The following is a 72,089-nucleotide window of genomic DNA, read 5'->3' as shown; positions in this document are numbered from 1 at the left end:
ATTATGATTCAAATCTTGCTTATCAAAGTTATAATTTACTAGCAAGTTACGCTTGTTATTATTGTTGATAGATTAAGTATTCTCATTAACCAAATTAACTTGATTGGGATTTTCACACCTATGTAAAATCCTTATTGTTGGTGGGATTACTTGGCCTAAATTATTTCCACAATTTAATTTGCCAAAAGTTGGAAGAACATACCATGTGTTGACACCTAAATTTTGACGATCTAGTTATTTATTTATTTATTACATAAGAAATAGAGATTAATTTTTAACCCCTAAAAAAATTATTATTAATTAATTAATTGCATAGCATATAATTTTAAGTGCATTTATTTTAATTTACATTTGCATTGGATTGGTGACGGATGGGTTTGATTTGGTGGTTCGAGCTTTAAATTGACAAGTTGGACTAAGCCCACGGCGAGCAAATTGGCCCAAGCCCATTTTTTATGATTGAAGATTATCTCATGAAAAATAGAGATTTGAAATCTTTCCAAGATATGATGGAATTTTGTTGGATAGGGCAGATATGACAAAAGAATATTGCGTTTGGAAAAGAAATCTTTGTGAATATGGATTTGGAAAAATTAAAACCCTAACCCGTGGCTTATAAATAGGTTAAACGCATAGGGTTTAGGGGGCCACACACACAATAGAAATACATGGCCACATTGAGGGTTTTTTCCAGGTCGAGGGGCTTTTTCTCAAGATTTAGGTCAAAGAGATTTCAACACAAAAGAAGAAGAAAAGCTTTCCTCAGAGTTTGTTTTTTTTCTCGAAGTCAGAAGGAAAAAAGAATAGAAGGGGTTCAGTTCTTTGGGGGAAGGAAAAGTGGGCATAAGACTTTTCCTTTCTGCTGACAACAGAGAGAATGAGAGAGATAGGTGAGAGAGGGACCAAAAAAACAAAAACAAAAAACAAAAAACAAAAAGTCATCATGCATATGTCATGTAAAATAATGACATTATTTGTACGTCATTGCATATTATGATAAAATTGCATGTTTCATTTTAAGTTTAAATTGATTTTTAGATAGATTGCATCTTAGGTTAGAGATTGCTAAGTTAAGATAATATCTTAGTTTAAATTAGGGTTTAGCCTGACCTAATTCTTAATACAAGTTGGATAGAATCTTAATCAAGCTAGATAATTTTTGCAATTTTCTAATTTCGAAATTTCATGGAAAATACAAAAAAATTGTCTTAGAATAAATCAATTTCATTCTTTAGGATAGATTGCATTTTATTTATTTCATGTAGTTTAAGTCATATTACCATGTCATATTATTTCATGTTAGATTATTAGCATGCATTGCATATTACATAATTTTCATTAAATAAGTGAAACAAAAACAAAAATTGCGTGTTAATTAGATATCATATTTAGAACTGTCGATGTGAATTCTGATATAACATTGTAGATACTTTCGTTGCTTTGAGGTAAGTTTTTAAATCTATTCACTATTTATCTAGGTGTTAAATTGGTGGTTTACGCACCCGCATGATCGCCTCACATGTTGGGGAAATAGATTTAAAATCAATTCAAGCTGCTTGCAAAATAAATAAATAAATAAAAGAATGGTACCGAAAGGGCATTAGAGAAATCTAGTATAATTAAGTCCCCAAACCCAAAGTCTCTAACTTGTAGGAGTAAAATAATTCTCCCGTTATTTTACTTAGGTGTCTAATCGACCTACCATAAACTGATTAGTGGCTACTCCTAGATAAATTCATTTAAAAAAACTTGAACCTAAGTCGCGAATTGGTATAGGCTTGGGAGAGCCCGAGTTGATTTTAGACTTAGTAATCCATTAGCCTGATTTTAGGTAGTGCACCCGAAAATTTTGGTTGCATCACCATGCAAACGTTGTATTCGGTTGGATTGATATGAACTGTTTCGATGTCCCAACCTTGGAGATGATACCATTGATCATATTAACAATCATCGACCTGATCACATCTGATATATGTCTCATTATGTGATTCATCATCTCATTCTACTATTCTTGTATAGCCGCCAAAGTGGGGTTTGGTCCTAACTTTTTTGCTTGCTTGCTGCTCTGTAAGTTGCCGCAGGATTTTGACATTGCCCCCTTGGCTTGGCTTCAGTGTTGTTGGAGCGGTTAAGGTATCGAACTAGATAGCCCTATCGGTTGTTACCTGAAGCATGACAAGACTCTGAATGATCCCTTACTCTCGGCCTTGTTAGTCCTATGCTAAAGCATGATTAGACTTTGAATGATTCCTTACTCTTCAACATTGTTAATCCTATAGGCCTAACTAGCCAATGGCCATAAATGTTCCATCAAAGTATGGGGGCTTGCTTAGAGCTTGTGATTCACTTAGACAATCACCAAAGTTAACCATAAATGAATATATTTATGCACAAAAATAATACACATCAAATGACAAGCAACGAAACTTTAATACCAATTGTTGAGGCTAACTAAGTCGCCTAGAGAGAGTGAATAGGTTGTTTTAACAAAACTTGAAGATTACGTGGAATTTAACAATCAAACTTGGAAATCAAGAGAAGTGAATAATAACAAGATCTGGTGAAGATGATGTGCAACAAGACAGATAAAAGCTATTCAAAAAATGGCACACAGTAAAAGATTGTGGTTCTGTTTTATCACCAAGTTTATGTCCACTCTTTAGACTAACAACTACAACTTGGGCTAGAATGCTTACAATTAGGAAGCACCAATCCTATTAGATGATAGATCACATTATTAGGACTCAAGTAATAATGTCACACTTTTACATTAACCTTATCACGATTACAACGCAACAAGAACACTACAGCAGAAATCTCAACACTATTTGATCAAAATACAACGATGAACACTTTTGGCTTGTTCTATATTTTCGTCCAACTCTTTTTGGCTTCAACGATCTTCTCTTATATAGACATCTCCAATCTTTCTGTTGGAGATGGTCCCGAGAAGCAAAGAGTTGTTAGGATTCTTTGTAAGCTGCTATTTTGAAGCTAGACTTTGCGATCTGCTTGTTTTGAAGCTAGACTTCGCATACAATCTTTTTCTGTAACATTAGCAAGATTTCCCAAAATAAGTTATGTCCTTGTTGTCACATCGCCGGTTATTGTTTGCAATTTTGACAAAATCTATTTTCAGTTCTCTAACGATTTTATTATTTTGCCACATTGTCCAAATTGACAACGACTATATTTTCATCCTTAGATGAACGTTACTCTAGCATCATCAGTGACTTTGTATTCTCAATTTTGATAGTAAATATCATCATTTGAGCATATTATCACCAATCAATTGATGCTATTTGCAGATAGGCTTTATCAGGGCAAAAGAACGGCCCAAATGCCAAAACTTGGCACGAATGGACACTTAAGTACCAAAAGTTAGGAAAGTAACATTTAAGTGCTATTTTTTTTTTTTTTTTTTTTAAACAGGATACTTGAGTACCACTTCCGGGGAACTCTGCCGGAAATCCTACGTAGCAATTTTTTTTTTTTTATTAATCTTGCTCGCTTACATGGTTTGCAGAGAGTTGACTCAACAAAGAAACGCAAAAACGATGTAGTTTTGGCGTGGATTTGAATTTTAATATAAAAATTAATTAAATTAAATTTAAAATGAAATTTAAAAAAAGGAGAAAGGAAGAAGATGAAGAGTTGGAGGCGGCTAGGACTTAGCCCTCGCCGCCGCTACCTCCCTACTGTCACTGGGAAGGGTCGATGACGGTGGAGGGAAGGGTCGATGACGGTGGAGGGGAGGGTCTAGGGACAATGACCTTAGCCAACCGGTAGCAAGGGCTCGGCGAGGGCCTGCAAGCCCTCGCCCAAATCTGGGACAAGGGTTGCGGCCCTCCCCTAAATTTGGCGAACCCCAGCCAATAGAGGCTTTTGGCCTGGCCAAGCGAGGGCTGGCAACCCTTGTCGAATCCGGGGAGGGCCACGACCCTTGCCCCAGATCTGGACAAGGGCTCACAACCCCTCTCCGTTGGTCAGCCGAGGTCGCCAAGCCCTGGTGGGGATGGCAAGGGTTGAGCCATTAACGCCTCCAACTATTCATCTTCTTCCTTCCTCTCTCTCTCTCTCTCTCTCTCTCTCTCTCTCTCTCTCTCTCTCTATATATATATATATATATAATTTCATTTAAATTTAATTTAAATAATTTTTATTTTAATTATTTATCCACATTAGCAACAAAACGATGTTGTTTTATACTTGTCTAGCCGAAAAATCACCACGTCATTTTGGCCAGATTTTCTCACCATTGACACTTAGCTAATCCATTTTGCTTCAATTTTGGCACTTAAGTGTCACTTTTCTAGCTTTTGGCACTTAAGTATCCCATATGCCAAGCTTTGACACTCTAGGTGTTCAGCACTCACTTTATAAGAGTGGTTGCGATATCTTTTCCAATGAAATTACTAAGCAAATCAACTCGCAGAGATCACATGATGAGAAGCTAATGATCATGGATTCACCAAATTCTTATGAGCACAACGTCATATTTAATTTGTCCATATCTCATTAAGATCTTCATCGTCCTGGCTAGTTCAACCTAAGCTTTACGGTAATCATTGATATCACTGCAGTCCTTTAGAAATCATCACAAACATATGGATAGTTTTAGGGTAGATAGATTCCAAACCTGGAACCTAGAACCTATCCTATAGGGACCAGTTCCCAATTTTTGGAACGTGAAACCTACCTTGTAGACCCTAGAATCGGCCATGTGGATCCAGTCTAGTTCCACTACCTAAGAACTAACCAACTATTTCTTTTTTTATGTTTCATTTCGTTTATTCCTCAAAAGACAAATTTTAGTCAAACGTTCCCTAATTTACAATGGAGACAAATATGAATTACATCAAAATAGTAGAATAACAAAACAACGAGAAGTACGGTGCAAAACAAACAAAAATATAAAGCAATTGGGAAGTGTCCAACCCATCCTTTAGTTAAGCAAAATGAAAGTTAAAGCAATAACAGAAATTTTCATTTGCCAAAAGTAACAATCCATAAAAGATGAAAACTATACGACATCCTCAGCTATGTTATTATGGAGTGTTAAAGATCATCAATGACTTGAAAAAATTGAATTTTTGGAAGGAGGTGAAGATCATACAAGGCATGTCCCAAAAAGTTCGCCCATTGTGTTGGCATTCACCAAGTTGGAGACAAATTGGATGCCGCTAGAAGCTGCAAAGCACACCATTCAATTGAGGAAACGATTGTGACTTTTGGTATTATAGGACAATTAAGCACCATCCTGAAAATACAACTTCCTTTAAACAAGTATGAAAAGCGCAAGTTAAGGATGAGCGGTTTCAAGGTGGGTAGGTGCCGAATCTAAAACCTGGAACCTACTATGTTTGGACTAGTTCTCAGTTTTTCAAACCTAGAATTTACCTCGTACACACTAAAATTGGACCAAAACTGGCCATATAGGGTCAATTCAATCTGGTGCTAGGGTCTACCTTGGCATGGTGCTCACCCCTAGGGATCTTGGACTTGTATTTTGTAGTGATTATATGACCAATGTCTAATTAGAGCGATTAGATCATATTTTCTCTCCATAGACAGAAAAGAATATTGATGATCCGATAGATAAAAGATCCAGAGCATGATGCCATGAAAAAAGGCAGTACTAGCTTAACCCAATTTATTGACCAGTTCGATCAAATTGAATCCCTTGAATATCATAATCCTCCGGTTCTATTAGCTTGCGAAGTCAATTAAATTGGTCATCAAACTATTGAACATTATATCATAATATTTTAGACTTTATATTCATTTTGTGCAGAACACTAAGGATTCGTCATATCAGTTGGTGAGAATAATCCAATATTTAGATCTGGAATTGAAATTTTAGCCTGCTTCTTGGAGACTTGACAATCAGATGGGTTAGTTTGTGTTTGTTGGTCGTACTGATCCATGACGCAACTCGACGACAATCAATTGACAATCAGGTTGGGTCATCAGTAACACTTTTGAACAAAGCCTATGATATTGAACGAGGCAAATACAAATAAAGATTAATTTGCAACGTTTTTTCTCATGCGCTGTCTCTATCACTCTTTTCACACACGGGGACTAAAATTGAGCCATTTGGCCACTAGTCCCCATTCTCTGGCCTCATTTGGTTTAGCTTTTTTCAAGGGACCTAAAAAGTAAGAGGTGTTGCAAGTGTTTTGGAACCCCATTGGCCAAATACTAGCATTGAGACAATTGAAAGCCCAAGGCAGGTCCTCACCTGCTTTGGGCTTTCAGCATTTTAGGGATATAAGTTTTGGCGCTATTCACGTTCACTGTTCATCTGCCTGATTTGCTCGTGTGTCCCCAGTGACCACCACCTAGGGTCGCGACCCAAGATGTCTCCAGAGGTCACCCAACCTAGGCGACATTGCCTAGGTTGCGAGACCCCTACATTCCTAAGGTCGCACGATCTAAGGTAGCCTCTCTAAGCGAGACTGTCCAGTGGCTAGAACCTCAGGCAATCTCCCCTGAGGTTGGGTGACTTCAAGCAAGGCTGTCTAACAGCGGCTAAGCTCTACTGAAAATAATTTTGAGACTTACTTAAAAAAATTAGTAGAAACTCTATACAAATATAGTTTTTACCAAACGACATTTGAATTAAAGTTATTTTTCAATGCATTTTAAAATTACAATTTATCAAATAATATAATATTTTGAAAAACTCATTTAACTCAAATATATATTTTTGTAAAGTTATTTTCTCAAAACGAATCAAACGGGCCCCGTTATAACGTTGAAGAAATCAAAGCTTTTTTACCAGAATCCGTGCAGTGGATCTATAAAGAAAAAAAGGCCGTGATCCAGTCGGCACATGGACCAAGTGAATCCATGTGCCACGCATGGAATCATTGTTGCTCAGCTTTTTAGGACAAAGATGCCCAGGTTGCGTAAGTTTAAATCATTATCGTCTTAGTTGGAATTCGCACTTTCGACTTATTTCCAAGTCAACCTAGTCAGCATCGGCTACTTTGGCTGTCTTTACACAAACGCAAAGCATTTTTCTCCCAACTCCCGACTTCTTTCCTATATAATAATGATTCATCAAAAACAATGTTACCTCGTCCCGATAGAACACGTAGAAAATTAATCGAAAAGAAGATAACACTATTTCTCGTATAAAAGGATAGCTACCCCAAACTCATTCTTGAATGATGTACCAGATCATTTCTTTAATCTTAGAATTAATATCGCAAGTGTTGCTATACTTCTGAAAAATGGGAATGAAGAATCACCACACGTTTGTCATAACCTTTTCTTCTTTAATTTTAGTATTTCTAACTAGTGTTATACTTTTGGATTAATATTACGAAAAAATTATAAATTAGTATAATTATGATAAATTTATCACAAAATAATTTTGTGACCATAAAAACCCTCAAACTGGTATATATATGACAAACTCTCTGTCAGTTTCCGTTCAATTGAATTAATAGTTTGAAAAACCACAAATTACTACTCCTCTAATAAACTGAGGGTAAAACACAAAACTAACATATCCGTCAATTATCATGTATTATTCAATTTAATAATTTAACATTAAAATTAAATGAAAACTAATGGATAGTAAATTTGTCTCACACACACACACACACACACATATAAGTTTGAGGTTTTTCGCAGTATAAATCTTATACTTACACACACACACATATAAGTTTGAGGTTTTTCGCGGTATAAATCTTATACTTTTAGTCTTGTCTTATCCTGAAGCATACAAACATCCAATTCAATAATATACTAGTAGCATAACTGTGCTTTGCACGGCAGTGAATTTGTTTATCCATATAAAATTAGAATCAGCATTATTCATTAGATTGTATCCTAGTTCATATGAATGTTCCCCTATAACGCAAAATTAAGGTGGGTTTTATTGTTCATATTTTATATTAATTTAAAATATAATGTAAAATATAATCACTCTTTAATAGTTAGGAAATTCCTAATTGTGCTTGTTGTATGACAGGTGGATATTTTACATGTAGCCAAGTAGTCATTGATATATTGAAAGAAAATATGAAAATTCATGAAAAAAAATTCTAAGGAAATAGATAATAGGAAAGGTCACAAAAAAAAAAATTTAGCAATTGCTAATTGGCAACATTGAAGCTTATTTCTTTTGCATGAACAAAACTCATGATATTGAACAGCACAGATCCAAGTTGGAAGCAAAAATAATAGAGTGCAATAGAGATATTGCTTGCAAGGAGAACCCTCGATCCCATGCAATCTAGACTCCAGTGTATCGCTTTTAGAGGCAATCTCTAACAAAGAGTTTGTTGTTGTATATTTTAATAGATATCCTTATTTAGCGCCTATCATGCACTAGTCGATATTTTCATACATTAACGCTCCGTTCGTTTCACGAAAATAATTTTCGGGAAAACGTTTTCCGAATTTTTCAAAGTGTCCGTTTCACGGAAAATGAATTAGTCAAGGAAAATGTTTTCCATCATTGAAAAAACAACCTTTAAAAGTGAGGAAAATGTTCTTCATTTTTCAAAAATGAAAACATTTTCCATAACTTCTTTCACCTTACTTCTTTTCACCCACACATTTTTGTTTTATTTTTATGCTTTCTTTTTCTTTTTTTCTTTTTTATTTTTTTTTGAAAAATCGAGTTATTTATTTTTTTCCTTTTCTTTTATTTTTCTTTCTTTTCTTTTCATCTTCTTCCTTGGCCTTGGCCGATCGCCCACCACGGCGGCGGCCGGCGATCGCCCGCATAAGCCAACTCGAGCCTCGCCCAGCCGGCGAGGCTTTGCCTAGCCCAGGCGGTGAGGCTCTACCTAGCTCGATTTGGGAAGCCGAGCTTGCCCGAGCTCGGTGAGGTCGGGCCTCGCCAAATTGGGCGAGGCGGAGCGTCGCCGGCTTGGGGGGCGGAGCTTGAGCCTTGCCAAATCCAAAGCAAGGCCGGGCGGGGCTCGGGCCTTGCCCGAGCTTGCCAAAGGTTCGCCGGGCTCTAGCGAGTCGCGAGCTCCCGAATCTAGCGACGAGCTTGGGCTCCCGATCTAGGCAAGCTCGAGCTCCGCCGCCAGATTCAGCGAGCTCGTGGCTCGCCAAAGCCCGGCAAACCTCTAGCGAGCTCGAGCGAGATCGGCCAAGCCTCGAGCTCGTCGGATCTAGCGACCGCATCTTGGTCCGCCGCTAGGTAGCTAGGCATTGTTAGGCCTGCGGCGGTGGAGGAAGGAGGAGGAAGGAGGAAGGAAAAGAAAAAGGAAAAAAGAAAAAAAGAAAGAAAGAAAAATATTAAATAATAAAAATTTTGATTTTTAAAAATATAAATAATTAAAATTTTCATTTAAAAAATATAAAAAATAAAACTAATTTTTTTGGTCAATTAAAAATATTAAAATTCAATTTTTGATAATTTTTCTAAATAATTAAATTAGCTAATGAACGGTGGAAAATATTTTCCACTCAAAGTTTCGCTTTTAGCAGAATATCGAAAATATAGTCATTTTCTAAAAACTGATTTTTTAAAAATATTTTTTGAAAACGTGATATTTTTCGTAAAACGAACATACCATAGTTGACAGGTTTGCGTTAAAATACAAGGAGAAGTTGCTGCCAATGTGACTCCGACAATCACCTACTCCCACTTTTGATATCTTAATAAATTAATTGTGGTGGTTGACAGCTTGTGGATCAAATACAAGGAAAAGTAGCTTCCAATGTGACTCTGACAATCACCTACTCCCACTTTCGATATCTTAATAAATTAATTGTGGTGGTTGACAGCTTGTGGATCAAATACAAGGAAAAGTAGCTTCCAATGTGACTCTGACAAACAATCACCTACTCCCACTTTTGATATCTTAATAAATTAATTGTGATGGTTGACAGCTTGTGCATCAAATACAAGGAAGAGTAGCTTCCAATGTGACTCTGACAATCACCTACTCCCACTTTCAATATCTTAATAAATAATTGTGGTGGTTGACAGCTTGTGGATCAAATACAAGGAAAAGTAGCTTGCAATGTGACTCTAACAATCACCTACTCCCACTTTCGATATCCTAATAAATTAATTGTGGTAGTGGATAGCTTGTTAATTAAATTCGAGGACAAGGTGCTTCCCATCCTACTCCCATAATCACCTAGACCCACTTTCTACAATCTTTTTCAAACTTTTGCCTGAAACTATAATTTTTATGTAATTGACAAAATATAGTTGACGTACAAAAATACAGTATATTACAAACAAAATACTAAACGTGTTTCGCAATTGTGCTGAAATAAAAATTGCATCATCAGTTTATGTTAATTCAGCATCTTTGAAGTTATATATGTACTTCCAAACTTATGACATAATAAGACAATGATTTTTTTTTTTTCATTCGGTATGTAGATTACCAAATTTCGATAAGTAGAGCGTCAAACTATTTTAACCATGTCTTGTATAATAGAAAAAGTCTGTTTGAAAGATTAAAGAAAGAAATCATGCTCAATATATATACATCGATCTCATTGATACCACATTAAGTATATTTTAATGAGAAGTTACAACAAATTACCAAACATTTCTCGATTGAAACAATAAAATAATGAATTCATTGGGTATCTGAATTTCACATACCTTGCCTTCACTAGATGAGCCAACAAGGAGCACTATCATTAGATATAAAACTTGGTATGTCAATCACGTAGTAGATTACACGTGAGCATTTGAATAAATACAAATAACGTGTGACAAAAAATTACATCATCTTTTGGCCATTGACAAGTTTTGCAGGGACTCGAAAAAGTGCGTTTTGCTTCTGGGAAACCCCATAAAGCTCGCTTATGGGCCAACTTGTCAGATGTAGAATTCCCTTTGGGCTTTATCCTCTAAAAAATATATATGTGGAAGCCCAAGCTAGTTGCTTTCAGAAATATCAGCAGCCGAGATAAATGGCAGGAGAGAAAATCATGCAGGAAGAGACCTACTATTCCCATACATTGATCTAATTGTATATCCTATGTAAACAAACGAGCAAGTGATAATCCTAAATTTAACCAGCATCATAAATCTTTGAGCAGTGTGAAATCTAAGTCCGATACTTCTTATCTTATCATATGGAATCCTAAACCTTTTCAAGTAAATGTAATATAATCTTCTCTTTTCAATTTTCTAACTCTCTCTGCGTCTTTCTCTGTTCCTGTGACCTGCACTTTGTTTGGAGATGAAATATGAGCCGAAAAAAGTAGTTACTTCATTTTTACATCCTATTTTATTTTCCCAAATAGAAGGAAGATTTCCCTCTGGGTTATCATGACCCTTCACTTCTTTTCGCTTTGATCAATCCGAATGCACTCCAAGTCAAATTTTTTGAGTTGTTTCGAAGAAGTTTGCGCTTTATTTGCATCTTTAGAGAAAATTCTAGGATGACAATAAAAAGAGGCTTCGAACTTGGCTACATCCTGCACAAAAAGAAGATTTCTGGCACCTCAGTCTCCAGCCACAGAATCTCCATTAGGCATGTTTGCACGAAGTTTGTCTTATGATTGGGCCAACAGGCCGCCCACATGGCACCTAACAAAGTTATCATTAAAAGCCCAGATCGTCTAAGCTTAATTTGCTTTTGAAACCCACATTTCAAGGGTCTTTCAGGCCAAGGCTCCACAGGTAGTACTTTTCCAAACTCCCTCCAATTATATCTATGAGTGGTGAGTTACAAACGTGAGAATCACCCATAATTAATTATGATTAAATTCGCATGTAAGTGATATTTATAATTTGTGGCCCATCAATAAAATGTAGGGTTAGACATGAGCTGATACCATGCCCACTAAAGAGGTTTAGGAGTAGTCCAAGACATCCCTAATGAGCCCACCTGATTCATAACCAACCTTGAATTTTGATAAGCACTCTCAATTCTTTCGGTTCATATGAGGAAACCCTTCTTTCTTTATAAGGGAAAAAAAATTTAAGCTGTGAGGTGGTAAAGTTATTCTATCTAAATCTGGGATGACATTGTATTTTCAATATGTATTTTGAAAATTCAAACTGCTGCTATCGCCCCAAATTTATGAGTCAAATTAAGCAAGTTGCCTAAGGTCTACGTGCTCGATAAATTAACTGGGACGTAGATGCATACTTATAATGATTTGGGATACTTAATATTCACACTAAACTACTGGCAATAAGTACCATCGCAACTTACATAATTGCTAATTGTATTATTTGACGTTAGGATTTTTAATTAAGACAATAATAAATGTCAACTCCCGAGTTAGGTGTTTTGACCCCGCAGCATTTGTTATTGGGTTATGCGAAAAAGAAGGGACGTTATTATATCTTTATATAGAGCTTGTTACTATATATTCATATAGAATTTTTTTCATTCTATACCCGTCATGCAATTGCTAATATTTTACCACGTTTAAATTGGTGGGTTGCCTTTGCTCTCTCGATATGTAGAGTTCTTCTTCTACCTTGATGGTAGTTTCGCTCATCCAACCCTAACATCACCGTTTGTTTCCCACCATTTTACCTCCCTTCGCTCTTTCGATTGCCCGCTTATCCACCTGTATCTTCGGGTTTTCGCTCCCCTGTTTCTAATGAAGTGGTAATGGAATTCGCCATTCTCGATTGCCCTACTTCCTCATCTTCCCCCCTCTGCAATTCATGCCCTACAACACCCACCCGTATTATCCGTACCCAATCCCCTGGTTTTTTACTGAATTGGTTTTCACGACTGCTGCATGAAGTCAATTGCCTTGCTGAACCTTCTCTTTCGCCAATAGCAACTATCTCATTGGGTGTACCTAGCTCATCTGCATGTAGAATTCTCCTCCTTCTCCGAGCTTTCTGTGTTTTGCCCTAGTGTTTGAGCTCATGGACTCCCAAGACTAGGAGGGTGATTTGCGACTTGTTGCCCTCTGCACCAGGTTGGGTTGCTCTGGTTTGAACATGAAATTGAAATTTGGGACGACATGCCGCCACTGGAAAAACTAGGAGAGTGCAAGCTGATATTAATAGGTAAAATACTCTCCAATCCCCCTATTAACTTCCAAGCTTTTCAAAATACCTTGAGGCGAGCTTAGCGCACAAATCAAGTTGAGATCTCCCAACTTGAAGCCAGTCTATATGTTGCTAAATTCAAGACTGAAGGAGAGAAATAGAGGGTATTAGATGGTGGTCCTTGGCTTTTCTATAGTCACTTGGTAATTTTTAAGCCTTGGATACCAAATACCCCACTACATTGTTATGATTTTTCAACTTGTGCATTCTGGGTGCAAATATTTGGTCTACCATTGGAATGGTGCTCATAACATATGATATGTAAAGCTGTTAAACATGTTGGGAGAGTGCTAGAGGTCAAACTTGAAACAAAAGAGGGCACAACCCTTAGAGCTGGCAGAGCAAGGGTAGAAATCAATTTACAGGAGCCATGGAAAATAGGGCATTTGATTTGAATAGATAGGAAAACCATATGGCTTGATTTTCGCTATGAACGGCTCTCACATTTCTGTTACTCCTGCGGCAAGCTTGGCCATTATGCTATGTATTGCAAGGATTTTCCTTTTGACGAAGCAAAAATGGCAGGCAGAGAAAAGATGGCTTACGGCCAATGGTTGCATGCGGAAGTAAAGAAACATAGTCCGTATTGGCTGACCTTTTATGAGGCATAGGACAAATCTGAAGAGGTGATACCAGAAACTCCCCCCTCCTCGACCCATCTGGTCCATGCGCTACCTCCTGGCAATGATATCGATACCGGAATTCTGCAGAGACAAGTAATGCATCGCATCAACCCTACTGTCGCCCCTATCCAGCAACACCAGCATGATAGCATGCTACCAGGGACTTCATCTACAAGTGCACTGATCCCTGTACTTGCAAAGATGAAAGGTATTCAGAATGTGCTACATCCTAGCAATGATATGGACACTAAAAGTCTAAAGAGACCAGCAATGCCTCTCATCAATCCTACTGTTGAACCAATCCAATAACACCATCACGACGACATGCTACCAAGGACTTCATCTACAAGTGAGCTGATCCCTATACCTGCAGAGACGAGGGCCATTCGAGATCAAGCAATGGGAATCCCTAATACCAAAAAGCTGAAGAATAGAAGAATCTTTACAAAAGGCATTGCAAAGAAAATGAAACGATATAACTCAAATGAGTTGTGAACTCACATAACGGAGGGCCTAGATGACACTCAACTAACGGAAACACCCATTTTTTTCGGCAAAAGAGGCAGGCAAATGGGCTGTGGTGGCTTGCCTGAAAAAGCCACCAAGTGACAAATGAAGCTACTCAATTGGAACTGTCAAGATTTGGGCTCTCCCCTAACAGTTCAAGCCCTAAAGGCCCTTGCGGCTAAAGAAAAGCCCGACTTGGTTTTTTTGATGGAGACAAAGAATCAAGAGGTAGTGCTTACACGACTTTAGCATCATCTAAAATTTCCGGAGTCTCATGTGTTGAACCCTATTGGCTTGGCTAGAGGGATGGCAGTGTTTTGGCATGATCATATTTCTCTACAGGTGGAATGATCTACTTCGCACCTTTTTGATATGATATGCATGGATGCCAGTTGTGGCATACCTTGCGTCTTTCCTGTAACCATGCCCTAGCGGTGTATCAGCTACGCCAACTCTTATGGACAAAATTTTGACAAATTGCATATTCTAATAGCTTACCATGGGTTTGTGTTGGTGACTTCAATGAAATCATCTATCATTGGGAGAAAGTGGGTAAACGGTCAGCTGAACCTCCTAAAATGCATTCTTTCCGTGAACTCTTACATGGTTGCTCTCTTATGGATATGGATAGTAAGGATTGTGCATTTACGTGGATGAATAATCGTGAGGGTGATGACTTTGTGAAAGAAAGGCTGGATAGAGTGTTGTGCACTATGGATTGGCATCTCACTTTCCCTGAAGCTGAGGTTTTTGCATTGCCTGCATTGGGTTCTGATCATAGCCCTTTATTGTTAACCACTGAAGCTTTACCCGGCCGGCGATATAAGACCTTTATTTTCAAAGCGTTATGATTATAGGACCAGGAGTGCCGTGAAGTCATTGCCGAGTCATGGACTTCAGCACAGGTAACAGGTTATGCCCTACCACATAAGTTAAAGGCTGTATCTTTGGCTCTAGCTCAATGGAGTCACTTAAAGTTTTCTAAGGCCCATGTTCAAATATCAGCTTTACAACACCAACTCCAGACTCACATCAATCAACCACATAGCTCGTATGATAAACAGACAACTACTAAACTAAAGGCGGAAATCCAGCAATTATGGCAGTAAGAGGAACAATATTGGGTGATGCGCTCCCGGATTAATTGGCTAAGCTAGGGAGATAAAAACACTAATTTTTTCCATGCGACTACCATTCAGAAGCGACAACGAAATAGAATAAGTATACTGCAGGACCACAATCAAAGATGGGTGAGAGACGACAGGTGTTTGAAGGGGATGACGATGGACTTCTTTTCGAGCCTCTACAGATCAGTGGGACATCGTGACTATGGGCCCATTTTAGATCAATGCCCATGTGTTGTCACGGCAGAAATGAACACTCTATTAACAAATGCGGTCACTCAAGAGGAGGTCCATAGAGCAACTTTCTAGTTGGGGCCGAATAAGGCCCCAGGACTAGATGGTTTGAATGGATTTTTTTTATCAAACCCACTGGGATATATTATAGGATGAGCTTTTCCTCTCGATGCAGGATTTCTTTCAATCAGGAGTGTTGCCCACCGATCTTGATAGGACCATTATTTCTCTAATTCCAAAAGTACCACACCCAGAATGTCTGGACTAATACCGCCCTATTAGTCTATGCAATTATGCCTACAAGATTATATCCAAGGTGCTCGCCAATCGTCTAAAACCCTGGCGACCTAATCTAATATCCATGGAACAATGCGCCTTTGTGAGTGGCCGTCAAATCCAAGACAACATCTTAATCGTCCAAGAGGTGCATCATCATCTAAAGACTAGGAAAAGCAAAAGGAATTTTTGAGTTGTCTTAAAGATGGACATGCAAAAGGAGTATGACCAGGTGGAATGGGATTTTCTTAAAGATTATCTCCTCAAGTTAGGGTTCCATACTACTTAGGTGCAGTGGGTGATGCAGTGTATTACGACGGTCACTCTCAGCATTAAATTTGATGGAGAACAATTACCTTATTTCCATCCGACTCGTGGCCTTAGACAAGGAGATCATCTCTCTCCTTACTTATTAATTCTAATGGCGAATGTCTTATCCACTCTTATACATCAAGCCATTGACATGGGAAACATCAAGGGCATCCAGCTGAACAGGTGGTGTCTTATTCTTTCTCATTTATTCTTTGCAATTGACACCATATTTTTCTTAGATGGTAAACTCCAGGAATGTCAAAATCTCGCAAATATACTGAATCAATACTATCTAGCAACGAGACAAGCTGTTAATCGGAATAAATTCGGAATATTCTTCAGTAGAGATTGCCCTCTTAGCCTATAGGAAAACTTAGCGAGGGAATTTCGAATCCTTGTGCTAGATAGGACGGGTAAATATCTGGTTATCCCATCTGATCGAGGATGATCAAAACGAGACATGTTTGCTTGGATTCTGGGGAGAGTGAATGCAAAATTGGAAGGATGGAAAGAAAATCTAGTATCAAAAAGCGGCAAGGAGATTCTAATTAAGACTATTGTATAGGCGATCCAACCGTATGCAATGTCCATTTTTAAAATTCCTATGTCACTTTGCAAATCCATTAAAAAGAAGATTGCTTGATTCGATGGCAGAATGATTGTTGTAAGGCAGGTATTCACTGGAAACAATGGGAAGTGCTAAAAAGCAGGAAGGAAAAGGGTGGCCTAGGCTTTCGTGATCTCATTGATTTCAACAAAGCCTTGCTTGGAAAACAGGCATGGTGTTTAATCCAACAACCATTATTACTATGGAGCACACTCTTCAAATGTCTTTATTTTCACTCACAGGATTTCATATATGTGGATAGAGGTGCTTGACCATCTTGGGGTTGGCAGAGCTTACTGTTAGGGCGGGATTCAATCTTACCAAAACTTCAATGGTTGGTTGGTGATGGTAAAAGGATAAGAATTTGTGAAGATAGATGGCTACCCAAAGGGATCCTAGGTGGACTTGTTGCTCGGGATGAACCTGTGATGGTGGCTGACCTTCTATACTCGGAATACAAAACCTGGAATGCTAACCTACTACACAGGTATTTGATGCTCAAACTATACAAGAAATCCTTAACATTCCGGTCAGACCTACTTATGCAGATGATCAACTACTTTGGACAGATACAAAATAAGGTCAATATACTGTGAAAAGTGATTACTATGCTTGTGACATCCTAGATTTCGATTCTGTTTCCTATTGAATGAATCGGGCATTTCATTGATGTGCCAAGAGGTTATTCTCAGAGCTGATCACTCTCAAGATAACTAGATTACCTGGGGAAGCCATTAAGGATTTTAAGGCAAATAGACTTGAGAATTCGATCAGGAATCGGCTTCTCGACTGCGCTCATCTTTAGAGGCCAATATGGCACAATATAAAATCGATTCGAAATCAGAGATAGGCTGGTTCGACTGAGATGTGTCGCTAATCGTGGGTGACACCATTAAATTGGAAAATTCTCGTTGATCGACACTAGACTGATTTTCCTATCGTTTTGGAACATTGTGTCCGTATTTGAATCGTCAAGATTTTCATGACAACCGAGAGTCGCTAATGAGTCAAGTGGGTTCATAGTAGCTCGAAGAAAATCGACCATTGGTCAATTGCACTAAAAATGCCTGAAATTTACTTGGTAGTTTAGGTCACGCTAAAAATGCGCCGAATGGAAATTAATTGCCAATTCAAGTCCTATTTCAAAAATTGAAAAGTCTATTATATCACAGGTCATTTTAGGAACATCAACTCATCTTTTGAGGAATTTTTAGAGATTTCGAGATTTTTGCGGAAAATCGATTCGGGCATTGCGGAAAGTTAACGGTAATTCGGATTGGCCAATTTGAAGGGATTTTTGGCATCGGGTGTGAGTGAATTGGTGAATGAAAGTTGTTTGGATTTTTTCTACATTCAAATTGAACCTCAACCGAATTTGTTTGTTCGAAAATCGGATTTCGAAGAAAAATGATTAAAATTTGGAATTGAAGAAAATAGCCGTTTTGTTGCCCAAGATTTATTGTTCGAGGGAAGTTTTGCGCAAGAAAGCAAGTGGGGATCAAGTGCTTCAGCATGAGAATTTTTGGGGATCAAATTGACTAAACAAAATCAAGTGGGATAAGGATTTTGGATTATAGAAAATCCTTTTAACTTTTCTTTATTTCTTCCTTATTTCTCTTCCGCCCCCCCAACTCACTCACGCGAACTCTCTCTCTCGTGCGGAGCCACCCCACCGACGGCTTCCTCTGCCGTTTTCCACTTTGCTTCCTTTTCTCCTTGACTTTTCAAGCCTTATCTCTCTCTCACTCATTACTCTCTTGATGACATCCCCATTCTTTTCTCTCTTTCTCTCTCCCTCTGCTTTCTTTCTCTTTGTTTTGGCTTCGACGAGCACCCACCCCCACGGTCTTCGCCCCTTTTTTCTTTCATTTTTCCTGGATTGGGCCGCCGATAGCTTGAACGATTGGCTTCTGGTTTTGTTCTTTATTCCCATCCTCCAAAGTCCCCGCAACAGCAGCCTGTTGAAGCCACGCAAATCAGCCAACAGCCAAGGAAAAACCAGCAGCCCGTGAGGCTTTGCGAGCCAAGTTTCAGGCTCGATTTGTGCCCCGTTGGTGTCGCCGCTTTGAGAAGAATCGAGCCTTGTCGCGTCCCCGTCAAATTGATCCGAACAGATCGTTAATCCGGTGACTTTAGCTCACTAAACCCTACTTAGTTTGCTAATTATATTTAAGGGTTGATTAGTGTTAATTAAGCATGATTAGGAGGTTATATTAGTTTAAATCAAGTAAATTAGTGACTTAACGATGCATGTTAGGTGATTAGACATAATCATTAGCTAGTAGATATGTGCTAGTATTTATTGAATGGGTCTCGAAATTTTCCAGGTCTGTCTCGGCTTCCAATTGGGCGATTCGGGGCTAAGTTGGATTTTTAGTATTTATTTAATTTTTCGAATTTATTTAATTAATTAATTATTTTCTGGAAATTAGACTAGGATGGTCGACGACGGAAATTTCATGCTAATTGCAGTGGTGCAGTCCATTTATTTATTTGAGCTCTACATTGTGTTGAATTGAATTGATTGTGCAATTTGAGAAAGTATTCCTAAATTGATTGAAATTGAGTAATTGATTGGTAGATGGTCGGGTATGGGTATATAGCGTCAGTAATGCTTCGATGGGCTATAAAGTGGAGAAAGTTGTGAGAATGAATTAATTATACTCTTGGCTAAGATCAATCAGGTACGTTAACATTGTGCAAAAATTAAGTGAGTTGATGAGTATGTGGGGATTATCTCAAAATTTATCAATGTTGGTGTTCAATTAGAAATTGACTGTGAGAGGTTGTGAATTGAACCTCGAAGCCACCGAAGTATGGTTGTGCTAGTTGGGCCGAGATTTGCCACCGAATTTGGAGTCGGTCGTGCCCATTGGGCTGTAATTTGCCACCTGATATAGGTCGCGCCCGTTGGACCGTAAATTGCCACCCGATAGAGGTCGTCCCATTGGGCTGTAAATTGCCACATGATAGGGGTCGCGTCTAATAAGGCCGTAATCTACCACCTATGAATAGTCGCGCCCTTTGGGCCATAATTTGCCACCTAAAGATAGGTCGTGTCATTTGGACCGTAATTTGTAGCCAAGAAATTTGGTAGACTATGCTCGTTGAGCCGTGAGTAAGATTTGAGACTGAATAAGTGAGACGACCACGGAATGGTCGGGTTGACATGTAATCGACTAGGTTGATTGATCGAGGTATCGATTCGTGTGATGTGATTCGGTGCCTATTTGAACTGTGCTAATGTGCAAGTGGAATCTAAGGCCAAGGTAAGCCCTCTGTCTCGTGATGTGCTTAGGCAGCCATAGTGTATTGGTTTACTAATCGGGTTTTAGAGAATAGAACTCGTTGAGACGTATTATCATCCCGGTTGTGAAACAACATTTCAAGACCCTGATGAGGAACCTGAGAAGAAAGAACTCGAAGAGGAGTACCTAGAGAAGAACCCCGATGATGATCTAGAGTAGGATCGTGATGAGGATTGAGACTCAACTCCTGTCTGATAACTTTTGCTATGGAACTTGTTGAGTAGAAACTGACCTTTTAGTATGGTTTGTATATGTATATATATGACTGAGTTGTTATATATGTACATAAGGATGTTGGTTTTCAGGTTCAAGTTTTTAGTCCTACTTGTCTATCACATTACTTTATTGTCTAGGGATTCTTATTATATGCTTCCACATGCACATATTAAATGAAAGGGTCGGCAATGCATCATGAGATATCGCTACTAATTGACCAGGTGAGGGATGGATATGCGTTTAAGGATCAAGGCGTGACAATGCTATTAGAAATACAGCATTCAGCAACAACCACGACAGAGCCTCGTCTTCCTATCAAACCCCAGCATCCCTATGGCGAAGTATCTGGAAACTTAACCTAGCACCCAAAATTCGTACCTTTCTTTGGGCTCTCATCACAATGCACTGCCCACTAAAGATAATCTATTTCAGAGATGCGAGTTTGTATGTAATCTATGCTCTTCTCAAACACCAAAGACACTGGAACATCTTTTTCTATTGTGTCTGTGGACATCAAGAATCTGGTCACACCCTCAAATTCATATTCGAATATCACCTCGAGCAGTACAACGAATGGATGCATGGCTTGCAGAAAGGGTTGAACAACAGCAAATCTCACCTGACTTGGAGGCTATTGCCTCACTCCCGTGGCAAATTTGGATGGCACGTAATAATTTCATATTCCACTGACAGTGTCCTAATCCAACACATGTTGTGGATGTCGCCTTGCCCAGGTTCGAATCGCTCAGCACTCCAATCGAACCTTAGCTCGAACAAGGCGACATCAACCCACTCCTGAACACCTGTGGCGGCCTCCAGATCCTGGCATCCTGAAGATAAATATAGATGGGGCTTATAAGCTAGCAAGTACTCATGGTACAATGGCGTGCATATGGTGCAATCACACTGGAAAACTGATTGATGGTTTTACCAGAGATTTGCTAGCTTCTTCGGCCTTGCAGGTAGAGATCCAGGCGCTTAATCTCACTCTCCACCATTTGCTGCAGCACGGCAAATCTCTTGATCCACTCTTGATTGAATCTGACTACCTCGTGATGGTTCAAGTTGTGCACGATCCTAGCTCGACGCCATGGGAGGTTCGAGCACTATTTGCTGAAGCTGCCGCACTGCTCCCTTGCTTCTCTGATCTGCACGTTAGGCATTGCAGGCGTGAAGCCAATTTTGTAGCTGATTAGGCTGCTAAGGCCCATAGTAGTGGCACTCTACTTCCTAACTGGGTCGTTTTCCCTCCCCCTTTTTTGTTAGATCTTGCATACTCGGACGCTATTGCTACGGGTTGTTCTGTTCTTTCCACTTGAATGATATTTCTCTTTTGGCCAAAAAAAAAAAAAAATTGATGGGTTTACATTGAAAGGGCTCCCCCTTTAGCTTGACATTGAAAGTTATAGTCTTCACACATTACGTTATTCAATTCACCCAAATTTCCACAAAACTTAAAACATGTTTCAGGAAATTCCACTCTAGCCCATCATAGGCTTTCTTGATGTCAAGTTTTAGGATACCCTAGGCATTCTTCTCCTTTTTCTTCTCTTTAAACTTCATTTATTTCATGAAAAAAATTTCCGTAAAAATAGTTTTTACATTTTCCAGCGTTAGAATCATTTAAGAATATAAGTTAATGGAAAATGTTTTCAAAGTTAACGTAAACCTATACTTAGATTCAGGAAAATGATTTCATTTTTACAAAATCATAAATCATTTCAAAAATATAACTAGATATTAGCAATTTGACCAAAAATTCTGCGTTTAGGCAATAGAACCCTAAAGCTTATCCCCATTCTCTAGCATCCCACGATTGGGTCCCTAACGCCTGAGCTTGAATCCATTGAGGCCTAGCCCAAGACCTAGTGCCCATGCTCGGATCCCTCACACCTAGGCTTAGGCCCCCACTACCAATGCTTGGGTCCTTGACACCTGGGCCTAGGTCTTAAAGACTAGGGTCCCTGGCCTAGCCTTGATGGACTTGAGTTCAAATGCCGAGGACCCAAGATTGATTGTCGAGGACTAGGCACGAGCACCAACATCCCTAGGCCAACTTCGATGGACCAAGGCTTGAGTGTTGGGGATTCCAGCCCGAGCACAAGGTACCCAGGGTCCCATGCTTAGCCTTAATGTACCAGGCCCAACCTCTATGGCCCAAATCAAGGTGCCAAGAAGTTGTGCACGAGCACCTCTAGATTTTGGGTTATGTGGACACGAGATCAATGCCAACGCTCTTGCTTAGGACCTACGTGGTCTTGCCCAGGTTGAGGTCCATCAAGGCTTGACCCATGTATCTTGGTGCTCATGCTTATAATTGGCCATACTATTGCCATCCATAATAGAAGGGTTCTCTGGTTGGCCATGCGCAAGTCCCTAAAGCCCAAATAGTTTATGTTTATTTAGGAAAATCAAATTAGATTTTATTTTCCAAACGAAGAAGATATTTTCTAGTTCTTTTTCAGACTTCAGTCAAATACCAAAAAATATTACAATTTTCATGAAAAATAACTTTTCGGAAAACATTTTTTGGGAATGTAGCATTTTCTGTGAAATAAAGCTATCTTGTATTTGTTTTTCTTGCACAAAGGCACTTTGCTCGGGCATAATCATTTCAAGAAGTCCTTTTAGCCAACGCTTTTGCAATAACTTTGTGTGCAAAACTGGATAGGCCTGCAGGACGATATAGACCAAGGTTTTCAGGGGTAGGGACTTTAGGAATCAGAGTAATTTGCCTTCTGTTTAACAGAGGATTGAGGGTCCCTGATTCAAAGGACTACAGAACTTCCTTGAAAACATCCTTCGGTACCACATCCCAATCCTATCTATGAAACAGAGCATTCATTTCATCAGGCCCAGGTGCTTTAAGGGATACCAATTCAAAAAAAGCCTATTTCACTTCTTCTAAGTTGACCGCTTGAGTTAGGGAGCTATTCATGCCCTCAGTCACAAAAATAGGACACTGATCAATTCCTGGAAGGAAATTGCAACATCCTACCGAAGTGTATAACTCCTAAACTACTGCAGTGTCATTTGTTCGATCTGCTGGGGTTCTCTACACCGTCATAAGGAGTCTTGAGAATAGAGAATCTGTTTTGCTGTCCTCTTTGAATGGTAGTCGCATGGAAGAGTTTTGTTTTTTATTTCCCCTATGCAACATATTAATTTGAGCCCTCGTACCCTAATACATTTCCTCTCAGCGACACAGTTTCTCTACTAAGATTCAAGGTAAGCTTCTCTGTCACTATCATGCGTGGCTCCGTTGCTATTTATCAGTTGCTATAACTCAGAACTCAGGGCTATTACTGGTCGTCTTGCATTAGAGAATTTTGTTTTACTCCAGCTAGCTAATATCTCTTAGACATGTTCTGCTATTACAAAATTTTCTGCAGCAATAGCCGGAATTTTAGGCTTCACAAATGATTTTCTGACAATCTTCTGGATTAACTATATCCGGTAACAGAACTAGTGTTAATACAGGCTACACGTAACAAAGTCTCCTATAAATGCACTTAGAATAATTACTGATCATGATGATGCTTTTAGTAATTGCAGATAATGAACCATACTTGGATTATGAATAATAGGTAATGCTTTTCAGAAACGTGTAGAAATAGAAACCCAGCAGAATAAGTACACAAGGGAAAAAAAGAAAGGACAAGAAGCAAACAATAAGGAAAGAGTATCTGCCAAAATCATTTGTTTTTAAGTGCAATAAATTTAGCTAACATTAATATGCTATAAGAGTGTCTAAGTTTTTGTAAACATGTTGACCGATGAAGTCCGTCTTCAGTGTCACTCCCCCTCTATTGGAAAGACAATGCTATGGAGAGCAAAGCACTTTCACACCCAACCATGATTTCTCATGACGAGGAACAACCGGCCTTCTTGACGGCCGAGACATCGTCCCTGTTCCCGACGTTGATGGTCTGTCCCTTTGGCAGTGCTGCAGGGTCGTCGCCGACATCGAGAGCTTTCCTGCTCACCACACGGTAGATCTGAGTCAACACTTCCGTGAAGGCATTTTCGACATTGAGCGCCTCCAATGCAGATGTCTCCATAAAGAAGGTGTGCTCTTGCTCGGCGAACGCTTTGGCATCATCGAGGGAGACGGCACGGAGATGGCGCAGGTCCGCCTTGTTCCCGACGAGCATGATCACGATGTTGGCCTCCGTGTGGTCTCTGAGTTCCTTTAGCCACCTCTCCACATTCTCGAACGTGACATGCCGAGTGATATCATAGACTAGTAAAGCACCCACTGCGCCTCGATAATACGCACTTGTGATCGCACGGTATCTATGTTAAACACAACAGATTATCAGAAAAATATTACAGCCTAAAAAGATCAGATATAATTAAGAACAAAACATGAACAACTTCCTATTCACAAGCAGGCCTCTACTCGCTGTAGTGTTACATTAGCCAGTAATGATCTTTACCAAACACACAAACTCTAACTCATTCCCAACGCTGGCAATTAAACTGCCTTCTTATTCAATTATCACGACAACTTGTATTAGCATGTTTCTTTGTTCGTGTAAATCCATGCCAGTTCAGAATTGCAATCCAACTCTTTAAATGATTTATTGGGGAAGAAGCAAGTTTGAATAACCGCAATTGGCGGCACGCAAATGTAGCAAGCGAGTTGGCCGTTGTGACAGAACTTCTTGCACGCGACTTGCAAACAACAATGCTAGTGTAAACTTTTTTTCCCCGACCATAATAAACTTGCTTCATAGATTTTGGATCCCGCAACAAAAAATCTTTCATCAAGTGTTATATTTTGGTTTTTATTGAAGAAGACTTAGATTCTGTATTGGTTTTGGATAGAGAGAATCAAATGCGAACAAGATTATATACTTTATAATCTTGCGATTAAAGAAGTCGCTGGCCTGTCGCACATTCGATACCAATGATAATCAACCTTGAAACTAATTAATGATATTATTGAGACCCACTTTACATAATAATGAAAGCCCATTAAAATTAAAGTAGTCTATACAATATTGAAGACACTTCAACAATGCTAGGCTCAAGTAAGATGTCTAACAAAACACCACTTTATACTAAGTTCAAGGACACAACGTTGAGATTTAATCAATAACGTTGAGTAGTGGTGAACACCCAGTAAGCCACGGTCTGAGATAGATATGAGAACACAACGTTGGAATCTCATCAACGACACTGGACAGTGGTGACAACACCTAGTACACACTGCTCTTGGATGTGTATATGGATACGATGTTGGAATCTAATTGACGATGTTGAACCGAAGCAATGCCTAATGAACACCGTCTCTAGATGAGGATAAGGACACAATGCCGGAATCTAATCAATGACGCTAGATAATGGGTTAGCATTGGAATCTCATGACAGCACTTCTCAAGATTTAGACACTCGCTGGAATTAAATCTACGACAAAAATCTTAAGTTATAGCTAGTCTAAGACTAAGTAAAGATAAAGGCGATGTAAAGTAATTTTGTGTGTTGTTTGGGGGATTCTCTGTTAGGTGGCTTGTGGTACTTATAGATTAATTTGGTCACCATCAGTAGTTGGTTACTTCCGCCTCAAGAGTCACTCCACGTTTCAAGCTAAGCCGTCTTATCCATACTCATTCGACAACTGTCATGACTTGCCCGGCAAGTATTAACCGCTCCTCCTTTGAGTTTGGCATCTCTTAACCTTTTCCTGTCTATTTTCATAGCCAAGGTTGCGTGTTCCTCATTGATCTTCGGCTTTGACACGTGGTGCTCTATCGCTTCATCGTGATATTTCTTGTTTTGATCTGTCCAAACTCAGCCCAGAAATCCTCAAAAATCTTTAATTATCTTCATGGGCTGGGCCAATGTAAATTACAGCCCATTTATGGTTGTGATGATTGTTTCAAGATTTTCTATCCCTCGTTCCTTACACGTGCCCGCAAAGGTATATTTAGGTGTCAACAAAATTTAATCATTCACTAATTCTTGGCATATGTTAGTTTGCATATGAAAACCGGTCATATACAAATTCTCATCTCTGCGCATACACGAATCAAGGTGGGTCATTACATTCAAACATTGTCAATCTTATCTACTACACATCCACACGAATCGGCCATAAACCATGTAATAGCGCTGGTCAACAAGTTAAAGGTGGAAGGAAAAATGTTGACTTAGTCAACGGAACAAGGAAAAGTGGACGCTAAGTTTAAAAGGAAATGGAGAGCTCGCTCTCGAGAAAAAGAAAAGGAAAGAGAGAAAAAGAGGGAGAGGGAAAGAAAGAAGGGAAGAGGAGGAAAGAGGAAAAGAGAGAGCGCTTTGCGCGAACATGTTAAAACTCTAGATTTCGTAACTGATAAACCGGGACAAGTATAAGAAAAGCAGCTGGTAGATTTTTAAGACAAGATAGCAGTACACATTTTGGGAAACCTACTATGATTAGTGAAGCCATTGCAAGAGCAATCGATACTGGCAAAGAACCTCAGAGCGACTCTCAAACAGCTAGCTAATTATCCTATTGAAGACCGTACAATATATAAGGAGCAGTGAAGAGAATTGGCTGTAAGAATAAAATACGTGAAATACTATTATTGTCTTCTAAGCTATAAATCATTGGTCCTTATCTATAAACATCTTGGTATTTGGTTTGACACTATAATAACTTTTAGTCAAGTGTATAAAAGTAAGTTTTGTGTTCTTGCATCCCAATAATATGATCTATTAAGTGAAGAGACCTACACTAGCTAATTGTAACTAGCACTGCCAATTATTAGTGGAATCTAGTCACTAATAAGGCCATTAGTCTAAGAGTAGATGTAGGCCTGGTCATAAGTCAATTCACTATACGTCTATGTGTGATCCGTTTATTCTAGATTAATTTACTTACTAGCATCACAAATACCACGTTCTCTAAAACACCATCTTGAGTGTTGATTAGTTGATATGCCACAAAAAATTTTAATCCTTCGACACTCAACCTATTCAACCCCCCCTTCTCTATTGTATAGTTAGCCTCAACATATGGACGTTATAGTAATATTTGAGATTTCATTCTCATCATGTGCAGAACACTAATGATTAGTCATATCCTTGGTGATTAATCCTATATTTGAGTGCCGAATTCAAGTTTTAGCTTGCTTCTTATAGACTCGACAGTCCGATCAGAGTAGGTTGTGTGTTTTGGTCAATATGGATCTACGTCGTAAATATATTATTTTGAACAGATCAAAATTTGATCAACCCATACTCGAGCTATTCAAACCGGTTAAATCTAGTGGTCTTGCTAAGGACTTTTCTTAATTAGTATTGTTGATTGTGTTAAAACACAAGAAAACCAGAAAATGATTCTTGTACAACTAGTGTCCACCCATGAAACAAAATCTTTCTACATCCTACGAACTGTTCTCATTCGTTGAAGAGTCTGCGAACTTGGTCCTTGAAGGAAAAATAAAGGAACGCTTCATGTACCCAAGGTGTCATACCCGTTCGAGAAACATTTACGCGATGATTTCTCAAAGCGAACCCTAGCCTGAAGCATCCCGGAACGACAACCATCTTGAAGCAAAGAACTCAAATAGTTCACCACCCGGTAAACCCAATGGGCTATTACCGTGTCTACTTTAAGTATGGATTTGCTGCTTTCTAATTAGGTTTGCGCCACCAAATTTTCATGGTTTGGTCCAGGATGACATTGTATCCTCAATATGTATTCTGAACTGACACTGCAACTCTGGCCCTAAGTTTTCTGTTTCAAATTAAGCAAGAAGCCAAGGCCTGTGCAATCGATCCATTAACCAGGATGTAGGTGCGAAGACAGTCCTAACCGTTTGCATTTTGCTTGTTCCAGTTGCATCTAATGCATTTCTCGTTGATGATTGATCTAGATAACTCTTCCTAGAAGCAGCAGACCAAAGAGAGAAAGAGGAAGAGGTTGGAGCATGACCAACAATCACCAAAACTTAACCATCTAGCTTGTAAATTCGAAATTCTAGTAGGGATCCACGTGACAAAATCTTAGCCACTCAAAGCCATCACTTCCCATTATGCCATATTTTCTACAATGTTAAAAACTCCTGCTGTCACTTCATATTCGTCATCCCGCGTGGTGCGTTCACAATATCTACCCTATGGAATACTGATACCCTCATAAGCTGTGGCCTGTCTTTATTTTCCAAACACAACGTGTAGCTCCATTCCTATAACCAAAAAGAGCACCTGGACCGTTCATCTCTGGAGGTCAGGATCTGATTGAAGAGGGACAACTTTCCTATAATATCTAGGTTCATGAGTGAATTCATGAACTTGCAAAAACCATTTACAGGAAAATGAAAATGAATGACAAGGCAATGCAAGCTTCAACAGAAAGATTATTCGGTCCTAGCATTTGATTGTTGACAAACCAACAACTGTGAAGAGGTGCTATGAGTATTAGAAAATTTAGAACCTGACAGAGCTAGTGAGAGGACCGCTATAACAACGAGAAAATAACGTGATATCAAGTAAAAATGTCTAGAACTAGGAAGTACAGTTGGGTTTAGCGACAGCTTGCCCAAGTTTCCTCGAGACTTGTTTTGCATCTGGCACCTATGCACAATCTGAATTAAATCATAGGATGCTGCAAGCAGCAAACCCAGGAATTAGCATTAGGTCATTCAAACTCAATCTCTTGCATTTCCAAAGCAATTCCCTCTGCTTTGGCATCTATCACTTCAAAATTGAATGTGGCAGTATATGCTTGTAGTCCTAAGATGGGGATCATGGTATTGGTATGTCTGAACTAATGTGATAAAAATCCTTTACTTTTTCGTGCTGCTGATAATAGCCCTATGCAGAAAAAGAAGAAGAAGAAGAAAAGAAAAGAAAGAGAAGGAAGGAACCAAAATTACATACAAAAGACTCAATAAGTTGGTAGACATAAGAGACAAAAAGCAACTAAAGTGACCCCTGCCAATCATGTGACGTCAAGGAAGTGAAAACAGAACCAGTTGCAAAGATGATGGAACAAGATAATACAAAGATACTATATGGTTTGAGATATTTTCAACATATAAAGATTGCAAGTAGTAAACTATAATAGAGGGTCCAGATACATGCTGCCAAAAGAAGTCTCTCCAAGCACAAAAGGGAAAAATAAAGGAGCAAAGAGTAGTGTCTTTCCAATACAATATCTCTCTTTCTTCATTGAATAATTTGTACTTCAAATGTTCTAAAAATCTTCTAGTTCAAGCTCTTGAAAACATAGTTGGACATTAATCATGCACTCTGATGGAAAAAAAAAATAGCTCTGACATAAGTAGACATGTAATTTGTCAACAGAAGAGCAGTTGACAAAGTCAACTTTCTCAGTTGTCCACTTAATTGTTTAAGCCCGCATGGATAAGAAATTTCTGAGACATGCCTTAGTTTTGACCTTCATGACTAAAGCATGACATGCACAGGTTCATCTGCATTTTGTTAATAACAAGGTCTGAGCCAGAGCAAGATTATTACACCGTCTGCATACAGATGCTATCATCTAACTCAAGGATGTAGAGATTGCATTGCCCATAACCTCTGGCAAGCACGTGAGAAATACTGGTGCACTTTATTCTCAAGATTCTCAAAGAAAACAATCCTATCATGTCGCAATGTCCCCTCAAATTTCTACAGTGGGTGAAATCCAACATTTTAAGCTCCTAAAGATCTTTTACAGCTTCAGGAAATTCGTCAAGGTAAGTATGAACCATCTTTAGCACCTCGAGATTTTTCAAATCCTTGACAGAAGAAGGTAATTCCATGATTAAGGTGTAAGATAGGTCCATTTCCTATAGTAGAACAAGCTTTCCAATGACAGGTGGAAGTTCTCTTAGCCCTTTGCAACTTCTTAAAGTAAGCTTCCGAAGATTCTTTAACAATCCAATGGAGTCAGTGACTTCACCCAATGCTTCACAGTCGCAAGCACTATGAGTGTTGACAAAGAGCCTTCCTTGAAATGAAGTCTTTCTATTTTGGTCCCATCAGTGAGAAGCTCCTTCAATGCTTTCAGGTTACACAATGCTTGCAGCAAATGTTTAAAATATTTGCAATGCTTCATGTTTAAGGATGTTGAAGGGAATAAAATTATGTATTGTATTATCTTAATTAAGAGGATTACAAGAATATATATTGGTAACTCTTTCAATATAAAATAACTATGGACTATTTTACCCCTATCATTATTATTTCTTACCACTCCCCCTCAAGTTGAGATGTAGATATTAAACAATCCCAACTTGTTACATAAAAAATCCACTATATTCTCCTGTAAGGACTTAGTAAAGATGTTTGCAACTTGATCCTCTGTCCCTATATGTTGGAGAGTAATCTCCCATTTCTTATATAAAGTGACAATCAACCTCAATGTGCTTAGTTCGCTCATGAAAGATAGGATTGTTTGCAATATGAATAGCTAATTGATTATCATAACATAGTATTGATGGTTCCGATGTCAACATCCCAATTTCTGATAACGGCATCCTTATCCAAAACAATTCACCTATCACATGTGCCATTGCTCTATATTTTGCTTCAGCATTTGATTGAGAAACTACATTTTGTTGGAGTAAGTACACTATAAGTACCAAAAGTTGTGTCTGACGCTTACTTTGATGCCAAAAGCTTATGCTGGACACTTAAGTGCCAAATTGAATGAAAAAAGATCACTTCAGTGCCACTGATGAGAGATTTTGACCAAATTGGTTACGTAAACTTTTATATTAAAAAACAAACGTGGCAAAAATTTAAGAAGGCGGTCCACATGAAATGACATAAACTACGCCGTTTTCATTTCTCCCTAAGAAACGATGTTGTTTTGCCTCATACATGGACTCCCTTGCAAAAATGACGCTACATAGCTCATGTGACCAAAACAGCGTCGCTGAAGGGGGAGTGAAATAGGGTTAGTCATTTGCATACGAACTTCGACCCTCACCCAACGCCGACCGTAGCTTGCTCCCCCACGGTTGCTCGTCCACCATCGCTCAACCGCCATTGTAGTTGTGCCTTCATTCGCCATTGATTGGTGGCCGTGTCCCCAACTCTCACTCACTCAATTTTGTCATGTTCTCTCCATAGGTCAATTGGGTGGAAAATTTAGGGTTCCGACAAGTAAATTAAGGCGTGGAGGGCAAATTGAGGGCTCGGCTTGGAGGAAAAGTGGTGGAAAAGTGGTGAGAACCTCACTTTTGTTTAATAACATGATTTGGTTTCTTTTGTGGGGACCGATTAAAAAAAATAGGGCGTGAAGGGGAAAATGAGGGCTCGGCTTGGAGGGAAATAGTGGTGGAACTCATTTTGTTTAGTTAGTTGGATTGCTTCTGTAGGGGACTAAATGAGATTGAATTGAAAAATGAGTGGTAGGGACATCAATCTATTTATTCAATTCGGCTTCCTTTGTTTCTATAAGGGGACCGAATTGAATTAATTGGTTGCTTTTATTCTTTTTGATAAAACAACAAGGACTTGCATGTGAAATTGTTAATTCTATTATTTGGTCCCAAAAATTAATGACTTTTTTTTCTTCATTGGGTGCAGCATCGACGTGGACGAGAATTATGTAGACATCATTGTTTGCTATGGTGGGGAGTTTGTTATTGGCGCGATGACTGGGAATATACTAGTGCAAATGAAGGTACTATCTATGTCAATGTTGGAAAGCCATCACATAATGATTTTATGAGGGATTTGGTGTATTTTTTACAATGTGAAGTGCAAAAACTGCATTATTATGTTTTTGGGAAGAAATTGAAGGATGGTTTGAGATTTTTTAATGATGATAATGGTATTAAGGATATCATTTGCCATTATCTTCACGGTGATGAAGCTAATGTATATTTTGAGTATTATAGTGATGATGATGATGGTGAGGATGAGGATGAGGATGAGCAAACCACTAAAAGAGGAGAAGTGAGAGATCCTACTCAAGTGAGTAATTAGGTCGGGGATGAGTTTAGGTTAGATGGAGGGCAAAATGAGAGACAAGTGAGGGAGGAGAGGGAGACAAGTCATATTAATAGAGATGAGCACACGGGGAAATGTCCTAAAATCTCAGGTGAAAATGTGGACGATGAAGACTTCATTAGATTATAATAGGAAGTTATTGTATTTAGTGAATCGAAAGATGAATATTTGGCAACAATAAATTTCCCAAGTGACGAAGATAATAATGAACTTGCACAGTCAAGACAAAAGTAAAGGGAATTTCTCAAAAAAAATTTGTAGCTTTAAAGAAAGACCCGAGCAAATAAATAGAGATGGAGCTCCAGCTAAAAGTAATAGAAGTGAAGATAGAGAAAGTAGCGGCGATAAAATTATTGGTTCGAAGAATGAGCTTGGCAATGATGATGAAGAACCTGCTTGTAGAAAAAAGTAAATACCCTTGCTACAATCCAACTGTTCGTAAACCTATTTTGTTTGTAGACATGAAGCTTGACAATGCCAAACAATTAAAAGAAACTATTGTCAAGAGCACCATTGCTGAATAGAGGAGCATTAAATTCATTAGAAATATGAAGGAATTTGTCAAGGTTAAGTGCTTACAACCCAATTATCCATAGAAGCTCTATGACATGCTGAGTAGGAATGGGTCATTCCATATTAGATTATTCCGGGAGGAGCATACTTAATAGAAGGATAACAAGTATGTAGTAGTCGAAACATTTTTTCAATTCTATCAAAGTAATGCCTGAGATCAAGAGTCCTTAGTTTCAGCTATTAGTGAAGAAACAATTAGGGGTTAATGTATCGAAGAATCAATATAAGAGAGCTAAGCTGAGAGTGATGAAAATATTGATGAGTCGATATAAGAAAGAATATGCATATGTATGAGATTATGCTAGCAAATGTATGCCTCAAAACCTATCAAGTATGGTGTATGTAGAAGTTGTGGAGATGTCACTACTTGTGGGCCTAGATTTGATAGATTTTATATCTGTTTTAATACATGCAAGCGAGGCTTTTTGGCTGGTTGTAGAAGAGTTGTAGAATTGGATGGATGCTTTCTAAAAAGTTTATGCAAACGGGAGTTGTTGGCTGTTATAAGGAGAGATGAACAATTAAATGTTTCTAATAACTTCGGCAGTAGTGAAGATAGAGTACAATGATATGTGGTCGTGGTTCCTCAAAAATTTAATGGTTAACATTGAGATAATTGATGAGGGATGATGGACATTCATGAGTAACCAACAGAAGGTAATATCATTACCAATTAACTCCCTTTAAATATTAATTACTTACATATTTTTTTCTAACTTGTATTTGTTGGTTTGAATTTTTGTAGGGACTCGTTCCTACATTAGCTAAGTTGATGCCATATGCTAAGCATAGAATGTGCGCAAGGGACATATACGCAAATTGGTCAAAGAACTTCAAAGGAGATATACTGCAAAAGTAGTTCTGGCAAAAAGCGAAGAGTACCAACATGGTTGATTTCAGATTAGTTAAACAGGCATTGTTGCAGTTAACGAATGAAGGTTTTGATGCACTCTTCCAAACAGAAGCTAAGCACTGGTGTCAGACCTTCTTCAGTGAAGATTTCAAATGCGATATCATTGACAACAATCTTAGTGAAGTTTTCAATGACAATTTTAGAGGCTACGTACAAACCAATCTTCAACATGCTTGATGATATTCGAGTTATGGTCATGACTAGACTGCATAAGTAAAGTGATAAGGCTACAAAGTGGATTAGAGACTGTGGTCCTAGAATTGTGAAGAGATTGGATGCGAACGTTGCAATTAGTAGATTTGCCATCCACTGGATTTATTTATTCACTTCCGCATACGTATTAAAATAAATGGATCGGTAACACATCCTGAGACGTCGCAATGTAATCGACCGGCGAGGGATAGGCACGTGCTCCGAGGATCGGGGTGTGACAAATATGGACTTAGGAGAATCCATGTAAGAGTAAGCTTAGTAATCCATTAACTTTCCCTTGGTGGTTCACCTTGGAAAAGGTTGCGACAATCATGTCTAGAACTAGGAAGTTCAACGGTGTCTAGCAACAGATTGCCCAAATTTCCTTGAGACTTGTTTTGCACTGGGCACCTATGCACAACACAATTTAAATCCTATGATGCTGCAAGAGGCAAACCAAAGATAGAGCACCAGGTCATAATAACTCAACCCCCTGCATTTCCAAAGAAATTCCCTCTCTCTCATCTATCACTTCAAATTGAATTTGGCAGTCAATGCTTTGCAGTCATAAGATGGGGATCATTGGACTTGTATGTACTACTGAACTAATGTGTTAACAATCCTTTACTTTTAGTTGCTGCTGATAATAGCCCTATGCAGAAAAAAAGAAAACAGAGGAAGGAAAGAGACAGAGAAAATAAACAAAGTGCATACGAAAAACTTAACAAATTGAGACACATTAAAAACAAAAACAACTACCCTGCCGATCATGTGAAGGGGAGGGAGACAAAGCAGAACCAGTTGCATAGACGATGGAACAAGCAAATTCAAAAATGCTCCCATAGTTTGAGATTAAATTCAATATAGAGACCACAGGCACAAGGAGTAACCTACGATGAGAAGGTCCAGATACATGCTGTCAAAAGAAGAGTACTGTCTCCGAGAAGGAATGAAGAGTGGCGTCTTCCAATTAGAAGATTCTATTTCTCTGTTGATTACTCGTACTTCAAATCGTTTCAAAGATGCTTCAAGTTCAAGTCTTCAGAAACATGGCTTAGGATCAATCATAATCACGTGCAGAATTCAGAGGTTCTGACATCAATACTTCTGTATTATGTCAAAAAGAGCAGTTGACAAAGTCAACTTTCTCAGTTTTCCACTTACACCTTTAAGCCCGCCCGGATAAGAAATTTCCAAGACATACCTTAGTTTTCCACCTTCAAGACTAAAGCATCACATACACAGGATAATCTGCATTTTGTCCATAACAAGGTCTGAGCTAGAGCAAATTTATGGAACTGTCTCCCAAACAATGTTATCACCTACTCCTGAATGTGGAGAAATACTTGCCCATTATCTCTGGCAAGCACATGAAAAATTCTTGTGCATTTTAATTTCAAGATTCTCAAAGAAAACAATCCCCTAATGTTGCAATGTCCCCTCAAATTTCTGCAGTCGGTGAAATCCAACTCTTTAAGCTTCTTAAGATCTTTTATGGCTTCAGGAAATCCTTTTAGGTAAGTTCCAACCATCTTTAGCACTTCAAAATTTTTCCAGATTTTCGATAGAAGGAGGTAATTCCTTAATTAAGGTGTCCGAAACCTCCATTTCTTGTAGCAGAAAAAGCTTTCCAATGATAGATGGAAGTTCTTTGGTAAGAATTTATAAATTTTTGTATTTATTTGTTTTATCTTCTTACTCACGGACTGCCGCCTACCGCCGCATGACCGCTACACAACCGCCACACAATTGCCGCACGACCGTCGTATGACCGTCGAAATGAAGTCTTTGAATTTTAGTTCCATCAATGAGAAGCTCTTTCAATGCTTTCATGGAACACAGTGTTTGCGGAAAATGTTTAAACAATTTGCAATGCTTCATGTTTAAGGAAACTAAATTCTCAAAGTTAGAAATGGATTTCTAAATTGTTGGGCTGAATAATAAACAACCTTCCAGGATCAAGCATTCTAAATGCCTTGAGGCAGGGAATTGCATAGAGCCATTGATCCAAGAACAATTTTTTAGGTTCAAGACTTTCAAACTCCCAGCCTTTTGCAAAAACAACATGATTCGTATGTTTATTGACTACTTCAATTACAACTCTAAAGATAAAGTGCAGGGCACATTTGTACATAAGGAAAAGAGCACAAGCACATATAGGCTTTACCTCCATCAAAAGTTTCCAGTCTTCTGAATTAAATTTGATTGAGCTTGTACATAAATTGAGAATTACCAACTTTTCTATTTTGAATGCAAACAACTTATATTTATCATGGCATTCATGCCAATCAAGCCATACTAGGTTTGGAAGAAGATTCTCAGGATTTCCATCAATATCAACATTGTCCAATTTAAGAAACCTCATATTCGATAGATGATGAAATACTTTGCCATCAACTTGAATAAAATCATGGGTTACGTGAAGAGTTTTAACCTTGCTAGCACCCTGCCAATTTGTTGATGAAATGGAAGCATGAAATTCGAACAAAGAATTATGCAATGAAATAGTAAAATGATAAGACGAAAATTTGACAAGAATGCTGGAGAAATCTCAACGTGATTTTACCTTCTTTTTTGCACAATGTTGTTTGGACATCTTTGTAATTCCACACCCTGCTCCACTGCCGGGGTCTTCGTCTTCCTTCTTGACAATTTCTCTTCCCAGAAATTTTAGTTGGCCGTGCATCAAAAACTCTTTTTTTTTTTTTTTTTTCCTCCAGTGCTTAGAAAGGACATGTTCTAAAGCTCATCAACACATATATCAAGGAAAAGGGCATTGTCTTTTCAATCCTTGTAAAGAAACACGCTACATCAAGGAAAATTTCCCTGGCCTTTTTGCCCAAAAGTTTATAGTATGCCTCCAACATTCGTTCCACTTTCTCTTGCAACTCTCCTTTTAAGTCATACAAAGTCTATCTCCATATATTTCGTTCTTCCCATTCAAATATCTTCCCACAATATCAATAGCAAAAGGAAGATTTCCGACAGCAGAAATGATTTCCCTTGACATTTTATCATTGTTCTTTAGGGGATGATTCAGTCCAAAAGCACACTTACGAAAAAGTTTGAGAGCATGATTTTCATTCATCGGTAAAATCTCATGGTCATGCTCATATGAAATTACTTGGTCCTCACTTCTTTGAATATGGTAAACATCTTTTCTTTTGGTTGTGAGGATGATCCTGCTTCTTGGATCAAACCAAGTTAGCTCAGCCAATGGTTTGATTTGTTCAAAGTCATCCACATCATCTAGAACAATGAGCACTTCGCTTTGTTTGAATAACTGTCGTATCATTTTGGTACCTTGATTGGAAGATTCCATAATTGAAGAATCTCCTCCTCTCTTGAGGTCACAAATTAACCTATTTTGCAAAGGTACCACTCTTTTCTCTTCAATCTCTTGCCAAACATTTTCAAGAAAACTACAACCTTCAAAAAGGTGGCTGATTTTGTCATATAACACCTTTGTGAGAGTGGTTTTACCAACCTCGGGCAGACTGCACACTACCAACACCCATCTCCCTATCATCTCTTGTTCGTTGACAGCTTGTCCATCCTCATATTAATCCAAGCTTTCGCATCATCTCTAGCACGTCTCTATCTATTCCAACTAAATTTTCGGTCACGTCTTGCTCATCCATCCTCAAGAGTTTCCGAAGTTTGGAAACAAAATCCTTTAGACATTCGAGATACCTAAGAAATGAGAAACGGGAGTTTACTTTTCTTTTTTTTCTTCTTTTTTATAGATAAAAGGCGAGGAGAGGCGACCAACACTAACACTCCCTCTTGACCGTACAATAAGGTCCTAGACCGATTCTGAACAGTTTAATTTCAGGTAAGGTGCATAGGGCACCGGTGACATGAACTAACACGAGAAAAAAAACACGAGGAAGACTGCAATGAGAAGACAAGATGACATACACCCCTGCATTGCTATTGAAAAGGCAAGAAAAAGGGAATATCTAGAAGTCAATTCGATCCCAGAAAGAGGGCGGCGAGCATCTTAATGTACAAGCCGGTTAGGGTGCGCATGCAACGTTTCTACTCCGGGGAACTATTTCTTTTCAAAAATAGTTTTTTTTTTCTTTCTACTCCGGGAAAAATTCTGAGAAAAATAAGGTATTTAGTAATTATATAAAATTTTTATTCTTGGAATAGAAAAAGAATAGAGATGCGTTTGGTAAAAATTTATAAATTTTTATATTTATTTGTTTTCTCTTCTCTCTCACAAACCGCTGGCCGTCGCCAACCGTCACACGACCACTGCACAATTGCCGCACAACCGTCGCACGACCACCGCACGAGTGCCGACTACCACCGTAGGATTGCCACCCACAGCCCACCGACCGCGGGAAGGGGCGGTGGCCGGTGAGCTGTGAGCGGCGGTCCTGTGGCTATGGTCGGTGGTCATGCGGCGGTAGGTGGCGGTCGTGCGGCGATTGGCAATGGCAAGCTATTGGCAGACGGTGGCGGTCGTCAACCGATGGGCTATGGGCAACGACCGGTGGGCTACGAGCGACAGAATCGGCACGGCGTCACGGTGGTCGGCGGCCAACGATGGCCGCGGGCGACAGGAGGTGGCCGACGGTTAGCAGGCGGTCAGCGATGGCCGCAACAAGGAAGAAGAGCAAAGAAAAATAGAAAAGAAAAAAAAAGCCTATTTCTAGAAATTGTTCCTAGGAATAAGAAACTAGTTTTTTTTGTTTCTTGTTTCTATTCTAAATCTATTCCCAAGTCATTTTTCTATTCCACAAAATAGAAAAATAAGTTGGCGTTACCAAACAGATTTATGTTCTTTTTTTGTTCCAAAGAACAAAAGAACAGAAATCAAGAGAAATATAAACGTTACCATGCAAGCCCTTATCCTATCTTTTCATTCCGCAAGATAAACAAATAAAGCAAGACCAATCAAGCGAGTGATCACACTTACCCGCCGTTGACATTCTTGAATGTTGGACCCATTTTCCTAGCAATCTTTCCCAAAGTAGCCTTCCACTTTTCGATTGAGTCGGGGATATCTATTTTTGCGCTCGTGCTTGGCGAAGGAGTTTTCATTTGTCCCCTGGTAGCGAGACAATGAAGGGTTCGACGTCGTAGAAGATGGGAAGAATGGTTTTATCGAACTCCACCATTAGAGCCACTTCCATCAGGCAAGTTGGGCTAGAAGCGAAGTCCTTGGAGAAGACAAGGACGCATATGTAGGAACACTTGATGGCTTCCACGATCTTGTCATCAATCCTTTCACCATACTCGATCTCTTTGCGGTCTAGGAATGCCACAATCCCCGCGCCCTTGAGTGGGTCATGGAAGCACTCGAGGAAGCTGTCCCGAACATCTGGTCCTCTAAAGATGAGGAACACTTGATAGTTATAGACGGCAATTTGAAAACTCATTTGCCTACACATACCTTGGCTCGAATGGAGATCAGGATGATGAAAGCCGTTCCAGTTCACAGGTCTGAATCTGGAGCGTCAACCTCATTATCCTTCTTAGTCTTAGTCTTCCCCCATGTGAAGACTTGTCTCTTCTCTCTTCTTTTCTTTTTTATTTTATTCGTTTCGACGTTTTGACAGTTTTATCCTTCTAATGACGGGAGACGGGAAACTTATTACACAGGGTATAGCATTTAGGAAAATTATCATATTATTTTTGTGTGCTTGTTATGTGACATCCTAAATTTCAGATTCTGTTTTAGATTGGATAAGTTGGGCTTTTCATCGATACGCCTATAGTTCTTTTCTCTGAGTTGGCCACTCACGAGATAACTGACTTATTAGGTGAAGCCGTTAAGAGATTTTAATGCAATAGACTTGAAAATTCGACTAGGAATCGACTGCTCGACCGTGCTAATCTGTAAGGGTCATTACGGCACAGTTAAAAATCAATCAAAGACTAGAGATAACTCGATTCGACATAGATGTGTGATTAAGTGTGGGTAATTCAACCTAATTGCAAAATTCTTGTTGATTGGCACTAGATCGATTTTTCTGTCGTTTTGGTACCTTACCGCCGTATTTGAAACCTTGAGATTTTCACGACAACCGAGAGTCGCCAATGTGTCAAAGATGTACAATGTAGCTCGAAAATAATTGACCACGGGTCAAATGCACTAAAAATTCATAAAAGCTACCAGGTAGGTTAGGTCATGCTAAAATCACGTTAGATTGAAATTAACCGCGAATTTGAACCCGATTTCAGAAATTAAAAGTTTTGTCATGTCACGATTTATTTTAAGAAAGTTGACTCATCCTTCGAAGAATTTTCAGCGAGCTCGGGATTTTTATGGAAAATCAATTCGGACAATTCGGAAAAGAAAGGAAATTCGATTGGTCATTTTCAAGTGGATTTTTGGCCTTCCAAAAAGAACCAATTGGTGAAGGCAAGTGTGGAATTTGGCATGGACACCCTCCTCAACAAACTTGGTCATCAAATTGGGGAAATTGGTGAAGAAATGGAAGCCTAAATTGTGAAATTCGTAGGTTGGTAGGGGGGCTGCAACTATTGGTCATCAACTTGGTTATTTGTGGGATTTTATGTGCATAAAGGCTTAGGGGACTAAAGGGATATGTATGAAAGCTTGTGGGACCAAGACATGATGAAAAATGAGATATTTTGATTTACTTTTCCCTTCCCTCTCCTTCGGCCTCTCTCTCGCACGCCAGCTTCGCCGATCCTTTTTCCCCCATCCGACAACCCTCTGCCGTAGTCTTCCATTTCTTTTTCTCCTTTGACTTTTAGGGCTCATCCTTATCTCTCCCTCTCTTCCCCTTCGTATGCAGCTTCCTCGACCCCTTCTGTTTTTGCTTCTCTTCCATTTCTGTTTCATTGAAGCTCAACCCCTCCCCTTCGAATCTGTTGCTCCCTTCTCTTCATGCGCCTCCACTGAGCCTTCCTTCTGCAGCCACTCGTCCAACTCACCAGCGTCAACCCCAGCGAAATACCGCCACTTACTTTGCCGCGTGTCCTCCACCGAACCTGCCACTCCATCATTGCCCATCCCACTGACAACTCAACTTCCATCCTCGTGTCTCCATCTCGCTTCAATGTCTCACCCTCCACCAAAGTCAACCCCACTAGTGAACTACCCATCTCCACCAACCTACTTCCCTTCCTTCTTTTTTGTTCCGTCGCAGCCCACGATTTCAGCCCTTCCATCACACAACATGAATTCTGTCACGCCCCGAACCCCGAGCGCGCGCACATCCGGCTGCGGTCGATCAAATATGCGACATCCCAGAATACGTTGCCAACCCATTCATTTTATTACGCATGCGGAAGCGAAACAAATCCCCTGACAACATTTACTTGGGATAGAAAAGCAGGCAATCAATCACAACACCAAACACTCATTTACAACCACATAGGTTTAAATACAACTCTGGACTGTCTACAAAATAGACCAGCTCGACAAAAGGGGAACTATCCTAAAACCAACTAGCAGGACACGTTCACCGATACTTCAGTCTCCACCTTTCCAGACTTAGGGCTTCGGGTCCTCCACGACCGCCATCTAGGGACCTGAAATTTTAATCCCCAAACCGGGATGAGACAATGTCTCAGCAAGTTCAACCCCCTAAACCCCTATTAGAAAGAAAATACGCCCCGGGTGGCCTAGCCACATCACACAGAGAACTTACATCGCCTCAATTCTTTCCTGCAGGTTAGCACAATTCAAATCACTCAATCACAGGTAGTAATAATAATTCAAACAATTGGAACGCCATCACTTTCATATAAACCACAATCGCACTTAGCATGCATTCCAATTATTATTCACTGCCACAAAAGGGCATAGCCTACTCGCTGTTCGGCTATCTACTGGCATATAACCAGGCATCGCCTCCCCACCTTGGAGCGCGGCTTCGCTAGTACGTCGACGGCGTTCCCGAAGGAGCATGGGCCCAGAATCAACTGCGACCCGCATCCACCGTGTGGGCATCCCATATAGGGGCAAGTCCGGCTTAACAGCCCAGGATGATTCCTCTTAGTTATCACACAGCCAAAGCATACTCGGCCCGGGACACTTTATATTCAATCAATGCTTCCACTTAAAATAGTGATCCCGGCCATTTTTCTTCATATTAAAAATATTCCAGAAATTACTCACGTGTGTGGGGACACGCTAATTTCGAATCAAAAGCTAAATCTCACTTTTTCAAACCCCACTATTTAATATAATAATTAAAATACAATTTTTGCATCAAAACCCGACACTTGGGTTTTTATAAATAAAATCTATTTACCAAATCAACACTCAATTTGCCACATCCATTCATCAAATTCAAATTCTAAATGCACAAGAAAGCGATCAGCACGAAATTCTGAGAAAATAAGGTTCCAAAATAATTTTCAGAATTTATTAAATAATTAAATTTATTCCGAAAATTAATTAAATAATAATATCCATATTTTCACAATCCACCCTCAATTTATAATATCCAATCATCAATTTAAAAATCTGACACAGCAAGCGATCGGCACGAAATTATGAGAATTTAGGGTCATTGACAAAATTTTCGGAATTTAATAAATAATTAAATTTATTCCGAAAATAATTAAATAATAATATTTTAATAATTTCGAATAATAATATATTATTAAATTATTAAATAATTTCGAGACATTAAAATAAATCAAAAGTAAATTCCTTTATGTCACATCAATGTTTATATTAATGTAAACATTCACTTAACCTTAATTTAATCACACTTTAAGTTAATCAAGCACATTAATATAATCTACACTTAAATAAATTAAACTAACAACCTAACAACACTTAACATAAACTAAACACACCTAAAGCATCATTAACCCTCTAATCAAGGTTTAGTGAGCTAAACTCACCGGATTAGTGAGCCGAGCGGACCAAAACGACGGGGACGATGCGAGGATCGACTTTCCTCAAGGCGGGCCGAGCATCCGGGCTCGGGAAGGCGGCCAAAATGGGCCAAACACCCGCTGCCGTACCCATTTTTTCTGCAGTCCATTGCGATTTGGAGGCTGGAGGAGGCGGATCCGGCGCCGGTTTGGGTCGGAATGGGTGGAGGAGAGGGACGGCAGCTTGGGCGGTGGCTCACGGTGGCTAAGCGGGGCCTCCGACGGCCTTGACGACGACGAACGGGCAGCTAGACGAGTTGAACAGCTCGCTGAAACAACGAGCTGGGCGAGAGGGAGGCCGGGACGACGGCCAGGATGGTGGTGACGCGCTGGAGGCACGCGAGCTGGGCGCGCGGGGTGCGCGGTCTTGCTGGACCGTGGGCTGCTCCGGCTTCTTCGGATCTGCTGGGTGTCGAACAGCCATCAGAGAAGGAGGAGAGAGGGCCACGGGTAGGCGAGCTGACCGGTGGAGTGGCGTGCGGGCGGCACGGGGCAGCGGCGACGAGCGGACGAGCGATTGGTCGAGCAAAGGGCTGCTGAAATCGGTTTCTTCCATGGCTGGGCGTGCGAAGAAGGAGAAGAAGATGGAGATGGAGGAGTCGCACGGTAGAGAGGAAGAAGAAGGGAGGAGAGAGAAGGAGGAGAGAGAGATGGGACCCTTTTTCTTTTCTCTTTTTCTCTTTCTTTTAATCCCACACAATGGCCCACCATGACATCTCAAGTGATGACATCACCCCACTATCTCTAAACCTCCACAACATTTTCCAATGGTTGAAATTTCATTTTCCGTCGGGTCAAATTCTTGTACACTAATTTCTCCAATTCCATTCAATTATCTTCCAATTGAGTTCAATTGAAGTTCATAAAATTAATCCAATGTCACCACACTTCAATTCACATCTTCACTTGTCCATAGAACCAACTTAAGTCCTAAAAGCGCGATCAAAGACGCGGGCCTACTAATTTCTCGAGCCAAATTAGCCATTCTCGATTTAATTTCTGAAAAATTCTGATTACATGAAAAATCTTCCAAAGATGATTCAATATTCCTAAAATGATTCGTGACACACCCGGACTTTCAATTTCTGAATTTGATCTCAATTCCACGGTTAATTTCATTTGGCACGATACTAGCACGGCCTAACCTATCGGGTAGCCTTTAGAAATTTTCATGCATTTGACTGTGGTTGATCATCTCAAGCCACAATGTACATCTCTGAAACATTGGCAACTTTCGGTTGTCGGGGTAATCTCAAGGTTCCAAATACGAACACAGGGTACCCAATCGACAGAAAAGTCGGTCTAGTGTCGATCGACAAGAATTGTGCAATCTGGTTGAATCACCCACACCTGATCACATGCCTCTGTCGAGTCGACCTATCTCCGATCTCTAATCGATTTTTAATTGTGCCGCAATGACCCTTGCAGATTAGCTCGGTCGAAAGATCGCTTCCTAGTCAAATTCTCGAGTCTGATGCATTGGAAACTCTTAACGGCTTCACCCGATAGACTAGTTTTCACATGAGTGGCCGACTCAAGGAAAAGAACTATATGCGTGCCAACGAAATGCCCATCTAATTTATTGAAAATAGAATTGGAAAATCGGGATGTCACAACTCTTCCCCTCTTATAAAAATTTCGTCCTCGAAATTTAAACCTTTACCAATTCTTAAACAAAAAGGTATGGGTACAGTCGTCTTATATAATCTTCTCTTTCTCAGGTTGCTCATTTTGTACTAATGCTGTCAGATCACTGCTATCTTGCCCAAACCACTTCGGATCCAAAATACTTAAGACTTGCCCACTTAAAATTCCAAAGGTCTTCAACACAAAATCTGCGAAGCTAAATTGGCGATTCTAAGCAGTCTCTAAACTGTCTCTCGATAATTGCAACTAATCACGATTTCGAACCAACTATGGACTGCGATTTTCTGATCTCGATCGATCTCATCTCAATCAACTAAAATCCTATACACTCGCTCTACATTGACTAAAAAGAAACTATATCGACTAATATGCTGGCGGGAACCTCGGTCAAAGATTGATATAACTCGACACCGATCTCGACAACCGCAATCACCGACTCTTTGTATTGATCTTGGCCTGTGATCTTTCTTTCCCTGACTTCATCTCACCAATTGAAATTATGCACTATCTCGCTATACACTTTGCTTAAGAAAGAACCATGAAAGCTCGCAACTTGGAACATCGATCTAGATTTGAAATACAATTCATCCCCGGCACTCCATGCAGATGATTTATATGATATGCACACACTTCGATGTACCCACTTTGTGACAAGACAGAATCTCTAATTTCTGAAATCGAACTTAGATTGGCGGTTAATTTCACCTCGACACGCTTTTAGTGTGACATAGGCTACTAGGTAGTTTTCGGAGCATTTTAGGACAAATGACCCGTGGTCGATTTTCTTCGAGCCACGATGAACTCACTCGACACATTGGCGACTCTCGAGGGTCGTGAAAATCTCGATGATTCAAATACGGACACGGGGTACCAAAACGACAGTAAAATCAAATTAGTATCAGTTGACGAGAGTTTTCCAATTTAGTGGAGTCACCCACGATCGGTCATTCATCTCAGTCGAACCGACCTATCTCTGATCTTAATTCGATTTTTAACTGTGCCGTAATGATTTCTAAGATGAGCACGGTCGAGAAGTTGATTCCTGGTCGAATTCTCAAGTCTATTTGCCTTAAAGTCCTTAATAACTCACCAAACTAGTCTAGTTATCTCGTAAGTGGCCAACTCGAAAAAACCAATCGCGTCGATGAAATGCCTAATTTAACCAATCGAAATCGAGTTTGAAAATCGGGATGTCACACACTCAAAACAAAGATCTATTCGTACTGTCTGGACAACGTTGAAATTGCTATGATGAGTTTCCCATAAGATATCTTCTTTAATCTCTACATCGTCAATTACACACAATCGTCCTCAGAACCTTAGCATTCTGCCTTCGGAAATCTGAAAATCAATCTCTCTTTCTTCTGCATTCTCATATAGAATCTTCTGAATTTCTAAATCTGTCCATAGAAGTGATTTGATTATGATTTGTACTCTCGGCTCAATTCTGAGGGTAGCTATAAGATTCAAAGGTGGCTTACGTTAGATTTGAAAATCAAATTTCAAACTTCCTCGGGTAAGATCCAATCCTTGAGTACCAACTGTGGAACTGATGACTCTCGACTCAGTGCATCTGTAACTTTGCTCACCTTTCCAGAGAGATACGAAATATCATAGTCATAATCCTTAAGAAGTTCCATCCAGCGATGCTGTCTCACATTCCACTCCCTTTTCGAGAATACATACTTGAGACTTTGATAGTCATTGATGATATGAAATATTCCTCTATACCGATAATGCCTCTAAATTTCCAAAACGAACATAACTACTGCAATAACCCTATCATGCTGCATCAACAAGCAACCCAATCCTTTAAACGACGCATCACCGGAGATCTCAAATCCTGACCACGTGAACTTTTCTTCATTCTTCAGTAGTCTGGTCAACGGCGATGCTAACACTAAAAACCCTTCTACAAACCATCTGTAATACCCTGTTAAACCCCAGAAACTTCTGATCTCTGTCACTGTAGTCAATCTCGGCCAACTGTTCACTGCTTCCATCTTAGAAGGGGTCTACAGAGATTCCTTTGCCTGAAATCACGTGACCTAGGAGCGCAACACGAGTCATCCAACACTCGCACTTGCTAAACTTAGCGTAAGATTCAAGAGTCCTCAAGGTCTGAAGTATCATCCCCAAATGTCTCTCGTGCTCCTCAGCACCCTTTAAACACACCAGGATAACTTTAATGAACACAATCACAACTGATTCAAGTACCCTTACACATTCTGCTCATCAGACCCAAACAAACAGCTAAGGTGTCCATCAAACCACTCGGTATTACAATGAACTCATAACTGCCGTATCGAATGCGAGATGTTAACTTCAGTATGTCTTTCTTCCTAATCCTCAACCGATGATACCCTGACCTCAAGTCGGTTTTGCAGAATATCGATGTACAGGCACAATGAATCAATTTTTGTCTTCACGAATCAAGGTGATGCATTGGAACATATGAATCTCCTATTCCACAATTCCTGCATCTGTACCTTCATTTCTTTTAACTCAGGTTACACCATTCGGTAAGGAGCCTTAAGGACTAGCTCTGCTCCGGATGCTAATTCAATCACGAACTCTATTTCTCTTTCTGACGGCAACTTGACAATTCTTCAGAAAATACCTTAGAAAACGTATGTACCACGATTATATTCTCCATATTTGTCTCCTCAACTGACGCATCCATTATAGCTGCCATGTAGACTCGATAACCAACAACCTGAACCAAGTCATCTTCGGTGATGAATAACAGGGATCGAAGGTCCTTTCTAACTTTCAGTAATTCAAAACTTTCATACCCTAACTAAACAAACTGAATTATATCACTGCCACGATTCATAACAGCAGAAAGCTCATCGAGCCAAACCTTTTCATAAATGACTCCCAAGTCATACATAAACAAACCCATCAGGTACAACTATAGTCAAAGACTCATCTTCCTATTACTTTATTACAACAACGGAAACTCCACAACCTTCACTCAAAATCCTGTTGCGCTACTCTGATAAAACACCTCAAAACATTCCTCCCTTGATCGATGCATGGTCAGTTCATTCTTATTCCTTTCGCCATCCTAGTGGCATCCTATTTGCAGTAACAGTGCTTACGCTCTCCTGAACTTACACAGATAGTTCCTAAACTGATGGCCGTGTTGGCCACATTCAAAGCATGTTCTCCTTTTTACTCTAACGTTGGGCTGACTCAAGCCTCCTTTCCACACTCAGCTCACAATCAGTGAGTCCTCTACCTCCCATCAAGTGACATCATGCACCCTTCCTTGTACTGGGGTTCATTCCAAGTACCCCACTAGACATCCTGAAGCATGCTTCCTCTGTTCTGATTTATCAATGGCGGTGTCAGAAACAGCTGTGATTTCATCTGTCTATACGGAAAATCTTTGATCAGATGACTGTACTGGCAACCCTTGTAACAAATCCTTTATCTCTTACAGCACGGAACAAATCCCTTTCTTTTTCTTACAAACACGACACACATCGATCGAGTTGAACACTGACTTTTCAACTCTACTCTTCCGGTTAGGTGAAATGGGGCACCTTTCTTCTGACATCAGCCTTTCTCCCCAATCGATTTCCATCTCTGTCTAAACTGAACTTTAACTCAGATACGATGGCTTGATCCTCGATCACAACTCCAGATTAGGCCTCAACAGGCATGGCAACAACAATAGTCACAACACTGGCAGCGGTAGAAACAACGGCAACAGCAACGGCTCGGTCCTGAACTCACTAACCCAACAAGCTTCCAAGGAACACTAGCGCCTGAACGATCCCAACGAACCTAAGACCGTTCACTGCTGCTACACTCTAAGTACCGACTTGCGGCAGTACTCCCACACTCGCGCTGGTCTAAGCCTGCACTCTACCTCAAGTACCGACTCTTGTTAGCATCCTACCCCGAGGTATAGGTCCTACCGACCTCCTCCTAGGAGTTCTCCACTCCTGGTCACTCATCCTACAAGCTCTTTATCGATGCCTGTTTTCGATTCCAACATCAGGTTAAAATTTGAGTGACCCCACAAACAAGCTACCAAGCAGCTATCAACCACATGCATCAACATATTAAAAGCATTTCCTACTAACTATCCCATGACTCATCGCACCTTATCACTCCATACACAGACCATGCTCGATACCACTTAAACGGGGATGTCACGCCCGAACCCGAACGTGCGCACATCCCCACCATGGTCGATCAAATATGCGACATCCCAGGATACGTCACCGACCCATTCATTTTATTACGCATGCGGAAGCGAAACAAATCCCCTGACAACATTTAACTTGGAATAGAAAAGCAAGCAATCAATCACAACACGAAACACTCATTTACAACCATATAGGTTTAAATACAACTACGACCAAAAGTCTACAAAAAGACCAGCTCGACAAAAGGGGAACTATCCTAAAACCAACTAGCGGACACGTTCACCGATACTTACGATCTCCACTTTTCAAGACTTAGGGCTTCGGGTCCTTCCACCGCCATCTAGGGACTTGAAATTTTAATCCCCAAACCGGGATGAGACAATGTCTCAACAAGTTCAACCCCCTAAACCCCTATTAGAAAGAAAATACGCCCAAGGGTGGCCTAGCCACATCACACAAAGAACTTACCTCGCCTCAATTCTTTCCCGAGTTAGCACAATTCAAATCACTCAATCACGAGGTAGTAATGATAATTTAGACAATTGGAATGCCATCACTTTCATATGAATCACAGTCGCACTTAGCACACATTCCAATTATTATTCACTGCCATACAAGGGCATAGCCTACTCGCTGTTCGGCTACCTACTGGCATATAGCCAGGCATCGCCTCCCCCCTTGGAGCGCGGCTTCATCACTACGTCAACGGCGTTCCCAAAGGAGCATGGGCCCAGAATCAACTGCGACCCGCATCCACCGCGTGGGCATCCCATATAGGGGCAAGTCCGACTCAATAGCCCATGACGATTCCTCTTAGTTATCACACAACCAAAGCATACTCGGCCCCATGACACTTTATATTTCAATCAATGCTTCCACTTAAAAATAGTGATCCCGGCCATTTTCTTCATATTAAAAATATTCCAGAAATTACTCACGTGTGTGGGGACATGCTAATTTCGAATCAAAAAGCCAATCTCACTTTTTCAAACCCCACTATTTAATATAATAATTAAAATACAATTTTTGCATCAAAACCCGATACTTGGGTTTTTATAAATAAAATCTATTTACCACAATCAACACTCAATTTGCCACATCCATTCATCAAATTCAAATTCTAAACGCACAAAGAACGATCGGCACGAAATTCTGAGAAAATAAGGTTCCAAAATAATTTTCAGAATTTATTAAATAATTAAATTTATTCCGAAAATTAATTAAATAATAATATCCATATTCTCACGATCCACCTCAATTTATAATATCCAATCATCAATTTAAAAATCTAACTGCACAACAGCGAAGCACGAAATTATGAGAATTTAGGGTCATTGACAAAAATTTTCGAATTTAATAAATAATTAAATTTATTCCGAAAATAATTAAATAATAATATTTTAATAAATTCGAATAATAATATATTATTAAATTATTAAATAATTTCGAGACATTAAAATAAATCAAAAGTAAATTCCTTTATGTCACATCAATGTTTATATTAATGTAAACATTCACTTAACCTTAATTTAATCACACTTTAAGTTAATCAAGCACATTAATATAATCTACACTTAAATAAATTAAACTAACAACCTAATAACACTTAACATAAACTAAACACACCTAAAGCATCATTAACCCTCTAATCAAGGTTTAGTGAGCTAAAGTCACCGGATTAGCGAGCCGAGCGGACCAAAACGACGAAGACGACGTGAGGATCGACTTTCCTCAAGGCGGGCCGAGCATCTGGGCTCGGGAAGGCGGCCAAAACGAGCCAAACACCCGCTACCATACCCATTTTCTACAACACTGATTCGGGGCTGGAGGAGGCGGATCCGACGCCGGTTTGGGTCGGAATGGGCGGAAGAGGGGCGGCGGCTCGGGCGGTGGCTCACGGTGGCTAAGTGGGGCCTCCACGCCTTGACGGCGACGAACGGGCAGGTTGGACGAATTGAACAACTCGTTGGAATGACGAGCTGGGCGAGAGGGAGGCCGGGACGACGGCCAGGACGGCGGTGACGCACTGGAGGCGCACAAGCGGCGGATGGCGCGCGAGGGTTGCGCGACGGCGGTCTTGCTGGACCGTGGGCTGCTCCGGTGTCTTCGGATCTGCTGGGTGTCGAACAGCCATCGGAGAAGGAGGAGAGAGGGCCACGGGAGAAGAAGGAGGTGGAGTGGCGTGCGGGCAGCGTGGGGCGTCCGGCGACGAGCGGACGGCGGTGGTCGAGCAAAGGGCTGCTGAAATCGGTTTCTTCCATGGTGCAGGCGTGCGAAGAAGAAGATGAAGAAGATGGAGATGGAGGAGTCGCACGGTAGAGAGGAAGAAGAGAGGGAGGAGAGAGAAGGAGGAGAGAGAGATGGGACCCTTTTTCTTTTCTCTTTTTCTCTTTCTTTTAATCCCACACAATGGCCCACCATGACATCATCAAGTGATGTCATACCCCACTATCTCTAAACCTCCCACAACATTTTCCAATGGTTGCAATTTCATTTTCCGTCGGGGTCAAATTCTTGTACACTAATTTCTCCAATTCCATTCAATTCTCTTCCAATTGAGTTCAATTGAAGTTCATAAAATTAATCCAATGTCACCACACTTCAATTCACATCTTCACTTGTCCATAGAACCAACTTAAGTCCTAAAAGCGCGATCAAAGACGAGCCTACTAATTTCTCGAGCCAAATTAGCCATTCTCTGATTTAATTTCTGAAAAATTCTGATTACATGAAAAATCTTCCAAAGATGATTCAATATTCCTAAAATGATTCGTGACACACCCAGACTTTCAATTTCTGAATTTGATCTCAATTCCACGATTAATTTCACTTTAGCACGATACTAGCGCGGCCCAACCTATCGGGTAGCCTTTAGAAATTTTCATGCATTTGACCTGTGGTTGATCATCTCAAGCCACAATGTACATCTCTGAAATATTGGCGACTTTCGATTGTCGGGGTAATCTCAAGGTTCCAAATACAAACACAGGGTACCAAATCGACAGAAAAGTCGGTCTAGTGTCGATCGACAAGAATTGTGCAATCTGGTTGAATCACCCACACCTGATCACATGCCTCTGTCAAGTCGACCTATCTCCGATCTCTAATCGATTTTTAATTATGCCGCAATGACTCTTGCAGATTAGCTCGGTCGAAAGATCGCTTCCTAATCAAATTCTCGAGTCTGATGCATTGAAAACTCTTAGCGGCTTCACCCGATAGACTAGTTTTCACATGAGTAGCCGACTCAAGGAAAAGAACTATATGCGTGCCAACGAAATGCCCGTATCAATTTATTGAAAATAAAATTGGAAAATCGGGATGTCACAAATTCCTGGCAGCCCCACCGCCAGAACACCACGCCTCCACCACCTCAACGCAACTCCAACCTCACGCCAGCACCTTCTTTCATGCCAAATCATCTCCACCACCAACTTGAGTTTTCCATCTTAAAGCCACCCACCGAGCAGCCCTACACCTCCATGCCACATCACCGTCCAAGATAGTTAGCCCGTTCCTTGTCGTTAAGCCACCTCCAAGCCACGTCATAGCCAGCCATTCAGCCTGGTCCAGGATTGAAGATAGTAGCTGCGTTGTGAGCCTAGCAAGGTTTTTGAGCCCTCCCGAGCTCCCGTTGGTGCCGCCGTAAGCTCAAGTTTCAGCTGCCGTCGCTGTGGACTCACCGTATTGCTAAACCGGTGAGTTTACTCACTAAACTCTGCTTGGGGAGTTAATAATGTTTAAGGGTTGATTAGTTTAGGTTAAGTATGGTTTAGGTGGTTAGTTAGAACATATTAGTGATTTAAATATTCGTTTATGCATGTTAGGTGGTTGGAACGGCTTAATTAGGGACTAGATAGATCGTATTATTTATCTAGATTAGTTTGGAAATTTTCCAGGCCCATTTCAGTATTTAATTAGGCATTTCCAGCCTAAGTTTCTATTTTTGGCATTTAATTGTATTTATTTAATTAATTTTTATAATTATTTATTATTTTCCGAAAATTATACTAGGATAGCCGGTGACCAAAATTTCGTGCTGATTGCAATGGTATGCTTGGTTTATTTAATTGAGTGCTAATTTGTGTACATTGAGTGAAATTGATGATTTTGGTTATTTATTCCAAATTTGTGAATTTCGGTATTTTAATTAGAAAATATCGGGCGTCAAATTTTAACGTCGAAAATATCTTTGTGGACTATATGAATAGTGAGATTCTCTAAAAGAAAGATATTGCACGTTAGCTTGTGAGAGCACTTATCATCATTTTGTGAGAGCCCTTTTGCATGTCAGCTTGTGAGAGCAATATACTATATTAGCCTATGAGCTTGATATGTCAGCTTGTGAGAGCAGTATACCTTATCAGCTTGTGTGAGCTATGATCGTTTATTAGCTTGTGGGAGCACGATTTATACATCAGCTTATGCGAGCTATTATCTATCTATATCAGCTTGTGAGAGCTATGACTATCTATTTCAACTTATGTGAATAGTGGTCGTATCAAATTGATAGATAGTATTGATCAAATCGATTGTGTCGAATTGAGTTGATTGACTGAGCTGATCAATGATTTGGTTTATATTGATTGGCTGAGTATATGAATCATACTGACTTGTAGGAAAGAACTAAGGCAAGGTAAATTCTCTGTCTTGTGTGTGCATAGACTACCTTTATGCGTATTTCCTTTCTAGTCGGGGTTTAGGGGTGAACTTGTTGAGACGTTGTCTCACCCCGTCATGGGCTTAACTTTTCAGGTCCCTAGTATGAAGAACCCGGAGCATGGGGTGGAAGGGTCAAGAGCATGTGTGGCTTAGAAATTCTATTTGAAGATAGACTTCCTATACTTAGACCCTAGAGTTGGTCTCTGTTTGTAAACCGGGTTGTTTATAAAAGTTGGGTTGATTGATTTGAAATTTGTTGTCCTGCTTTTCTATCCTACGTTTGTTATGGTCAGGGGATTAGTTTATACACTTCCGCATGTGCATTAAAATGAATGGCTTGGCGACACATCCTGGGACGTCGCAAATTTTATCGACCACCGAGAGATGAGCACGTGTTCGAGGATTGGGACGTGACATGTTAAATAGAATTTAAATGATGGTATCATTTTGAGTTTTAAATAACAGTCAAAATTCAATTTAAAATATGAATACTAAATTCATTCCAGAATAATTAATAACAAGCGGCCGGTACCCCGCATTATTGAAGTACCAATGTGACACTAAAAGAAAAAGCTAAAAGAGAAGACCCGCGTTCTGGCACATTCATAAAAACGGTGCTTGACACTTTGGCTCAACTCACTACCATCGACGGCCGAGACTCACTTCCTGTTGCCAAGATGCCACCAACGGCTATGACCCATACTTGTTGCTACTCTTCATCACAGCGGAAACTCGAGTGCCCTCCGTGCCGCGCTCCTTGCATCCCTTGATTGACGCTCAGCAACACTTCAAAGCCAAGAGCACTGCCGAGTCTGCTATTGCCGAGCAGACCACCTGCGACAACAAATCGTGGACCGGGCTGCACCGTGCCTCCAGCTTCCTGCAACATCGCGATGATGTCCTGATATCTCCCCGCCGAGTCATGTGACGCTGGCTAGCCTCCTGCGGCCAGCGAGCCCCCACATCACTCATGCTTGCACTTTTCCTTCGCAGGTTCTTGGCGACATCAGCGAGTCTGGATTCTTCAAAGGGGTCAAGAGGGCGTTCCCAATACAAAAGAAGGGGTGAAATTTGTCCAGTTTTGCCCAAGCTTTTTTAAACGGTGAAGTTTGATAGCAAAGTCAAAAGAAGCTGAAGTTCTTGGACAGAATTCCAGAATATTGGGTAAGTGAGAAACAAACGAACAGAAGAGACCACACCGTGATCAGCATCACCGCGAGCTCCTCAACCGATCTGCTTCAATCCCACAACACCAACAGCGAAGGACGGAGACCTGCTGTCCTTGCCCCCGTCCATTGACGATTCTCGGTCCCTCGCCTGGCTTGGAAATTTCTGTTTCGTTGGTCTTTGTGGAACCCATCTGGTGACTACCGAGTAACCGTGAACGTCGCCAATCGCCGGTCGTCCTCATCGTGATTCGCGTGATCCATTGTCCATCGTGAATTAGGTAAGATGATTAATCCGATTTTCATATATCTCGTTGCCTAATTCATAAAATTGCAATCTTATTTGAATGTTTGGTTAATATTGTCATATCCAAAAAAAATTCTTTTGAATCCCCGTGAATTAGGAAATTTTGTAACTTCACAATGTGCAATAATCAACTGATTTCATGCCTGACTGGCGATCGCACAAAAATTGCCCAATCCGATCTCACATCCGAGATACGTTTCATCAATTTTATTTATTTCCAAAATTAGATGAATATGGATTATATCTTGGTGGATGTTATCTATTGCTTGATTTGATTTGATTTTATTTCTATTCTTATTTAAAAAGAAAATTACAAAAGATATAGATTTTAATTGGTAACATTGCATATTTGCCTAAGATTGCATGCTTAATTTGATTCTATATAATATTATTTTAAAATTAATTAAAAAAAGTTTAGATAGCTCTTTCTTGGTAGGTTGCATTCTGGTTAGGGATTATCTAGTTTAGATAACATTCCAATTTAACTATGGATTCGACCTAATTTAATCCTTAAATTGAATTAGGTAATATCTAGAACTAGGTAATCTATTTTAGTTATTTTCTAATTTCGAATTTTCATGAAAAAACACAAAAAAATATCATGTGCCATGTCATGTTGAATTAGCTCATTAGATGCATGTCATTTAGTAGTTTCATGTTTAGGAATCATTTAAATTAAAGCATGTGACATATTGTATAGTTGCATTAACTTTTACCCGTCGTTAGATTAGTTCATTTAATAAATGTTGCATGACATATAGTTTGCATTTTAAGTTGCATGTTGCATTTGTAGTTTCTAGGTTTCATTTAAATATATGAAACCCCCCAAAAAAATAAGCAACTACTTGTTAATTAAACATGATATCTAGGATTTATTATGTGAATTATGAGCTAATATTGTAAATGCTTTCATTGCTTTAAAATAAGTATTTCTCCCCCATGCTTATAATTTATTTACTACTTTGCGTTACTGAGTGTTAAATAATGATTACGCACTTACATGGTCACCTACATGTTAAGTTTAGGTTTAGTAATCCATTAGCTAAATCCTATATGATTCCACTTGCTTTGAAGAGGTTACAACACTGTGAAAGTTTTTCAGTAGCTTCACTCAACCTATTCAACCCCACTTGGGGGTTGCATTATTAGCCCTAACAATTGATATAAGTCTCATTACTTGTTATCCGCAGCGCTTTAATTCTAAGCATATATGTTTGAATGGCTAACCTTAACAACTTTCTTGCTTCTAATACTCATGCACCAAACAAGCCTCCATGCCTTTCAAGGGTTTACTCCAATAGTCACCCTTCGCAAATGAGAAGAGAGAAGTGGAGGATTCGAATCCTTATATTCTCATAGGAGTTGGGGTGAGGACAATTAGCTTTTTAGGTGTGAATTTTGATTTTCATGTCTTGCATTAAAATAGAACTGAAAAAAAAAAAAAAAAAAAGCATGCAAGCATATACTTTTTGACTTTTAGAATGGATTATTTTATGACCCAGATGACTTTCATTTAATTTTAAAAGATCTTAGAATCAAATTAGTGATAAAATAGTTAAAATGGACAAAAATAGAACGTTCAAATCCCATTCTAGATATGGGTTATTTAATTCTTGCTAATTAAAGCTTTAATTGATTTCATCTAAGTAATTTGATTTAGTCCATTAGAAAAATTGTACTAAATAAATAAATTCACTTCGAGAAATGAAATAACTTTTGTATATATGTAACACAAACCATTTTTTTTTCCTTTTAACTACGCAGATGTCAAATGCTATAATTATACTATACCCATTACATTAATATTACAATAGTAGATATTTGTCTCAAACATTATGACTTCTATTTATGGCACGTTAATCTTAGACCTTCATAAAGTATGATATTTTTTCACAAAATTATAAAACAATTTATACAAATGTCATCTTTTTCTCTTACATAACACCGATATGCACAATAAAATTGCCCGCGCCTAGTACCAAATGAAGCCCCCCGTTTGCTCGATTCCTCCTCGCCACCAACTTACTACGGTCCCCAACCATTGCTCTAATTAGCCCTTCTTATTATTAATTTTCTACAACAATTAAAGACTTGCGAGACAGACTGCGGCCACCCTAGGGGGGAAAATTCACTGCCCAGGCAATGTCAAAATGTGAGCGCCGTCTTTTGAATGATCCACCAATTTTAGATCATTATTTAAGAAAATAAGAACAATTCAAAATTCAAACCCTTATTACAAAATTTCCCCAATTAGTTATAAAAAAGTTAAGATGGACAAAAATAAAACCCTCAAATTCCATTCTAGATATAAGTTCTATATTATTGTCAATTAAAGCTTTAATTGATTTCATTTGAGTAATATGATTTAGTCCATTGGAAAAATTACATTGAATAAATAAATTCACTTTGACAAAAGGAATAACTTTTGTTAACATATAACACGATCCATTTTTTTTCCTTTTAATTATGCAGAATGTCAAATGGAATAAATTACGCCTATTATTTTGATATTACAAAAATAGATATTTGTCCCAAACATGCAATAAAAGTTTGAAGAAAAAACAAAGTTTACACTGCAATTCAGTTAGAAAAAATGTAATGTCTTATTTTTATATTTTACTTTTTCAAATATAGAATTCATTATTATACATGAAAGATCATTTCTTTTTATTTATATTTTATGTTCTCAAGAAACTCAACATTGTGATGCTTATTCATACCACATTAATCTTAGACCTTCATAAAGTATGATTTTTTTTTTCACAAAATTATTAAACAAGTTATATAAATCTCATCCTTTTCTCTTACATGACACCTCATATCAATGGATTACTAATGATACACAAATTTGCAAAATGGAAATGCCCGCGGCTAATATCAAATAAAGCCGCCGTTTGCTCAATTCCTCCTCGCTTTAGTTAGTCTTTCATTATTAATTTACTACATCAATTAAAAAAGTCTCGAGAAAGACTTGCTAGAGAGACCGCAGGCACCCTAAGGGGTTAAAAGAGAACAAAAAATCACCGACCAGGCAGTGTCAAAATGCGAGCGCCGTTTTCTGAAAGGAAGTATCAGCAAGTGTCAAACAGCACGCGGCAACTTTGGGCCTTAAACGAGCATGCAAAATATCAGAGGAAGCTCAGATACATTGAAAGGAAATATCAGCAGATACAATAAGAATTATCCGGATAACTAACACAGCATAGCCAAAGCTAAGTAGAACAAAGACCGGTTTCAATAACCTTGTCATCCAAGTTATACAGTGATGAAACAATGCTTCTTCATCAACAGGTCAGACACCTTTTCCTTCAATTTTGGACTAAATGCACGACGGTCAAACTAGGGGGAAGTGCTGGCAACTCATGAAGCTTATTGCAGCGACGTACATCAAGAGTCTCCAGCTTCGAAAGATGCTTGATTTCAGGAGGTAGGCTGGAAATAGCAGAATTTCGCAACCTCAAGATTCTCAGATTTTCTAGCTTCCCAATATCTCTAGGAATGTCCCCTTCTATATTCCTACACAAGGAGGCATCTATTTCTTCAAGGCTATGTAAATACCAAATAAAACTAGGAAATTTTCTTATGAAGCAATAGTGCATCTTTAACACTCTCAACCTCTGCAGATTACCAAAGGAACCAGAAATGTATGTTCCTGAAATATCCAGCTCCTCTAAAGGGCTTCCCAATTGGCCAATGGACTCTGGCAGTTTTCGTATCCTATGACAATTCCTCAATGACAAGCGTTGGAGTTTCGCGGCAACTCCACTGGGGAGTTCGGTAATATTTGAATTATTTGCTGAGAGTATTGAAAGTGATGTCAGGTGTTCAACTTCTTCTGAATCACTTCGCAAAGAAATATCACGCACAGAAGTCTCATCAATGAGGAGCTCTTTCAAAGCTTTCAAAGCACCCAGTTCGGCAGGCAACCTGTTGAGTTTAGTGCAGGACTTCAAATTTAGGCAAAGCAATTTTTTGAGACCCCCAATGGAAGGATCTAAATGGACCAACTGAGAGCGTCGCTCTAGAATCAGTATCTCCAAGCTTGGAAAGCTAAAAAATTTAGGACTTATCAATAAGTCAGTGCAACTAGCGAGGTTTAAGACTTTCAACTGCTCCATCTGTAAAACAGGAGAGAAAAAATCATAAGGTCAATTGCCAGATAATTAACACAATAAATACATTAGAGCAGTAAACAGGAAACCACCTTGATTTTCCTCCAACCTCCCCAGTCTTTAGTGACTTTGTTCCATGAAAGATCAAGAATGACCAGTTCAGTCAGATTAAGTTCTGTTGCTTCGAAATCCCTTGGGCACCCTCGCCAATGAAGCCACCTTAACTTTGGAAATACATCTGCAAAATTTCCAGTCATACTTGCACGATCCAATTCCAAGAACCTTATGTTTGGAAAGTTTCCGTACATGTATCAGGGCAAAGGGATTCCGCCACTTCTATTCCCTACATTTGCCAAGAGAAACAAAACAATCTTAAGTCATAAAGACGATGGGACAATTTTGCTAAGGACTAGGGTGCTATTTTTTCCGTGCATGCAAAGACAACCCACCCATGGTAAAATAAGTAAAAAGCTGGATGACAAATTTAAACTTATACATCAAGGCTTCCATTTTATGGAAGAAAGCAAACCATTGAACCAAAAATCCTTACCTCTTCTTCGTTGATTACTTTGGGGTCTGGATCATTGATGTATAGTCTTCTGCGCTTTACATGATATGTAGGTTCTCCTTGATCTACAGCTCTGCAGAGGTGCTTCAACAGTTTATGCATCCACAGCTTGTTGTCTTCTCCAATTTTTGCTAGGGGCATCAGAACTTTGTAAGAAGGCAAAAGATCTAAATCAGGCCACATATATGATGCAATTTGGCTATCCATGCCATTGGCAAACCACGCTATGTCCTGAAATATTTGTTTCTGCTTTTCATCTAATGCTTCATAACAGATTTTCAAAATCTCCCTACAATCCTTCAAAATCTCTTGAGAGTGTGGTTTTATCATGTCCTCCATCTTCCTCCAATCTTCTATTGTTTTTCCATGTAGAAGTGAACCGATAACTTCAATAACAAATGGCACCTGCCCCGTGGCTTTGACAATGTGCTTCCCAATTGCAGGATACCAAGGTATTGAAGCATGCTTGTAAAAAAGTTCAAGAGCTCGACCATTATCCATCTTATTTACCTCATAGATATTAGCCCTTTCTGGCACAAATGTTTCAAGAATTCCAAGATTTTCTGATGTAACAATTATCCGACTTCCACGACCAAACCACTCAAGTTGGGTACCAACTAGATCATAAAGATGAGACGGTTCTTCCACATCATCTAGGACGATAAGAGCTTTTATGTTGCTGAATACATCCAAGAAAAACTTGATTCCTCCTTCAAAAGAACCAACATTGCATTCTCGATCAAGAATATCACATATCAACTTAGTTTGCACAAACTGGATACCGCCATTATTTTGCACTTTTTCACCAATCTCTGCGAGAAAGCTACAACTATCGAAACATGAGGAGAGTCGGTTGTATACGGCCTTTGCAATAGTTGTCTTGCCAATTCTGTTAGTTCCATGGATTCCAACCATGCGTGGTTTATTTCCATTATCTTCTATTGCCAATAATTTGATTACCTCCTTCACTTGATCATCAATACCAGTTACCTGTTCAATTGTGGCAAATGAGGTCTGCAACGACTCCAAAGGGAAAGTAGGAGGTTTCAACTCCTTGGGACGTACAAGTGATGGAATCCAATCCAAATTAGGACACCTCTGTATTATTAATGTGGACAGATTAGGAAGCGATAAGAGAGAATCAATATCACTTTCTGTGTACTCCACCCTAGGTAGCTCACCAATCTCCAAATGCTTGAGGCTAGTGAGCTCACCAAGTAATGGGAGACTTTTGCATGCTGTACAATCAAACAAACGTAGCCGGACTAATTTGGGCATGCAAGACATCCAGCTTGGAAACCTTGTGCCCCCATAGCCTCTTATTTCTAAGCTTCGAAGATTTAAGCTTGGCTGCATCTCCTTAAGTAAAACTTCATCACTTTCTTTTCTGGCAAACACTAACACTAGTGAAACTAAGGAATCCTTCTCCTTCAAGTTTGCAACATTTGATTCTGCTACCACATCTTCTATTCCCCCCTTCACTTCAATTCTGAGGCTTCCCCTCAAGTTGCTTAACTTGTTTAACTCCCCAAGCCCACTGTGATTCTGTGGACAAGAATCATTCCTGGGCAGAAGTGTTGAAACAATGTCTCGATTTGAGCCCGTTGAACGAGAATACGTGAACTCGACCACGTGCGAGTCAAAGCAGCGCATGTGAATTGGCCGAAATTGTCAGAAGATCGCATGCGAATCTATGAGCCGCAAGTGTGAAGAATGAATAGAGCGTGCAGCCGCGAGAGGGGAAGACCATTATTTTATTCTACCTCTTTAATTGCATGCACATGGACGTGCATGCATGGTTAATGGACGTGGAAGACTAAAGCCAATTGTGGGCTTGTTTTGTCTTCTTTCTTTAACTCCTTGCTTCTTTCCTTTCTTATTTTATTCATCTGTAGACAACCAAAAGAAAGGATAAAATATTACTTGAAGGAGTCGAACGTCGTGGAAATGGTCTTGGAAGACGGCGGCCATCCTTCTTTTGCGCTTAGATAATGGGCGCACGTTTTCTGACTTATTAAATGCATCCCATGCATGCATGCGTGCCCGTGAATTTTGGTGGGCATCAGTGCTAATTGCGAGCACCGAATGGCTTCACATTTTCTGTCTTGTTTCGCCCTTAAAAGGCATAGGAGAAGGAGAAGAGGGCGTTGAGTTATTTCGGTGGCCGAGAGAGAGCTGAAGAGCTGGTGAGAGAAGTCGTGAGACTTGCTGGAGAAAAGCTCCAAAAGCTCTCATAGAGAGAGATTTTCTCGTTGAAATTACACCCGAGTATTTTAGTCAGTTAAATTCTTATGAGTAGAATTTGTTTAATTCCTTGAGTGAGATTTCACTAGGAATTGTGAGGGGCTAAATACTGTGTGAGTTATCTAGATGTAATTTGGGGGCTGGGAAACACTGATAGTGTGTTTGAGTGCTCGAGTGATTGTAATCTTGATTGTATCGCTTGTTTCTATAGTGGAATTCTGTACTGCTCTCCCCATGGACGTAGGTTCCGATATTCGGACCGAACCACGTAAATCCGGTGTCCGATTTCCTTTCCTTCATTCCGACTATTTTATCCGATTCGCTTGGTCCGTATTTCTGCACGCGCAACAACAAGAAGGAAATCTGTTAGAGTGCGCAAAAGAGTCAACTGGCATATGAGATAGGACACTACAGTCGCTTTTCTCAAGTCGCCTTAGGTTGACCAATTTTCTAAAATCTTCAGGCAATTCTATTAGCTTGTAACACATATTGAGTTTAAGTACTTGCAAGGTTTCCAATCTTGTCACGGAATCAGGAAGCCTTACGATTCCTTCATTTTCAGAGAGATCTAGAAATGTCAGGTGCTTTCAACTCACAAATAGAACTCGGCAGCTTCTCAATACCGCTGTCATGCAAATCCATGGCACGTAAGAACTTGAAACTAGAAATTAATTTGTGAAGAGTTTTTTCACCCATTTGTGTTTCGCACCTCAAGCTTTTTCTTTGACTAGTTTTGATGAATGTCCTCAGACGATATGCTCCGTGCAAATATGTATCTCCCTGTGAGAAATCTAAAGTTGAATCCCACGATATATGATGAGCTCTTTCTTCAAGGTATTGCCATGAATGATAAATTCTTCCATACTCAGTTCCAGCAACATGGCGTGCTAGGTCATGTACTAAATGATGCATCCTACAAGACGTCACATTTCCGAGTTCATCTTTAACGCAGTCTTGAAAGAAATTCCTCCTGAGTAGATCCATGAAATAGTCATGAGCAATATCTTCCATGCCCCAATCTCCATTGTCTATGGGCTGGATAAATCCTTCTGCTATCCAGAGACTCATCAACAATTGTTTATCAATCACCCGGTCTCTGGGAAACAATGAACAGAAGGCAAAGCACTGTTTTAGATGGCATGGGAGATGAATATAACTAAGCCGAGGTAAATTTTTAGAAAATTCTGAGGTCTCGCGCAACAAATGTAACCACTCCTCTTCAGTTTTCTTGCAGAATAATAGACTTCCAATCATTCGTATTGCCAAAGGGATTCCATTACACTTTTGGACTATCTTCCTCCCATCTACCTTAATTGAATTTCCAGTCTCTTTTTCTTCCAGGCAAGCCATTCTCATCAATAAATCAAAAGATGACTTTATTGGAAGGCCCGCGAGACGATAAGATGGGGATGTACTCGTACAGACTGCAACTGACCGATCGCGTGTAGTTATCAGAATCTTGCTTCCTCGGGCACCTCCCATCAATAAACTTTTCAAGCTCCCCATTGTCCACGATCCTCATCCTGGAGATCGTCAATAACTAGGAGATATCTTTGCAACCGCAACACGTCATCTTCTCTCCCTGTTGTCTCTCTTCCTCTGATCTTTCGCAATTCCCCTTCGAGATTACCGAAGCCGTTAACCCAAATCCTTAAATCAAAATGCTTCTTGACCAAGTCATCTTCGTATAGACATCGAGCGAGAGCAGTCTTTCCAACCCCATCGTCACCCCATATTGAAAGGACGGGAATTTGATCATCAGTTTTAGAATCTAGCAAGAACTTCAAAATTACGCTTTTAGCATCTTCTCTCCCTATAATCTCCTCATCGCACACAAAGGCGTCCAACCGCTCTCTTCTCTCTACACGCACTCTCGCAAGCCCAAATCCGTCCCTTCTGCAGCGATGGCTTCTAGTCTTCCTGATTTCCTTCGCACGGGTTCTCATCTCCAGCCTTAAATCAGGTTTTTCAGAAGGCGAAGAGGAGGAGGGAATTACCTGCTTCAACTTCTCGTCTTTGCTCGGCGATTCTCGTAATGGCATGACGTCAATGCTCCATTCTTCGAGTAAGTCCTCCGCCTCATAGAAAGCATCTTTGGGATCCTCCAGCCATTGTTCGATGTCCTTGTCGCTCTCGTCGCTGAGGACCCGCTTTTCCGCATCGGGCACTATACTTTGGAGATAGGAAAAGGTATCCTCCATCTCGGTGTCGCCAGTGCCCCATAATTCTGCAGCCTCTGGGAAATCATCCACAAGTTTACCTACTCTGAAGACGAGTGGTTCCGCCATAGCTCTTCTGGGGTGAAGGGTATCCTACGCCATATCTCTGACTTTATGAAAGATTTTTCAAGACTCGTCATCATCATGAACGGGAGTAATTATGCGGACTGTAATATAGTAAATAATTTTAGGAGATATCTAATGTGGGACTTTTGTTTGAGTAGGGATATAATATGGAAAGACAAATGCTACAAAAAGTCCACCGGAAAGACGAATGAGGATTAAGAGTTTAGGGACTAGTCAATGTCCATAGTCTTCCAAAAGAGGAAACATCGAGATTTGCTAAGCCATAATCAACATTGAAAATCTACTAGACGAGCAGATAAATAAGGATTAGTAAGGCAAGGAGGAAAATTCAGATTCCACCAAAATAAAAATGTCGATCAGGATAAGCAAGAAAATTATAAAAGAGAGAGAGAGAAAAAAAAAGTACAAATTTATACTCTTTCCTAAATTCTAATACAATGTTTTGCAACATTGAAGCTCAGTAAAACTATTTCCTATTCTGAACAAACTCGTGGTATTGAATGGGGCAAGTACAAATCTTAATTGGAAGCAAAATGAATAGAGAGTGCAATAAAGGTATTGCTTACTAGCAGAATGATCAGCCTCCTGCAATTTAGTGTCCTATGTACTATTTCTAGAGGCAATCCCTAGAAAATTGCTTGTTGATATATTCTTACCCTGTAACTATCATGCACTAGTCAATATCTTAATAGATTTAAATTGGTGGTTGACGGCTTGTTGATCAGATACAAGGAAAGCTGTTGCTAATGCTTCCCTCGCTTTTTTTATGGTCGAATTCTCTCACATTTACCTGCTCCCACTTTCTATTATCTTGCTTCAATTTTTTTTTCGTTTACTTATATAATGTAAATTTTCATTTTTTTCTATAATTTTCTAAAACTATAATTTTTTATGTTCTTGAGAATATATAATTGACGAACCAAAATACAATATATTATTGTTTCGCCAAAATTTAATTGACAATGAAATATTTTTCACGAAATTCATTTCTTAGTTTTATCAAGAAAAGACGGATTTTGTGATGATTTCGAATAGAAGTCTTATCCAATGGAGCACCATGAATAGATATATTTCAATGAAATTTAATCAACAATGAAGTCATTGACATAAAAAGTTATGTCAGAATTTAAGCATGATGAAGTGTGATCACCTAAGATATTTCGTTGGAATTTGATTGGTAATGAATATCTTAAAGTTATAGTTAAGATACACACTGGAATTTAATCGACCACAAAATATCTAGAAACTAGAGTTAAGGTATAGGAGATACAAAGATAATTGAAATATAACATTGACAAAAGATAATAGATTTTTGTCATAATTGTTGGGGGTTTACAAAGAATACGATATGGCTATTTAAAGCATACATTCAACTATTACCAACGGTTATTTAATTTAAAAAGATAACTTCCCGATTCTATCTTCAAAACAATAACTTCATAATCCTATATGGGGTCACGAGAAATTACATTATCAACAATTTCCTATTATCTAGTAACACTTATCTAAAAGAGCTTATGTATTTGAAAATATCACTACTAGGTAGATGTCGAGGACTTCATCCCACATAACTAATGTTTGCCATCCCGGCGGGTGGCCGGCAACCGGCGGCGGGTGGCCGGCAATTGACGGAGGGCATTCGGCATCCCACAAGCGGCAAGTGGACAATGGGCGATAATGAGAGTGAACGATGAGAAAAATTTTGACTTCTCAATTCTATTCCAGAAATAGAAAAGCTAAAAATTTTAACTCATGATTTCTCCTCCAAATCTATTTTTGGAATAGAAATCTCTTCCAAAAATAGAAAAATGAAATTGCGTTTCTAAATGGATTTATGTTCCAAACCTATTCCGGGGAACAGAAAAACAGAGAAATAGAGAAATAGAAATTTTATCATGCGTGCCCTTAGTGACCTTGGAGACGATTCCCTCCGCCACCATACATCTTCGGGGATCGATCCCCGCAACCTCCTCTCTTTCTCCTCCTCTCTTTCTCTTTCGCTTTCGGTTTCGGGAAGATGCTCTCTCGCGCTCTTCCCCTACTTCCATACACAGCAGATCCGTGTCAAAAAGACGAAAATACCCTCACTCGACAATAGCTCGATTCATTAGATGTATGTATAGCAGCAAGCAAACCAATAAAAAATAAAAATAAAAAATAAAAATCTCGGCCACTCTCCTTTGGAAAATCTATTGGAGTTGGGGGCTGGTCAAGGGAGTTTGTTTTGGAGTAGGGATCTAATGTGGAAAGAAAAATGCTACTAAAAGTCCACCGAAAGGACAAATGAGGATTAAGAGTTTAGGAAATAATCAGCATTTAAAGTCGTCTTTCGAAAGAGGTCACATAGGATTTGTTAAGACATAATGAACATTGAAAATCTACCAACAAAGAAGATAAATGAGGATTCGTTAGGCAGTGAGACATTCAATATGATAATCTCAACACATAGTTTGATAGGGAATTAGAATTAACGTGACGTGACAGCATTGTCGTTACTAGTTTTATACTCTTCCAACCTGGAAGTGGTTTACACAAACTTGGTGGACTGCTTATATGATCTTGTTTACTATAATGTTGTTAATTAAGCGCCACCATGAGGAAACTCCTTCATCCCTTGGCATTCTCACCTCTCGTACCGATATTGTTCTTGTAACTTCTATTGTAATATTATGTCACTAAAGTTAGTCTCCTATAAATAGGCTCCTGTATAATTTATCATTGTTGACACCTAAATTTTGACTAATCATGTAGTAATTAATTGCATAGAAAATTAGGGAGTAAAAATTGCATATAGTAAAATTGCATTTCATGTAGTCGCATTTGCATCGGTTCTAAGAGGACAACAAGAAGCAGGGGCTCGTGGTCAGAAAGAAGCTCTCGCACGTCCATTGTCTATTCCTCATCAATGCATGCACATGCATACACAAATTCGGTGGACGTGCGAATTCGGGAGAAATCTTCAAAGAAGCAAAAGCAGCTCACAACATATTATATAATTGCCCATATTGTGTTATTATAATATGCCCATAATATTATATAATATGTCAGCTTTGATGGCGCAATGAAAATTCACCGTAGAAGAAACCTCCTCATTAATGCATGTACATACACGCACGAAATGGGGGATAAAAAAATCCTACAGGCCCTGCAAGAAGATTTCCTTGCTGAAGAGCGGAGTGGTGGCCGAAAGAAAGGTCTGGAGAAGAAGATAAAAAATGGCAAAGTTCAGCTTAAATTCAGGAAAAGTTGCGGCTGCATCTTGTCACAATAAAGTTGGCAATGGACGGCCTATAAATAAGACCACAAGAAGCCGCGTCAATGGGGGGAGGCAAAAAGAGAAAAAAATTCCATTGTAAGGGGCTTCTCCTTCGGTCAGACAAAGGGAAAGAAAGAAAAAAATTTCATTGGGAGGGGAGCTTTTCCTTCATTCAAAAAAGAGAGAGTCTGTCAGAGAGAGACAAATTGAAGTCAGAAAAGGGGGCGTGCGGCAGAACAGAAAAGAGAAGAAAGAAAACACTGTTCATCTTCTTCTTTGCGAGTTCTTCTTCTGATGTTGACCCCTGCTGCTCGAGCTTCTTCTCCGGCGTCCACTGCAGCCCGCACCACCGCGCCAGTTCTGAGCCCGTCGCCGCCTCTCTGCCCTGCGCGTCACCGTCCCCGACGCCTGGACCAGCAACCCGACGCTGCAACCCAAGCCGCTCCGTTCCTGCCCGCTGCTGCAGCCCGCGCCGCAGCAGCCCGACTCCGTCGCTCCACCCTCCCAAGCTCGAGAACGTTGCTGAGTCCCTTGTCCCCGTGAAGCCGCGACCCAGCGCCGGTCCACGACGCCGACGATCTCTCCGGGCCTCCCTGCCGTTGCTCCGAGCGCTGACCCGCAACGTCCCAGCAAAGCTGCTGCTGCCTCCACTCAACCGGCGACCCAGCGTCCAGAGCCCACGCCGACGCTGCCCGGAGCTGAAAACCAGCAACCTGATGCTACAACCCAAGCCGCTCCACCCTGCCGACGCCCAGTAGCCCGCACCTACGCTGCTCTTCGCTCAAACACCAGCAGCACCGTCCCGAATACCTGCACTCGCAACCGCGCCTCTGCACGCCTGCGACCCAGACGCCACAAGCGCCCGCCTCTACGCCCGCGGCCCGCGCCTCTGCACCGCGCCATCACTGCTTCTACGCTTGGTGCCCGACGCCCACAGCCAGCCTCCACCTCCGCCTCTGTCCTCGACGACCAGCCGACGCCGCACCTCCACCTCCGCCGTGCGCCGCCTCGCCTGCTGTGCGCATCGACGCCGCTCAGTCCCTCGCGACACCAGCAGCCCGTGAAGCCACCGTCTCTGCCCACGCTTGCACTTCCGCCCCGGTGCCCCAAGCTGCTCCGCCCTTGCTGCCTCGCTTTCCTCTGCCCGACACCGCTGCACGCCGTTGCAGCAACCGCTCGAGTCCGCCTAGCATCGCCAGCCGCCGTCCCCTTTTGAACGACGCCACCACAGCAGCCGCTGCCCGCTCCAAGCTTGCTGCCCTTCGCTGGAGCTCCGAAGACCGCGCCCACCGCCCACGGTCGCCCGTCGCAGCAGCAGTAGCCATCCCAGCCGTGGTCTGAGTCTCCATCGTGGTCCACAAAGCACCACCCATTAAGGCAAATTTGGAAAAAGTTCAAATTAGGTAGGTTTATTTTATTAGATAGATCTATTTTATTTTATGTTATTTTATCTTTAATATTTCGTTTTTTATGTTATGTTATCTTAATATTTCGTTTACTTGAATTAGTCCTTAATGCATGTTTGAAAATCCCTGACGTATCACCTAATTCGCAACCGCACAATGATTTTTATTTCATCTATAAGGCTTTAGATGGAATAATTAATCACGCGGGAATAAAATTGATATTTTGATCTTTAAGGCTTAAGATCAATTTATTAATTTTATTAGCGAAACAACCATGGAGGATTCGGTATCTTTTAATTGTTTTGTTTATCTCAAAAATACAAAAAAATTGCATTTACATATCATATCATGTAGATTAGAATTGATTTTCCTAGATAAAATTGCATGATAAAAAAGGTTAGTTTTTTTAAATGCATGTTTAGATGATATCTAGGTTAGATAATATCTTTTGGAATAAAATTGCATGATGAGATAATTTTCTAAGTTAAGATAGGATTTAGATTAGTCTAATCCTAACTTAAAATAGATGATGTCTCGCTTTAGTTAGATTTTTATTTTTAGTGATTGTAATTACGAATTTTCATTAAAAAAAATCATGCGCATGTCATGTAGAATTAGGTTCATGAAATGCACGTCATTTAGTAATTATCGCTAGGTTCATTTAATTAGAAATTGCTCGTCATTAAAATTAGGCCATTTGGTTAATTTAGATTGCACCTTTAATTATTGGACAATTTTCATTTCGAATTTCATGAAAAATACCAAAAGAATTGTCTTAGAATTAATTTTATTCTCTAGGATATATTGCATGCTTATTAAGAAAACACAAAAACATCGCATTAGGCCATATTATCATGTCATATTATTCCATGTTAGATTAGTAGCATGCATTGCATATTGCATGATTTTTATTAAATAAGTGAAAAAAAAAGAAAAAAAAAATTGCGTGTTAATTAGAAATCATATCTAGGACTGTCGATGTAAATTCCGATCTAACACTGTAGATGCTTTCGTTGCTATGAGTTAAGTCCTGCAATTTATTCATCGCTTTCTTGGGTGTTAAATTGGTGGTTTACGCACCCGCATGATCACCTCACATGTTAGGAAGATAAATTAAAATCAATTCAAGCTGCTGCAAAACATTTTTGAAAATAAAAAAAGAATGGTACCGAAAGGGCATTAGAGAAATCTAGTGTAACCAAGTCCCCGAACTCACAATCTCTGGTTCGTAGGAGTGAAGTAATTCTCCCATTACTTTACTTGGGTTTCTAATCTACCCACCAAAAATAGATTAGTGGCGACTCTAATTGAAAATCAATTGCATGTTAAGAACTTGAACCTAAGTCGCGGTGGTATGGGCTTGGGAGAGTCTGAGTTAAGTCTAGGCTTAACAATCCATTAACCTAAACCGTAGGTGATGCATCTGAAATTTAGGTCGCGACAATCATGTATAGAAAATAGTTCTACAACTTTATCTTCTGCTTTATTCATATCATGATATCAAAGCCATTATAGATTGTGGAAGCATCATTGAGTCTATTGCAAGGTGATGGTCACAGCGACATTACCTTAGCTGCGCCGGTATCCGTAGTTTGCCAAAACCGTCGCTTGTTTGAAGAGCATATAGCGGAGGAAATCATGTTTACTCCACTGAATAGACTGATTTGGACAGCAAACAAAGCTGGATGCTTTAAGCGTGGATAAATACTCTACATTTCAAAAGCAAAGTAAAAATCAAGCATCATCTAACTACCTACCACCTAGAACCCTATAGACGAAATATAGAAACTTAAATCCTGTAAGATTCGTCTATTCTTATGGATTGTGTACCAGAACGCAATTCCTACTGAAAATGATCTTTACAAGAGAAAAGCTTTACCACATCCTCTTTGTTCCCTGTGCTGCCAGATGCTGAAAACAGCAGAGCATTTGCTCCTCCTTTGCCCTTGGACGAAAGAAGTTTGGATTGACCCAAAACTACGGCTTTGTGTGTCTCATAGAAAATATAATATTTTTGGTAAATAACTTTCGAGAAGTCATTTTTAAGGAAATGATAATATTTTCTAGTGTTTAATTGAAACTTTTTACCTACTTCTAACATGTAGGTGACCATGTAAGTGCGTAACCATTATTTAACACTCAATAATGCAAAGTAGTAAATAAATTATAAGCATGGGGAGGAACTACTTATTTTAAAGCAACCAAAACATTTACAATATTAGCTCAGAATTCATATCATAAATCCTAGATATCATGTTTAATTAACAAGTAGTCGCTTAATTTTTTGGGGTTTTCATATATTTAAATAAAACCTAGAAACTGCAAATGCAACATGCAACTTAAAATGCAAATTATATGTCATGCAACATTTATTAAATGAACTAATCTAACGATGGGTAAGAGTTAATGCAACTATACAATATGTCACATGCTTTAGTTTAAATGATTCCTAAACATGAAACTGCTAAATGACATGCATCTGATGAGCTAATTCAACATGACATTGCACATGATATTTTTTTTGTGTTTTTTCATGAAAATTCGAAATTAGAAAATAAATAAAATAAATTACCTAGTTCTAGATATTACCTAATTCAATTTAAGGATTAAATTAGGCCGAATCCATATTTAAATTGGAATCTTATCTCAACTAGATAATCCCTAACCAGAATGCAACCTACCAAGAAAGAGCTATCTAAAATTTTTTTAATTAATTTTAAAATAATATTATATAGAATCAAATTAAACATGCAATCTTATCCAAATATGCAATGTTACCAATTAAAATCTATATCTTTTGTGATTTTCTTTTTAAATAAGAATAGAAGTAAAATCAAATAAAATCAAGCAACAGATAACATCCACCACCCAAGATATAATCCATATCCATCTAATTTTGGAAATAAATAAAATTGTTAAAAAAATCATTTATAGTAATCTTTCTGATGCAGATGCCGATCTGTATAGCAGGAAAAGATTTACCAATGCCAAAGAATACCATAACTCAACGGACTCCCTCGTTGCTAGTGGAAAAGATTTAACTTGCAAACCTTAGTTCATAGGAACCATATCAGGAAAAATGGTAGAGACACCATTCCAGATAAATTCTCTAAGTTGTTCATAATCAAGACCATCTTCAATGTCGAGTGACTTGGAATAAGCAATCAAGTATTTCACAAGCATGGCAGCAGTGACCTAACTAAGAACTGCCCAGACGGCAAGCAGCACCTAGTCTCACGCGGTTCGTGTCTCTCTCCTCACAAGTTCATATTTTCAGTTCATTGAATGGAATTTTTCACCCTCAATGAGAAGATAGTGTCACCACTAAGTACAGAAAAAAATGACAAGGAGTTGTTTTTGTTAAGCAAGTCACAGGCCAGTCGACACAAATGCACCGACACCGTGGAACCTCTTATAATCTCCCACACACAAGCACTCACAGCAGAGGGGCAGCGACAAGGGCGACGGCAATTTTTCGGAGGGCCGAATAAAGAAACAAAAA

General features: G+C 39.6%; 4 protein-coding genes across 4 annotated transcripts; all 4 read right to left on the bottom strand.

Moving 5' to 3' along the window:
• Positions 1-23,904: 23,904 nt before the first annotated feature.
• Positions 23,905-24,535, bottom strand: LOC104447163 (ras-related protein RABA1f-like; the record flags this gene model as incomplete). Its single annotated transcript, XM_039314154.1, has 1 exon — positions 23,905-24,535. A coding segment is annotated over one exon (435 nt), but the record flags the coding sequence as incomplete, so codon positions are not given.
• A 14,389-nt stretch (positions 24,536-38,924) lies between these two features.
• LOC104447162 (TIR-only protein-like) lies at positions 38,925-39,266 on the bottom strand. Its single transcript, XM_018873448.2, has one exon. The coding sequence runs from the start codon at positions 39,264-39,266 to the stop codon at positions 38,925-38,927; it is 342 nt and encodes a 113-aa protein (XP_018728993.2).
• A 19,518-nt stretch (positions 39,267-58,784) lies between these two features.
• Positions 58,785-61,028, bottom strand: LOC120293937 (TMV resistance protein N-like). The gene is made up of 2 exons (XM_039313760.1): positions 59,358-61,028; positions 58,785-59,150 (listed from the first exon to the last, which is right to left on the bottom strand). The coding sequence occupies exons 1-2, from the start codon at positions 61,026-61,028 to the stop codon at positions 59,091-59,093; spliced, it is 1,731 nt and encodes a 576-aa protein (XP_039169694.1). The 3' UTR covers positions 58,785-59,090.
• A 2,084-nt stretch (positions 61,029-63,112) lies between these two features.
• LOC104447161 (disease resistance protein RGA2-like) lies at positions 63,113-63,907 on the bottom strand. Its single transcript, XM_039313759.1, has one exon. It carries the CDS (start codon positions 63,905-63,907, stop codon positions 63,113-63,115), a length of 795 nt encoding a protein of 264 aa, XP_039169693.1.
• Positions 63,908-72,089: the final 8,182 nt, after the last annotated feature.

Source organism: Eucalyptus grandis, chromosome 5 (genome assembly GCF_016545825.1).
Source record: "Eucalyptus grandis isolate ANBG69807.140 chromosome 5, ASM1654582v1, whole genome shotgun sequence".
In the NCBI taxonomy this organism is placed as follows: Eukaryota; Viridiplantae; Streptophyta; class Magnoliopsida; order Myrtales; family Myrtaceae; genus Eucalyptus; species Eucalyptus grandis.
Note: the sequence above shows the minus strand (reverse complement) of the source record. Positions and strands in the feature narration are given on the sequence as shown.

What these genes read in the sequence shown, in the direction of transcription:
- LOC104447162 (XM_018873448.2), bottom strand. Translation starts at nt 39,266, where the DNA reads ATGAGTTTTCAAATTGCCGTCTATAACTATCAAGTGTTCCTCATCTTT.
- LOC120293937 (XM_039313760.1), bottom strand. Translation starts at nt 61,028, where the DNA reads ATGCGCTGCTTTGACTCGCACGTGGTCGAGTTCACGTATTCTCGTTCA. An exon ending in AAGTAATCAACGAAGAAGAG is followed by an intron (nt 59,151 to 59,357) that starts GTAAGGATTTTT and finishes TGGCAAATGTAG; the next exon opens with GGAATAGAAGTGGCGGAATC.
- LOC104447161 (XM_039313759.1), bottom strand. Translation starts at nt 63,907, where the DNA reads ATGGCGGAACCACTCGTCTTCAGAGTAGGTAAACTTGTGGATGATTTC.